This window comes from Theropithecus gelada, chromosome 14 (genome assembly GCF_003255815.1).
Source record: "Theropithecus gelada isolate Dixy chromosome 14, Tgel_1.0, whole genome shotgun sequence".
Classification (NCBI taxonomy): Eukaryota; Metazoa; Chordata; class Mammalia; order Primates; family Cercopithecidae; genus Theropithecus; species Theropithecus gelada.
The window spans coordinates 57,306,193-57,376,680 of NC_037682.1; the positions used below are offsets into that span (position 1 = coordinate 57,306,193).

A 70,488-nucleotide genomic window follows, 5' to 3' on the forward strand; every position below is an offset into this window, starting at 1 on the left:
AAATTTTATCAAATGATTTTGGACATATATTACTATAATCATATTTTGTTCCTTTATTTGTTGATGTAGTGACTCATACTGATAGAGTTCCTGATGCTGAATCATGTTTGTGGTGTTAAAATAAATCCTCCTTTGTCATGGTGTATTATTCTTTTGATACTTTTTTCATGTCAAGATAGCTAATATCTTATTTCAGATTTTGCACTCTTATTCAAGCTGTTCTATGAATTTTTTTTCTTTTAAAATTCAATCTTTATAAGGTCTGGGAATAAGAAAATGCTGGCTCATAAAACAAACTAGGAAGATTTCCAAGTTTTTCTCTTGTCTGGAATAGTTTAAATAACATTAAAATCATCTGTTTTTCAGGTTATATAAAACTCATTTTAATGTAATCTGTGCCTTGTGGGGTTTTATTTTAATTGTGATAAAATACACGTAACATAAAATTCACCATCCTTACCATTTTTAAGTGTACAGTTTAGCAATGTTAAGCACATTCACATTTTTGGGTAACCAATCTCCAGAACTCTTTATCTTGCAAATCTGAAAATGCTATCCCCATTAAATTCCCCATTCTCCCCTCTGCTGAACGCCTGCCAACCACCATTCTACTTTTTGTCTCTATGAATTTGACTACTCTAGGTACCTCATATAAATGAAGCCAAACAATATTTGTCTTTTTGTGGACTGGCTTATTTCACTTGGTATAACGTTCTCAAGGTTCATCCATGTTGTAGCATGTGTCAGAAATTCCTTCCTTTGAAAGGATGAACAATATTCTTCTGTGTGTATCTATCACATTTTGTTTATCTGTTCACCCATTGGGGAACACTTGGGTTGCTTCCACCTTTTGATTATTGTGAATAATGCTGCTATGGACATGGATGTACAAATATCTCTTTGAGAATCTGTTTTCAATTCTTTTGGGTGTATTTCCAGAAGTAGAATTGTTGGAGCATATGGTGCCTTGTGATATTTTAATAGCATAGTTTTAATATCTTTTTAAATGTATTCTGTTTATTGGCCTATTTGAGATTTCAACACCTTCTATGCTCAGTTTTGATAATTTTCTACTTTGCTTGAAGTCGTCCATTTCTTCCAGGTTTTCACATTTATTTTCATAGGCTTACTCATATTATTGTTATAATTCTTTAACCTTCTCTGTACCTGTGATATATCTCTTTTCTTATATCTAATATCATATATTTGTGCTTTATTTTCTTAACTAGGTTTTCATGGAATTTTTTTTTCCATTTTGTTAGTCTTTTCAAATAATCAAGTGTTGGTTCTAATTTTCCCTTTTAATTACCTTTTCTATTACTTGTTTATTTTCTATTTCATTATTTTCTGACTTCATTAATTTTCTACTTTTTTGGTTCAGTTTGTTCTTTTCTAATTTCTTAGATTAAATATCTAGTTCATTTGCTTCCAGTCATTTTTAGAAATATTTCAAGCATATGAGGCTATATTTCTTCCTCTGAGCACAGTCGTGTTCCATAAGTTCTGTCTGATATGCTGTGTTCTCTATTTTCATTACTAGATTGGTAATTTCTATTTTGCTCTTATTTTGATCCAGTACTAATTTAATAGGATGCTTCTTAATTTTCAAGCAGTTTATGCTTTTAGCTTTGAAGTTGGCTTCGTTTGACATTAACATTGCTGTTTCTACTCCCTCTCTGCTTGCATTTTCTTGGTCTATCTTTGCCCATTGCTTTATTTTCAGTCTCTTTGTCACCTTGTTTTGGGAGTATTTCTTGTAAACAGCATTTGGCTGTATTTTATTTATAACTTACTCAGACAATCTGTTTTTTGATAGGGAAATTCACTCTCTTCATGTTTAGCGTAACATACTGATATACTGACCTCCACTGCCATTGGGAGAAGCTGGCGGTTGCACCAGGGACAGCGCCCCTATTATTGTTCTGATCCATTCTTGCTCACACAGCCTTTCCCTTCATGCCAGTCATGCAGCTAAGACAGGTTGGAACATAAAGGCAAAAAAATGCCGAATACCAGATCCCACGATTTTACGATAATTAGCCCCAAATTCTGATGTTCCAATTCTCCTCTCCAGGACCTTCCTCTCCAAATAGTTGTGAGACCTAGGAATGCTTACCCGTGTGACCCAAGTGCCTTCTGGACACCACTAGATTTTGAGTTCTGGATACTCATTTTCTCTCTAGCAATCCCAGGGTTGGGAGATGGGGGATGATGGATTATGAGAAGAGATGCCGTCTGTATAATTAGAGCTGCTGCCTGATACTCTTGCCATCTTGCCCGAGCTGCTGTTAATGCCACCAAGTTGCTGATCCCAGCTGCTCTTTTCCTCTTGGCCCAGCAAGGTGACATCTCAGCTTCTAATGACCAGCTGTTTCAGAGGGCCTCCCATAGCCAAGCTGCAGGGCTCCTAGTGACCCAGTTTCTCATTTGCACCACTGCCCTCTTCTTCTCAGAGTGCTGATCAGGGGTGAGTTAGGCCCCACCTTGCACCATACTTGGAACTATTATTCCCTTAAACTCCTGGCCTTGCTTCTCAGTCTAGTCCACCCATGAGGATCTCCTCTCATTGTCTCTGCCAGCATGGCCCCCATTGAGGATCTCAGTCCTCATGATAGATCTGTCCCTGTCTCAATCCCAGCTGTGGACTGAATTCAGTGTCTTTCACCAAGAGCTGGGGCCCCATATAAATGCAGAGATAGGGCGGGGTATCTGCTTCATTATCCGTGATCACCTCATGATGTTTACACTCTCTGAATTTTCTCTTTCTCTCTATGAAAACCAGGGGGCTGGTCTTTTAAGAGCTCACATAGGCCCTTGCTGCAAGTGATGGTGGGAACAGGGAGTCTGGGTGCTTACACCTCAGGCTGGCTTCTCTGAGTGTGAACTCTGGCCAAGCAGAGACACCCAATTGCAGGGCCCTGCTAGTCTGTATGGTGCCTTTGTGCAAAGTAGCAAAAGGTGCCTTCTTTGGGTGGGTGCAGTCCGTGCCAGCTACATGGCTTGGAGGGTGAAGGGGTACAGAATTTCAGGCCCTACCAGATGCCTTGGTACGTGGAACAGCCAGCACCCATCTAGGCAGTCACTCCTGGGGAATTGAGAGCAGCTGATTTGGGAGATCATTCTGAAGAGTCTCTCTGAGCGCTCCTCCCTTCTTCACCAAATTAAATATAATTCGTGCAGTCATTTCACAAACTTTCCCAGACACTATGTCGGTCTGTTTGAGAGGATGGAAGAGAGCTGGAGGAATCAGGATGAGCTCCCTCCCTTCTCTCTACCCCTCAATCAGAATGTGCTTTGATAAGTGGGGGCTTGGGGACAGTATAAGGGTGACTAACTGCGCCTCCCTTACCAATTAAATTTTTAAAAAGCTGCTATGGAAGGAGCGAATATTAGTTTCCTGATTTATAAAGCCAAATGGATTAAGCTCATTCATTGCCCGAGGAAACAAAAAGGAAATCTTCAATACCTCTGTGCACATTGAGAATAGGAACAATGCCGGTCTTTAGAAAGCAGAAACCTAATTTGGGGGAATCAATTACCCTCTGTGTCCCTGCCTCTGTGGGCTCTCTCACTGGCTCTCTCAATAGATTTCCTGGGAGGTAAAATGTGGAGAAGTTCATCAACCATAGGCACACCCTGGGCACAGCCTTGAGACAGGAGGTGAAGAATTAGGTCTAGGGTGGGTGGAGTTGGGGGTTCCTGGGTGCAAGGGTGGGGTGGGGAGGGTTTGGGGATAAAAGTTGAGAGTGGGGGCGGTATTGAGAGGGATAGTGAGAGGGCAAAGTGGGGGGTGGTGGTGGGAAACTGGGGTTTATAACTGAGGGAGAGCAAAGCCCAGCCTAAACAGGTGACAGGGTGGAGAACACTGTGGCCCAGCCTGGGTCCAGAGTCACCACCGCCTCCTGATCCTCTCGGATTTCTCCTCTGTGATCTGCACTTTCCCCTGTGGGGCTGAGCATGCCGCGGGGAATGGCTGGGCAATAATGAAAAAAGAAAGGGGATGGGGCGCCTGCCACGGTAGCCGCGGAGTCACATTCACAAAGTCACACACACAAGCACTCTCGCGATCTCCTACACATTCCTGTGCCGGGTCCCAGTCCGGGCCCACAGTCCCCAGACCCAGAGTCACGCCCAGCCTGGCGCACTCGTTCAGAATCACAGGCACGGAGCCCACACTCCCACCCGCACACACACACCCGCAATCGTCCTACCCCCACCCTCGTCTTGAGCTCACACAGTGGCTCACCACCCCACACAGCCCTCACTCTGGCATGCGAACACACACACACACACATACAGCTCCTCACACGCACACACTCTGGCTGTGCTTTTGTGTTTTGTCAGAATTAATGAGAAAAGTTCCCGTGCCCTGCGGGTAATTAGTGTCCTTGGAGTTAAATAAGCTAATGGCGGGCACCTCTGGCCCAAGCAATTATGTTTGTGTATTGAATAATTGATTCAAAGGGGGGGGGGGGGAAGGGCCGCTAATCAGATCTGAGCATAATGAATTGATTTAATTAACAGGGGAATCTGAGGGGCCCTGGGAAATGCAGCCTTCACTTGGCTGAGGCGAGCGCGGCCCGCACCGAGGAAGGACGCGCGCGCGGCTCAGGCTCCGGCTGCGGCCCGGCCCGGGCAGCGGCTGCTCGCTAGGCTCCCGCGATCCCGGCCTGGCCGTCTCGCCCCCTCGCCGGCCCCCCAGTCCTTCCTCCTGCGCTCCCTGCCCGCGGGGCTGCGCTCCGGACTCCGGTCGGTCTGCCCCCGTCGGCAGCCGCGGCTCTCGGGACTTGGCACCAGCGCTGGGCCGGCGGGAGCAGCGCAGGCGGCCGGCGGCGGGAGTCGGAGCCGCTAGCCCCTCAGTGTCCTCGGCGCTAGTCGGCTGGAGCCTCCGGGACCATGGTGTTGGACCAGGAGGACGGTAGGTGCCCGGCGCGCGGGGCTAGGGGCGCGGGGCGGAGACTGCGGCGCTGGCCCTGCGGAGTCCACCCCGCTAGCGGTGGCAGCGCCCTCAGCACCCGGGGCCGCCTCCGGCTAATGGGTGCCTTCCCGGAAGCGCGGCGGCTGGATGTGTGCGCCGGTGCCGGGGTCGGCGGCGACAGGCTCGGCGGTGCCAGGCTCAGCGCCCGAGCTTCGTCGGCGGGATTAGGAAGTCTCCCGGTCCCAACGAGGCCGCTAGCCCTGCGCGCTCCGGCCGGGAACTTTCTCACGGACTCTTGCCGCCTTGCGGGCATCCGGAGCGCCTCTGCAACCCGCACCGCGGGCTTCCAGGCAGTGCCCACTGCCAACCAGTCTCCCAGCCTCTCTGGGTGTCTGCACGTTCCCCTTCCGCTCCCTACTGCGGAACGGATCCCCGCGGGAGGGTGGGGGTGCCCACAGATCCTGCAGGTGCAGGGGTGAGGGTGCTGTCAAACCAGCAGTGTCCCTGCGGTCTGGCACTCCATAGCTTCGGCATGGGTGACATTGCCTCTGCCCCTGGCAGGGCTGGGGAGGGAGCTGCCATCAGTTCACCCAGCCTGGCATGTTAGGAAGTGCCACGCTGGCTGGGGTAGGTGGGTGGGCCATCTAGTCCAAAATATCAGGTCCAACTAAAGGCGGTTTTACCTTGAAGTTAGCGAAGTTTAGGGTCCTTCAGGTTCCTTCAGCTGCCAGGTCCTTGGTGGTAATTTGGTATTAGTAGGCTTGTAGTCCTTTTCTTAAAGAGCCCCACGCCCAAACTGCAGTAAGCTTTGGACCTCACACAATTTCCATCCATCCCTGGGTCCAACTCCTACACTTTCCACTGCCAGTCTCTTGGAAGAACTCACAGCTCTGGCTGACCCAGAGACCATCCGCCACCTAGGCTGGGACAATCCCTTAGTGCCTGAAGGATGAAGTGCTGGGGCAGGAAGCTGGGAGGTTTGGGATTGAGAGGCAACTTCTGGGCTGCAGGGAAAGGGTCTTGCTGCCTGGCCTTCCTCTCTAGCCCGGCTAGTCCCTTGACCCACCCTACCACCACTCACTATAGTGATCAATTGTCCTTGTTTGCTCAGGGCGATCTCAATTTTAGTACTGAACATTCTGCATCCTAGGAAACCCTTGAGTCACGAGGCAAACTTGGACAGTTGGTCAGTGCACACCCACAACCTTTCCAGGGCTGCGGTGCAGGGGTAGGGGAGATTTCTTTGCTATGGTGCAGATTTGGCTTGGGCCTCCATAAGGCCTAACAATTTATAACTGCAGCTTACAAGGAGATCTGTCCAGGCTCTCCAGAAACCAAAAGAGGAAAAGTTTGCCGACTGTGCACCTCTTCACTCCAGCGGGTTGCAAATTCCTGAGCATTGGCTGCTTTTGTGTAAGTAGGGGGAAGGGTGAGGCATCTGAACGTGGCCAGCAGGCATCCTGATTGCACTATGAAGTCTGTAGGTTTACTCTGTCCTGTCAACTGTGGTGGCCACAGAGAAGGGGTCCTCATCACCCCAATACCTCTCTGAGCATCACCTGTGAGGCTAGCCTGTAACTCCATCTTGGAGGCAGCTGCATTGTGTTGGGAGGAGGCCCTCTGGCTGCGGCACATCTGACAGTCTCCACCAAAGAGTTCTGGAATATCTAGTCTGCCTGGGCCCTCAAGCCCTGCGTCCCACTCCTAATGCAGGAACTCTTCCTCAGGACTTTCCTGCCAGGTGGAGGGGCAAATTGCTGGGACCTGCCCAGATATTTGTAAGACAGCCAGTAGCACCCGTTTTCTCCTCAAACTAACCTTGGGGATTGATAGCTGTCCTCTCCCTGCCATCCCCAGAGGCATTTCAAGGGCATTTTGGAGCACTCTTGGCTTGTTGAAGTGACAGTACATGCTCATCACCTGTGGAATGTGTTGGGTGAAAACTACCTCCTGCAGCCCCAGGGGATCTGAGGATTCCACTCTGGTGGTGTGGGCGTGTCCCTGGACCTAGAAGCAGCTTGGGTGGGGTGAGCCTGGGGGTGGGGCGAGTATGGGGGTGGGAGTTACTTGCTTGCCCGTGAGCGGAAAGAGGACATCAGATGGGATGAGTGATGTTCCTATCTGCCTCTGTCAACCCAGCAACCCCCTTCCTGGCTGGAAGGTCAAGCCACCCAAACCCTCCAAGACTTGCTGTGAAGGTTCCTCTCCAGATCAGTTTAGGAGTACCATGCTCACAACTGGGGGTGCAGAAAGAGCCACCTGTGGGCACACACAGCACCAGTCCCCTGCTGGCATGCCCTACCTGCTTCTGCAGCCCATTGCTGAGCACCCCAGGCCAGCTCTGGTCCCTGGGTTCGGGGCACAGGGCCCTGACTCCCCAAAGAGATGCCAGCCATGTGGCTGCCAATTAGGTACCTTGGAGGCTGAGGTGAGCTGGTATTCAGACAAACTCATGGACAAGAGAGTAGAAGGGTGGCCACAGCTAACCCAGTTCTGGTTTGTGGGTCAGGGCCAGTCCCTGAAAGTGAGGAGAAGCCGCCCCTGGAGGTCAGTAGTAAGGCTGCATGCGGCCCCGATGGAGTGAATGCCTCTAGTAGCACAGAGGTTTCTACGGCAAGAAGCTGCTGCTTGCCAGCCTGTAAGGCCCTGTGCGTGCTACACTGTCTAGCCCCCAGCTCTGGCAGGTGTGAGGGGCTGGCACCAAATATGCCAGTGGCAGCAGTGCCAAAGCCTCCCTCAGACCCTGAGGGCATGGGTCTGGTGGCAGTGGCAGGGGAGAGATCAAGCTCGCAGTCCTGAGGCATGCTGAGTCTGAGCAAAATGATATATTTAACATCAAATATACTCAAGGACTATTAGGATTAAGTATTCAAGATGAGGGGGAAAGTGAAACCCTCTGAGCTGCAGATGAGGCATCTCATTAGAAGCAGTGCTTTTCTGTTTTCTCAAAGCCTGACTTCCATGCCTAGCAGAGAGGAAGATGGCTGCAGCCCCCTGCCCCCAACCCCTGTCAAGCACTGGGGCCTCCCAGGTTTAAGGGGTAAGACCTAGCCTCCAGGTCTCCTTCAAACCGGATAATCTCCCCCAAAGCCCTGCATTGTCTGGAGTGCCACAGTTTACAAAGCATATTAACATGCATTAGCTCACCTGATCCCCACAACAACCATAGATGCAGGAAGAGTAGGTCTCCCACTTCACAACCAGGAAAACTGAGGCCCAGATAAAGAAAGAGACTTGCTAAGGTCCACTGTTGGTAATTGGCAGAGATGAGATAAAATCCCAACTGGCGGCCCTTCAGCCCCTTTCCCTTTCCCTGGGTCTAGTCCTCAGAAGTGATTGCCAGGACCAAGCCTCCAACACATCTGTCTGGACCCCTCCTTGAACTGGAGAAAAATCATTATTTCTATCCCACGCAGGAACTCTGTACTGTCTAGGCAAAGAAAAAAGACTTGGGATTTAAAAGTAGGTAGCCTTCCGGCCAGGCACAGCAGCTCACACCTGTAATCCCAGCACTGTGGGAGGCCGAGGTGGGTGGATCATGAGGTCAGGAGTTCGAGACCAGCCTGGCCAACATGGTGAAACCCCGTCTCTACTAAAAAAATACAAAAATTAGCTGGGCGTGGTGGTGTGTGCCTGTAATCCCAGCTACTTGGTAGACTGAGGCAGAAGAATCACTGGAACCTGGGAGGCGGAGGTTGCAGTCAGCCAAGATCACACCACTGCACTCCAGCCTGGTCGACAGAACGAGACTCCATCTTAAAAAAAAAAAAAAAGAAGAAGAAGAAAGAAAGAAAAGAAAAAAGTAGGTGAGTAGGTTGCTTTCCTAGGGTAGGCAGCCAGAACATCAGCCCCAGGATTCTGGGGAGAAGCAGGGTCCAGGACAAGAGATAGACACTGTCTCTTTTCCTGCCTTATGAGTTACAGAGCAAGAATTGTCAATTTCATAATAGTAGCAGGAATCTTTGTTTTGTTCAGTGCTGTATCCCCAGTGCCTTAGAACTGTGCTTGGCACATAATATACGCTCAGTAAATATTTGTAGAATGAGAAAGGCTTTCAAGGCCAGGCCTGGGCTTACTTCGAGAGAAATTGAGATAAGCTTTCCTACCCCATGGAGTTAGGATGCTTTTTGGGGATGCTGCTGGGGTCAGGAGTAGTGCTGTAAGACTCAGGGTAGGATTGTTTGTGCCCTGAAGAGGGTTAACTTTGCCAGACAATCCGGGAAGCAACCAGAAACTCCGGGCAGAGCTGATAGGAAGGGAAAGGATGTGATCAGAGAAATATTGCTCGAAGAGGAGACAAAAATCAAGGCTGAGGGCCTGGGAGTAATACATGGGGTGCATCCTCCTGACAAACATTGAAGACCACGACCCTGGGATCCGAGGAGAGACGCTCACCGAGCTGGGACCTAGAGGCCTCCAGGTGGCGCTGCGGAGCCGGGCAGCCGTGCGTCTCCACTCCCCCATTAACCCGGGAGGGAGGGGGCCTCGGGAAATGTGTGCATTTATTCAGTAGCAGGAGTGCAAACCTCATACATTGAGGGAGAAAGGCAGCGGGAGACGGCCGCGAGATTCCCCCATCTCTTTGAATATAATTTTAGATTGAGATTCAGATTAAATCCGAGGGGAAAACACTTTATGAGGCTGAAAGCTGTGTCGTTGCCAGAGCCAGGGTTATGAGCTATCAAATGCAATTACATTAAGACAGATTATACTGGGCAAATTGAGCCATTTAGAAGGTGAGAATCAAAGAAACGGCTCTGATCCTCTTTTCCCCCTTCTCTCTCCCTCTCCCTCTCTCTCTCTAAATTGCAGTTCGTAGTTCCTTGCAATTCTGAGGCACAAAAGTAGGTGAGACTGCTTTTGTATCTGCGAAGTGCTTCACTCCTGAATGTAATTCTAGCTGAGTGCAATCTAGGTTAAGAGCCGGACAAGCGGGTAATTAGAGCCCGCTAGCTGCCCGAGGACCGGCCGCCCCGCCGAAGCGCGCCCCGAGTCGGCGCCCTTCTCCCGGCCGAGCCTAGCTGCGGCTGGACACGGAGCGCCCGAGATGATGGTGCTGGACAAGGAGGACGGTAGGTGGCGGGCCGGGGTCTCGACGCCCCTCACCCCCTCGCCCCCTTGCCCCCCGCTGCGGCGCGCAGGCACACACACGCGGGAACACGGGCGCACACCTGCTGGGCTGTGCGGGGATTGCGGGGCGGGCGGCAAGCTTGGGACCAGGGCTGGGGCAGGGGGAAGCACCGGGGGACAGCCGGGCGGAACTTGCCGGGGGAGAAGGTGGGCGAGCCCCGGGCTGCATGCGCCCCGGGCCGCACGCCCCGCGGACCCCGGCCGCGAGCCAAGGAGCTGTGCTCCGGCCGTGTGCTGCGCCGCGGGGCCTCGTGGAGGCTCCGGCTCCCCTGCGATCTCCGCGCCGCGGAGGTTCGCTTTGAGCATTTCGTCTCTGCGGCTGCTGCTCACACCGCAGCCATCACCCTCGCCCCCGCCGCCGCGTAACCCGAGAGGCACTAAGCGCTGAGCAAATCAGCGGCTTCAGGGAGAATCGGACTCCAGAGCTCGGGGCAAGCGGGAGCGCGGGAGGACGGCGCGAGAGCCGGGGTGCCCAGCAGGCGAGGGGAAGGCGGTTTGGACCCTCGGGGCACATCTCCATGAGCGTGACTCGATGAGAAAGAGAGCCACCTCTTGTGCTGGCCCGCTATCTCCCTGTCTCTTTGAGCGCGGAGGCGGGAGTTTGGCCCAGAGGAAGAAAGTGTCCCGCCGCCGGCCAGTAGCACTCATGCGGGGGCGGCTGCGAGAATGGCACGGACCTTCAGTGGTCGAGCCTCAATGCGCCCTAGAAAACTGCAGGGCACGGGAAAGGTCGGAACAGAGGAGCCCATAGCTGCTGGAAGCCACTAGCAGGTGGTCCCATAGACCCCAAAGCCTTCCTGGCAGGGAGTGTCCTGTAGTTAAGTGTCCTAGAAGGTTGGGGATCCCAGCCCCCTTGAGGGGAAAGCCAAGTGGGTGCCCTAAGATGAGTCCCCAGGGTCAGGAGACAGGCGGTACCCTGGCTGTCCCAGGACCTCCGGCCCTGTAGGTGAGGCCTGTGTGTTGGTGGTGTAGGGGCATTTGTGATTGTTGGTGTCCTCGCTGCCGTCGGCGTTCTGCCATTGGTGAGGTACCAAAAGGGTAGGTTTGCTTTGAGTCAGCGGGAATCCTCTTAAAGTGACTGTAGTGGCCATCCTCTGACCTTCCACTCAGGAGTCTCTGCTGGGCCCGTGCCCTCTGGACCCGTGCCCTCTGCCCCCGGGGCAGCGTTGTTATTGATGTGACCAGTTGGTGAAAATGCAAAGCTAAGTGACTTGCTCAGGGTCACACAGGATGCTCGCATTGCTGCTGCCAGGTGCTGATGCCCCCAGGCTGCCTACTGTCTTCTGAGACATCCAGCAGGGAGGTGGAACTTGAAGTATCTGGCCTGGGGGTGGCATCTAGGAGGCTCTGTGGCTCTCACCATGGGTGTAGGAAGAGAGAGGATGGGGGAAACCTCAGTGCTTCTGGGCTAGCTGGGGTGGGACATCATCTTCAGTGTGTCTTCTCTATTCACAAGGACCCCTTCCTTGGAGCCCCATGTAGGCCATCGGAGAACTTCATATAGAATGAAAAGGAGAAGAAGGGGTCTGGGGTCAGGCCAGACAGGGAGGGAGGAGACCTTGATTTAGTGCCTTTCATCACAAACTCCTCATGTTACTTTGGAACAGTCATGCTTCACTTTCCCTCTTGGTAAAAATGAAAGGCTTGGAGAAGCCAGGGCAGAGGGCACTTCCTTGGTACCTGGGGATACTGTCACTATGGGGAGCATGTAGGGTTCATCTTTAGCAGAGGTTATTTGGCATGCTTGGCTCCCCAGGCCCAAGCCAGGAATCCAGAAGACTCAGGCTCTGTACATGGGAGGCCTCAGGCCAGGGAGATTGGTCTCATGCCAACAAGATGACACCCCCTACCTGCACCCAGGATCTTGCTCTGCCCAAGCACCTCATGATGCCTCTGGCTCTGAGATAATACAAAGAGTTTCAGATGAGCCTTGAGTGGGAATGGATTTCTGGAGGTCATTTTAGCCAGCTCTCTGCCTCCAAATTGCGGTGTACCTCAAGCACCCTGGGCAGATGTTTCTTCTGGTTTCTGTTAGAGCTGTGAAACAGAGCTCCAGATGCCCCTCCATCCCCAGCCTGTCCAGTCTAAACAATATGGTGCCCACTACCATGGAGCTGCTGGGCTCTGGGGTCTCTTACAGCACAAGCACAGCCACTGGGGTCCTAAGCAGCCACCTACTCTTGTCCTGCCCAGCCTATAGCTGTCTTTCAAAAGCAACCTTTCTGCTCATGCATCTGCACTCCACTCCCTGTTAAGAGGAGTCTGGCCTCCCCTAGTTCCAGGAAACCTTGAAGATGGCACCTTCAATTGGAGGAGGGAGAAAGGTTCTGGATCCACTCATCTGCTCCTCCAAACCAACCACCTAACTCCTTCCTGAACACTTCTGCCCTCTCAGCAGGTGGCTACCTGAACTGGGTGGCAGCATTCCCCCACCCCCCAGGTCCCCCAAAGGGTGCGTTCCCTGCATACAGCACCTTTTGTCTGGCTGCAGCAGGGACTCAGGGCTGCTATTAACCACCCCCAATGCCTTTTCTCCACCTGACAGCATCTTGTCGGGAGAGGCTGGGGCTCCTCTGGTTGAAGTCGGGTCTGCCAGCTGCCGAGGACCAAAGCTCCCGCTCTGCTGGGCTGCAGGGCTTTCATGTTGCACTTCTGAAAGATAATAAAATATCAATCGTTTTGCCGTAGCAACGGGTTTAAGAGACTTTCTGAAGTATTGAATCGTCAGAAAAAAAATTTTTTTTTTGCTTTTAAGCACAGTGCATTATTAATAAAGTAATCCATTAGGTCAAGCAGTGAAGGGTCACCACAGAGACGGAAAGATCTGTTTTGCAAACGGTTAAACTTCGAGTTTTAAGATTAATTGCTTTCATTTGGATGCTTGCTCTTGGCCTAGCTATCTCCACTTTACTGGAACTCAGGGTCCGGGCTTTCTAAATGCTGCTGGGTCTGCCTGTCAGCGAAAGGCAGCTGAGCTCCAACTTTCCCGGAGAAACAGCCCTTCTTCCCCTGGCACCTGCGGCTTGGGCTGGCACCAGGCAGTGGGCTTTTGGGGGAGGGTTAAAGTCCCAGGGGAGCAAAGAGAGCTACAGCTCTGAACCCTACCCAAGTCAAATGAGCCCTTGGGCTGTTTGAGAAGAGGCCTTTGAGTAGGAGCAGACAGCAGAGAGTCTGAGAGGGCCCAAGAACAGTGAGAGCTTTGGTCTGTGTGGGACTGGGCAGGAGAGGATGCTGGGGCATCCAGCTGGGGATGCTGGGATACTCTCAGGTGCACACAGGAGAAGGGCAGGGCTGGGTATAAACGGTCTTTGCAAAGGCCCAGCAGGAAGGTGGGGATGACCACAGGAAGCAGCAGGCGGGTTGTGGAACTAAACACCAGACATGATTCCTAGAGCATTTTTAATAAGTAAAAATGCCGAAGAGAGTGAAGCTGGACTGAGGAGGACCAGACAGCGGAGTGTTCAATTGTGAATGACCGCTAGGAGCACAGCCTCCACAGCTGACTCAGTTGATCCACCAGAACCGGCACATGGCTATGCTTGGGTACGAACCAGCCCTTGCTGGGCCACCAGTAGGATTTCCTAGGATAGACCCTCATGTTCTAGGCCACAGAGAGTCCTGGGGCCTCTCCTGGCAGAGTGTGCTCACCACTGTCCCAGCCCTGGAGAGGCAGGCAGGCCCTGATGCTGTTCCATGCCAGAGACCCCAGCCCATCAGCAGGAAGGCAGAGCCAAGTGGACACTGCTGCCTGCTGAGGCCTGGTAAAGGCCTTGTGAGTCTGGCAGGGTGGGGACCAAATCATGCACTTGCCCAGTGCCTAGAAGCAGGGGAGTGGGAGGGTTACCATCTGCATCTACCATAACCAGCCCCAGCGGCAGCCCTCCTTTCTGCTGGGAATGAGGCATCACATCCTGAGCTGTACATACAGCTGCTTCCCCTTCCTACCCAAACTTAGCCAGGCAGAGTGTCTGTAAAGATGGGTAACCCCCTCACACACACACACACACACACACACACCCGAGCCTTGGGTGAAGAAGCAGGTGCGTCTCTCTGTTCCCTGCTCTTCCATTCATTTGCTCACACAGAGCAGCACTAAGAGGGGGACAGGGAAACAACATAAATTGGTCTGTCGTCCAGAATCCATGTCTCGCTAATGTACCCAGATTAACTCAACTGTAAATTGTCTCCTTGGATGGTGGTGTCTTGCTAAAAGTTTCCCATATGATTCATGATTTGGATTGCTTTTAACGGCTATTGGCTAAGCAAGCCGGTGACTGTACAAGGTGATGCAATTGGCATTAGTGAGGGGAGGCACGGGAGCGTGTAATGCAGTCAATACTGCATTAACTACTGATGCCCAATTACAGGGAGCAGGAGAGAGCCTTTCAGGAGCATTAGGACTGGGGGAAGCTGAGATCACTGGCTGCTGCTCGCCTAAAAGCTTCACCCTTTGGATGCCGGGGCTCAGTGCTGGCATGGCCACTCACTTGGCCTCTGTGGTTGTGGGAACTGCCTTTTTCTCTTGCTGTCTGTTTCTGAACATGTCCCACAAAGATGCCTTTAGCACATGAAAATGGACATTTCCCTAGAGCTGGGACCCGCCTCTCCCTCCCGAGAATTGATTCCTTACTCCACCCTGTGTCACCCTGTGTCCCAGAGTCAGACCAGGTGGCTGTCCCATGAGCTTCCATTTAAGGAACTTCACAGCAGGCCCTATTTGTGGGCAGCACCAAGAGGAGGTCTATTTTGGTCTCTCACCCTTGGAACAGATGGATGATTGCCAGTGAGCACTGGCAGTTGACTCCCTGTGGTCATGGGCAAAGGAAACACGAGGTTCAGCCATGGCCCAGGGCGAGGCTGCCACAGTTGGGAGGTGGCCGTGGCTAGACAGGTTGTGCTGTCTGAGCAGAAGGCAGAGCTGTGATGGTGCAGCTAGGGAAGGCTAGGGGCCAGTGACTTGAGCCATGTTGGGGTCTAGAGCAGATGCAGGTCCAGGGAGTTAGGAGATCCCTCCAGAGCTGTGCCCCCATGTAGCAGGGAGGCCAAGGCTGTTGCTGGATCCATCTCCAGGGTCTAGAGGGCCTCCCAGAAAGCCCTGTTCAGGGACGCTGAGAAGACTAGAAGATGTTAGGGCAGAAGGTAGAGGAAAGGACATGGGTGTCCCAGTGTGCCAGGTACTGTTTGACTTGCTGCCACCTCTGTCATTGCACTAAGCTATGCAGGTCCAGTGTGTCCACTGTGATTTTGTGTTACACGCCCACCCAGTGTAGAGGTTGCTTGCCTCTAAACCTTTGCCTCTCTACCTTCTCATCTCTACAGTGAGAACAGCCATACCTAATTGGCAGGATTATACTCAGGATTAAGTGAGATACTGTCCATGTACACATTTGATGAGCCAGAAAGCCTCATGGCTGTGTGGAGCAACATTGCTCCGTGTTCAGTTACAGTATGATCTGAAATAACTCTGTGTCCAGTCCAGTGCTTTGTTCACTGGTAAGCACTGGGTCTGTACCCTCACTCTGCCAGTTTATTTATCATGGCCCTTAATCATTGCTGCCTGGGAGGAAGGCTGACCTTACTACTTGCCCATGTCCGGATCCCCACGGCAGGTGGCACCTTGGGAAGAGGTCTCTAAAACCATTCTTTGCAAATTCCTCCATTTATAGGTGGAAGTCGAGGTTCAAATAGGGCAAAAGGGCTGCCTAGGGTTCCATGAGGAATTGGAGCCTAGAGCATCAGCATCTTTTTGCCATGCCTTCTGCCCTAGCCCCGAGGCATGATGAGGCTGGGTAGTAGAAAACTCTGATTACAGCAAACATCAACTGGACTGCGACTACGGACCACGTGCTTGGGTGTCCCAGTTTTACCCCTTGCCAGCCTACTGACAGCCCAGAAGATGCAGTTCTATCCTCAGATGTAGGTGAAAGGTGCTGATGGACACTCACATCTGTCCTGGTCCTTTTGAAGTGGAGAAGCCCCAGAGGTTCCTATGGCATGTATCCCATCTTGCTTCCCTGTCCTGTCTGGAGTTGGAGGACATTGAGACATGCAAGATGTCCTCCCATTCCCAGGCTTAGCTCTTTGTGGTGCTGCTAGAGTGAGTTTTCCTGGCAGGCCCATATTTGGGATTGGACTACACCAGTGGAGTCAACTTGTCCTGGCTTGTAAGATATTCTGTGCATCTCTTCCCAACTCTGAGTTCAGAGACACTGCATTGGTAGCTTGAAATTAGCCACAATTTGTACCATGGACATAAGCAAACACTACAAATCAGGGCGTTTTCCCAAAGACTTGGTTGTTAAGCATGCATCAGCACATCACCGGATTGCATTCATCTGGGACTCTGGACCTACCTTTTTGTCCTCTGCTACCGCCATTCTCATCTCACCTACTATCTTTCTCCTGATGCTCATTACAACCAGTCTGACCAAACCTCTGCTACCCTGGCATCCTGCCTGAGGCCTACTGCTGCTTTGACCATCACACTAAACTATGCAGGTTTAGTATATCTACTCTGGTTTTGGGTTCCATGAAGACTCAGCATTTGCCTCTATTCCCTTGCTCCTATGTCCTCCTTGCCTGGCATGCCCTTTCTCCTTTAGTTGGCTGAGGTTTCTCCCAGACCATTCCAGACCATGCTCAGAGACACATCCACCAAACCTAGCAACAATTTGTTCACCACTGGTGGGTATGTGTTCATTTCGTGTTCTGTCTAAGGCAGGAGTCCACAGTAGCTGATACAATTAGGGGAAAAGTAAAAGCAGGTGGTGTGAGAGGAGTGAGTAGGTTGTTCCAGATTGCAGGGGCAGCTGCCCAGTATGAAGGCCCATGGGCTCAGATCACTAGCTCCTCCCTCCTGTCCCTTCCCCTGGAGGTCAACTGGGCTTTCTTGAGTGGCCTCCTGTCTTCAGGTGTAGTCTGCTAGCATGATTCAGAAAACCTGGGTTTTGTCCCAGCTGACTGCTGTGTGACTTCAGGCAATGCACTGGGCCTCAATTTTCTCATCCCTACAAAGGGTGAAACACCTAACTGGCACTTTATGTCCAAGCACATACTTGGTAAACCAGAAAGTTTCATGCTTGTGTGAATTGACATTGCTCTCTGCACAGTTACAGTATGATCTTTTGGCTTTGGCCTCTCAGCCTTTAGGAGTCATAAAACACAATAGCTATCATTATACTGAACCCTTACTTAAAAGTGCAGCATTGTGCCGTCTATATGTATCAAGTAGTTATTGCTGCATAATCAGTTACCCTAAAATGTAGAGCCTCAACACAATAAGCATTTATTTAACTTGAAAATCTGTGGGTCAGTGATTTAAGCAGGGCTTGGCTGAGCAGTTTTTCTGGTTTCAGCTGGGCTCACTCACACCTGGAGGATGGAGGATGGCTGATCAGTTGGATGCTGGGCGTGAAAAGCCTGCGAGGCCCTCATTAGCCAGTAGGCTTGTCCGACTTGTTCTTATGGCAGAGACCGGTCCAGAAGGTGTGGAAGCACACAAGGCTTCTCTTTTTTGAGAGAGTCTCGCTCTATTGTTCAGACTGGAGCGCAGTGGCACAATCACAGCTTCCTGCAGCCTTGACCTTTTGGGCTGAAGTGATCCTCCTTCTTCAGCCTCCCAAGTAGCTGAGACTATATCACCATGCCTAGCTAATTTTCGTATTTTTTGTAGAGATGAGATTTCACTATGTTGCCCAGTCTGGTCTTGAACTCCTGGGATCAATCGATCCACCTGCCTCAGCCTCCCAAAGTGCTGGGATTACAAACGTGTGCCACCACGCACCACCGCACCCGGCCTACACAAGGCTTCTGAGGCCAAGGTTTGGCACTGGGATGTTGTCACTTCTGCTGCATTCTATTGGCCAAAATAAATCACAAGGCCAGCCCAAGTTCAAAGGGTGGAGAAGCAGATTCCGCTCTTGAAGGTAGGAGGTGAAAGTCATATAACAAATGGTGTGGCTATGGGGAAGGGTAGCGAATTGGGGTCATTTTTGTAATCAGTCCACCAAGCATCTTCCATATATAATCTCATTTAATACCCCTAAGAACCTTAGGAAGAAGCTACTATTACCCTCATTTTACAGATGAGAAAATTATTGTACAAAGAGATTGAGTAATTGGTTCCACTACAGCTCAAGAGTGCTAGAGCTGGGCTGTGAACCCAAGCAGGTTGACTGCAGAGTCAGTGCACTCACTCTCTGTGCTCTGTCTGCTCCCTTTTCCAGCTGTCAGACATGAGGATGCAGAGAAAGACTCTCAGAGTTCAAGGAAAGGTGAAGAACCTTCGAGATGACTTGGGGTGGAAGGAAGCTTGCTGTGGGCAGTTTGAGGGGGGCTGCCATGGGATCCCAGCTCCATTCCTCCCAGAGCCACCCTGGCAGGGGAGGGACCATAATGAGGTCAGTCCCCATTGCCTCTTTCAGGTTTTCCTCTCTGTCCTGCAAAGCCACTAGACAGCTTGAAAGGATGTGATGCTCTGTGTTCCCAGAGCTGACTTAGACCTGGGCATATATGCAGATGCAGCGAGGTGAGAATCAATTCATTGGTTGGCCCCTAGCCTCAAAATGGGGTGGTAAGTGGGCTGGTGAGAGGCCTGTGTACATTCATAAACCAGCTGATTGAAAAGCAATATTTCAGATAAATACAAGCCAGCGATCTATCAGTGGTTGTAATAAAACCCAGGCTTCAGGCTGTGATTTTATTTTGAAATAATAAGAATTGCTTGATTCTTTTTACTTGAGTTACCATGGTAATTCCGGCGTGGAGCAGTGTTATATTGATTTAGAAAGTGGACAGTAATATTTCTTTTGTGTTATTCTGTTTCTAGGCCTTGATTTCTAATTTCCACTTGGAGATTACTTTTATAAATTTCTTAAGTCCTTCCACTTTTTTTTCCTCTCACAGTATAATTTTCCTCTCATACGCTGCTATGTTCTGAGCTTATTGGTTTGCTCTTATTTTAAATTAAACTTGCTGGTTTCAAATATTGAAATGACATCTTTGTCTGTGTCTGTACTTTGGTTTAGCAAAATATTACAGTCTGATGCTTTCTGCTTAATAATTTAAGGGAGGCATTCTGTCGGCCCTCACTGGGTGCTGATAACTTATGACTCAACCAACGCAGGCCTTAAACTCCTGACATTTTAATATTGTGTGGCGGGAGTGGCTGCCCTTCTTCTCTGAGTCTCAGTGGGGAAAAATTCGTGTGGTACCCCAGAAAGGAGTTTTAATAAATCAACTTTGCTGGTTGGCATGATGACTTGATAGAGAGCAGGAGGGAGACCCACTCTTGCCAGACAAGTGGGAGCAGCGCTGGCCTGGGCTCCTACAGTCCTGCTCTATCCTGTGTGTCCTCTCCCCTCAATCTTTAAAAACCCTAATCCCTGACGACAGTATCCAGGAAGGACTGAGTGGGGCTACCTGTGGGTGCCATCAGAATGTTCAAACTCTCTGATTCTCAGTTTTCCTTTTGTAAAACAAGTGGAATTAGCATGGGCTTTGAGTCACACAGGTTCAAATCCTGTCTCTGCTGCTAAGTCATTCTGATGAGTAAATTCTACTAATAATTTCAAGTAGTAAAATGGGTATGAACACGGTTACCTTTTAAGTCTGTTGAGACTTGATCAGGCAAAGCTTCTGACAGTCTTGCAGATGATTGGTGTCATTTCCCTGTCCTCCCTGGGGTACTGGTGAGAGCAGGGGAGACAGGGGAAGTGGATGTGCTTTGGAAAACTTGCCCTGCTCCAGACAGGCCTGGAGTTCCCAGCCCTGGGAGGATTACTCTTTGGAAAGGACTCACGGCTGTGGCTCCTTGAGGACGTGAAGCAGCCTCTCCCACTTTCCTCCTCTGCCCAGCTGAGGGCAGGGGGCCTGGGTAGGGCAGCTGGAGACAGGGCTCTGTCCTGTGGGCTCCTCTCCTCAAAACACTCCACCTCAAGGCCTGTGCTCTAGGAGGAAGTTCACAACAACATGGGTTGTCAGGCAGAGAGCTGTCTGCAGGGCCCCCTCTCAATGGCCTGAGGAGAGGGCCCTTCTCTACAGAGCATGTATGCCAGTGTGACAGTGTATTAATTATCTACAGCTGTGTAACACATTACTTCCAAAATTAGCAGCTAGAAACAATACCCACTTATTCTCTCATTGCTGTGGGACAGGAATCTTTACGGGGTCCTCTGCTCTGGGGTTTCTCTCAGACTGTGATCAAGGTGTCACCTGGGGCTGTGGGTTCATCTCAAGATTCATGTGGGGTTGTTTCAAGCTCAGTAATTTAGTTGCTGGCAGAATGCAGTTCCTCACGGGCTGCTAGACTGAGAGCCTCCATGCCTTGCTGGCTGCGGTGGCCATGCCGTATGGGCCTCTCCAACGTGGCTGCCAGCTTCCTGAAAGCCATTGAAAGACAGTGTCTGCTCACAAGAAGAAAGTCTGTCTACGAATCACAGATGTGATGTTTCATCACCTTTGCTGTGTTTCCTTTCTCGGGAGCAAGCCACTAGGTCCAGCCCACACTCAAGGAAGTGGGGCAGATGACATAAGGGTGTGAGTGCCAGGGGGCAGGATCACTGGGGACCATCTTAGAAGGTGGCCTGCCATGAGAGGCCAGCCTCTGGAATAGCAACTGCCTCCAGAGAGAATGCCTCACCAGCTCCATTCCCAGGAGGCCTCCTGGGTCACCTCATGCCAGGGAAGGGCACAGATGTCTCAGAGTCTATCATTTCATCTTCACAACACCCTTGGGAGGCTAAGAGGACAAATACTAGCTCCATTTTGCAGAGGACTAGGTTGTGTCCAGAGAGGAAAAGATGCTTGCCTGGGATACCCCAGCAAACTGGCATGTGGAAGAGTTCAGGCGAGAACCAGGCCCTGCCTGCCATGAGCCTGGGGAGGTGGCGGTAAAGACACTCGCGGGCCCTCCCTAGCTCTAGCTGTGGGAGGGATGGTGCTGAATATGTGCGGACACACACACACACTCTCACACACACTCACTCCCACATACATGCACGCACACTACATGCCCACTACACACCCCCATACACACCACACACACCTATACACACACATATGTTCACATACACACATTCACACACACATGCACACCCACCCACACAGACACATGCACTGTCTCTCACACACACTCACACACCACACACACACACACACACACACACACACACACCTGGACCAGCGCTGGGGGCTGCTGGATTTTGTTCTCACAGGTGGTCAGTTTTCCAAGGCTGGGACGGCCCTACAAAGTCGCCCCAGTGGGGTCTATCACCCCAGGTTCTCCCTTCTCAGTCCACCGGGATGATACCCGCAGAGGAGGTGAGGGTGGTTCCTTCCTGAGCCAGCCTCCCCGCTGCTGTTGGATTGAGGGCCCCACCTCTTTCCTGGCTGTTACAGGGGCAATGGAGGCGGCGTTTTGAGGCAGCCTGGGCAGAGGTAGTGTCGGCAGTTCCTCACGTGGGAGCAGGGTGGAGGAGGCTCTCCTGCGGGCTGAAGCACTCCCGTAAGCAGGTTGGTGGGCACGGGGCTGGGAGCCAGAACTGCTGCATCCACATCCCTGCTCTGCCACCACCTCACAGTGTGTCCTTGGGCTGGTCCCTTCCCCTTTCTGGGTCTTGGTTTCCCCATTTGCATTCCCAGAGTGCCTGCCGGCTTCATACCCTGTGGCGTCGTCTATGGAGACATGACTATTGGGGAATGGGTGTGGCAGGGCCAGGCCAGCAGAAAGGAACTCCCAGTGAGGTCTCTTTCTCTTTCATTGGTCTCCTAGGGTCGGGACACACAGTTTCCCAGGTGAGAGCATCTGTAGCCCTCAGCCCTCCACACTTGGTCTTGTCACACTCAATCCAGGTGGAAAGCCCTGCCCCCTGCTGTTTGCAGGTAGAGTCTCAATTAGGAGGCAGAGGGGACCCCTGGAGTAGGTTCAGAGACTCGAGGCCAGTGAATGGAAGTCATAGCCTTGGACTGAGAGTACCCCAGTCAATTACATCCTTTTATGGCTGGGGAAACTAAGGCGCTAAGAAGCGTCTGCCTCCTTTCTCAGCTGAGTATCTCTGAGATACTTTCTGAGTAGAAATATCTGTGCCCAGCAGACGCTGCATCCGATTGGCATGGGGCCTTGAGGCTGCACCCCAGCTCTGTCAGTCAGAGGCCATCTCTTCCAGGCAGCCGCTCTCCCCCAGCCAGAAGCTGTTTCCCATCCATGAGGCATCTTCTTGGCAGGGGCCAGGGCTCTGGGGAGCAGTGGGCAGTGGGCAGGGCTCCCTCAGGCACCTGGTTCCAAGCTGGCACTCCACCCAAATGCAGAGTTCAATGCTTTGACCTGCCTTTGTGCCCTGAGGATGTTTTCATGCTATTCTTTGATCCTCAGAGTGCTTATCAGATCACTGCTAAAATATGCCTTTGACATGAGCATAAGATCTCATTAGTATTATTGAGATATTATTCTCCAAAAAAAGATCCACGAAAAAATTAAAATTGGTTGAAATAATTAACACAAAGTAAAACTGGCAACAACTAAGACTACACCTGGTAAAGTATGTTACCGACTAAAAATTGACAGAAGAATCAAATCTTCCTGAGAAGTTTAGAGCTGGTGACGCTGGCTCGGGAAGCATTTTCTGGCAGAAATAATTGCCAGAAAAGAATCCCAACAGCGGCAAAAACTCGAATTTGTGAGATCTGATGTGAGCCAAAAGCTGATCATAAGCCAATAGTCACCTTTAACAATTTAAAAATAATTGATCCCAATGAATATAATCTCCACAAAATTCAAAAAAAATGGGGAAGGGTGAAGAAATGGTTTAACACGAATGAATAGAAAAGTGATCAAGGAATTAATTGACTTAATGAAGCTCATTAAGAGTTACTTTATTGATGAAAAATTCTCAGTGTTGGTATAATTGTTATCAAAATGTAGACGTTAAGGGCTAACCCCTACTAGTAGATGCTTAGTAAATATTTGTTGAGCGGATAATGAATGAATGAATTTACAGGTGAAGGAGGTCAGGAGAGGATCAGAGAGAATCAAAAGGATTCCTTTGTCCCAGAAAGAGGACAAGGAACCCCAGGTTCAAGACTGCAGAGGCCATTGTGACTGGAGCTTGGGGCATCATCAGTGAGGCTGCAGGGTGGTCAGGGCTGGCAGCGCCACATTGTGCAGAGCCTTGCAGGCCGTGGGTAGCAGTTCCAGTTTCCCTACATCCTCAGGGGGCGCATGTGCAGGTTTCTTACATGTTACATGGGTATATTGCATGGTGGTGAGGTTCAGGGTATGACAGATCCTGTCACCCATCAGTGTCTGTTGTTCCCATCTTTATGTCCATGTATACAACAGGACACCTTTCAATGGCTTGAGGTAGAAGCAAGATTCTTGCTCAAATTTACATTTCATTAAGACCATTTGGATTACTCTGTGGAGAGCAAATGGGAGGGGATAAAACTAGAGGCAGAGAAAGCAGCAATAATGGAGAGGGAGGGGTTCTTTTTCAGCTGTACAGACGGACCTCTCCCCATCCCTCCAGCTTCAGATGGCCCCACGCTCCTGCCTGCCTCCCTTCAGTTTCCTCCAGTGCTTGCAGACTGGGTGTGTGCAGGGTGAGGCAGGTGGGGGTCTGGGTTGGTCAGAGGAGGCAGTTGAGGTTTAGGAGAGGAACTGTGCTGAAGCTGTGGCCTTAGGAATGGGAGCTCATCTGAGGTCTTCTGGTGGTCAAGATCCTGGCTGGAGCTGCTCAGCTCCCTGTAGCGGGGCTTGAACTTGTGGCCAGAGCTGGAGTTGAGCTCCAGGGAAGGTAGACCAGAGGCCCTGGCTGCAAGCCTGTCCTTGCCCAGCTTTGTCCCTGAGGCCCTTGCTTGCCCAGCCCAGCTTTGGCTTGAAGGCTTCCCCAACCCTTCACTTCCTCCTCTGCTGCTGTCATGACTGGACCATGATTCTGGCTTTCTAGGCTCTAAGAGAAGGAGTCAAAGACTGTGGGCCTGAAGCAGGTGGGAAGACACCAGGACTGGGAGGTAGCAAGTCCAGACCTATCCAGCCACCCGATGGTCAGTCCCTGACTCCTCTGGCCTCCTATGATCTGTCTGTAAAGTGTTTCTTGGCCCTCCCACTCTGGGCCAATGTTCTTTCTCCCGACTAGCTTTCATAAAAGCTGCTGATTCTGGGAAAGAGGCATGGCTCAGGGTCTCCCTACCCTTACCTGTTTCTACTCTAGTCCACCCCCAATTATATTCAACTAGGATCAGTCTAGAGAAGAGCAGAACTTGTTTGAGGCCTCAGAGCACCTCCGTGTGGTCTGGGAACTATGCCTAAGGTCTTGCCTCTGCAATGAGCTGTCCCTCAGGGGAGAGGTCTGTATAGTGGTCTGTCTGTAGACTCAGGTGTCTATAGTGGTGCATGGTACCATTCCTGCCTGGTTGCCCAGGGTCTGGAGACCCAGCAGCCCACTCCATGCTGTCTCAAGGGCACACACTCTTCTCCCTGTGGTCCATACTACTGGGAATCCTGCCCTCCCTTCCATGGTAAAGGCTTTGGACTCACTCTCCCAAGGAGAGAGAACCCCCAAGAGCACCAGCTCAGATACATGCAGATGTGAAATCTTTAGAATTCTTTGAAAGCGACAGCAGCGGCATGAGGACCTGACCACTTGCTGCAGGGGTAGCTGTCTTTTGACTTGGTAGGTAACAAGCATGAACTGTGGATTTCAGTCCTGCTCTGCGGTCCTCTGACTGTGGGCTCTCCGGCAAGTCTTGCTCTACCACCCACTGCTACTGGGTGTTATTGGGCAAACCACTTCACTTTTCTGAGCCCTGGTCACATAAGTTAAGACCCAGAACATCCTCCCTGTCCCCTGCACAGAACTCAAATGAGAGAAAATGTTTTCATGTGTTTTGGCCCACCCGAGGAAGTGTTGGTGAGAACATAGTGGCTGCATAAAGGGAAGGGCACTTGCAACATGCGCTCCTGCCACCCCTTACCTTGAGAGGGCTTCTCATCCCTGGGCCTCATAGAACTTTGGGAGAGAAATTTAGAGAAGTTCAAGGGTAGTTTCCCTGAGGAGCAGCTTCCCAAGACAGCATTTCATGCTGAATCCGTGTAGACTCAGGGAACTAGCCTCATGACTAGAAAATGAGCTTGTGTCCACTTGCTTCAAGGCCCAGATAGTCCTTTCAAGTGACCAGAGCTGTCCTGTCTCCTCCATAGGGCTCTCTCCACTGCGGGAGAATTGGAGGCTGGTCTGCCTCTGCAGAGATGAGGCCTGAGCCGCTGTGACTACTCTCAGTCTATCCCTGTTCATTCCCAACTTGGGGGCAGGCAAATGCCCATGCCCCCGTGCAGCCCCAGCTCCCCCTGCTGACCAGGATGCTTCATCTTTTTGGGTCATCCTCTCAGATTAGCTACAAAGGGTACTGTCCCTAGTCTGGGCATGGTGCTCTCCCCTTCCAAAGGCAGCCTCGTTGCTTTCCTTCCTAGCCTCGTGGCCTGGATCTAAGCTGGCACATCCCTGTGCCAGGTGGGGCTCACAGGCCCTGGGAGAGGGCAGCATCCCTTACCCAACCCTGCCTGGGGGCCTGGAAGTCCTCACTATGATGCTATTCATTATGCATGTACCATTATGCACATACTGTTATGTACTTGTGGTGTCCAAAGTCGGACAAGCTCAAGGTCCTGAAGGAGGGACCCCTCTGCCATGGGCATGCTCAGTTTGCAGGTAGGGCATAGTCCTTGAAGGATGCAGAAATTTCAACAGAGACCTGAGAAGACAAAATGATAATGCAGTTGTGGAAGCAGATGGGCCAAGGAGAGTGATGGATCCAGTAAGGTTTCAGTTTCTTGGGGAGCAGGGCTGGAAAAGTGGATAGAGTCAGATTTCTGGATGTGGGGGTCTGGGGAAGGAGGTAAGGGGGTGCTATGGAGCCCTTTCATCACTTTCATCCCAGCAGGGGCATGGAGTGACCAGGGCCTGCCCCCTGTGAGGCTGGCCGTGGGGCCTCCCAGGTCCCCCCACCTGGCAGTTTCTAGCTGCCACAGGTTATTGCCCCCCTTTGCTGACCCCAGAACTGAATATTTTATGAACTGGTTTCTCCTGTTCTCAAAGGAATATTTATATTGTTTTTGTTTGTCTCATTTTATAATAGCTTTATTGATTTATCATTTGCATACCACAAAATTAACCTTTTTAAAATATATACTTTAGTGGTTTTTAGTATATTCACAGACTTTTGCAATCATCACCACTATCTAATTCAAGAACATTTTTATCACCTCAAAAAGAACCTTCACCCCATTAGCAGTCACTCCCAATTCCTCCCTCCCTGGCAACCGCTAAACTACTTTCTGTTTGTATAGCATTGCCTATTCTGGACATTTCATATAAATGGAATCATGCAATATGTGGTTATTGTATCTGCCTTCTTTCTTGGCATAATGTTTACAAGGTTCCTTCACGTTGTAGCATATGTCAGTACTTCATTTCTTTTTGTGGCCAAATCGTATTCCATTGTATGTATATACCATGTTTTATTTATTCGTTTGTCAATTGATGGACATTTGGGTTGTTTCTGTTTTTTGGCTGTTCTGAGTAATGCTGCTAGGAACGTTCATGTACAAGTTTTTGTTAAGACCTATATTTTCATTTTTCTTGGGGATATACTTAAGAGGGGAATTGCTGGGTGATACAATTTCAATGTTTGTCCCCTCCAAATCTCATGTTGAAGTGAGATTCTCAGTGTTGCAGGTGGGGACTGGTGGGAGGTGATTGGATCACGGGGATGGCTTCCTCATGAATGGCTTAGCACTATCCACTTGGTGATGAGTGAGTTCTTGCTCAGTTCACTCAAAATCTTGTTGTTTAAAAGAGTGTGGCACCTCCCCCATCTCCCTTGCTCCCAGTCTTGCCGTGTGACTTGCTTTCTCCCCTTCCTCTTCTGTCATGATTGGAAGCTTCCTGAGGCCTCACCAGGAGCAGATGCTGGAGCCATGCTTGTACAACCTACAGGACTGTGAGCCAATTAAACCTCTTTTCTTTACAAATTACCCAGCCTCAGCTATGTTTATAGCAACACAAGAACAGACTAACACACTGGGTCATATGAAAACTCTGCGTTTGGGGATATTTGTTTTTAAATTCAAATGAATAGTACATGAGTATTTAGGAGAGAAGCCATCCTTAGTTGTCTGGGCTTCTGGAAGGGAGGCGCCCTTAGCTTGGTACTGAGGTTCATTGGCACTTTGGATACGTCTTTTGCCTGCTGGCTTCAGTTTTCTGATCTATGAAGTGGCGTTAGTACTGATCTCTGCTCACCTCAAGGGCTTCTGTAAATAATTACTACTTGCGGGCCGGGCGCAGTGGCTCATGCCTGTAATCCCAGCACTTTGGGAGGCCGAGGCAGGTGGATCACAGGGTCAGGAGATCGAGACCATCCTGGCTAACACGGTGAAACCCCATCTCTACTGAAAATACAAAAAATTAGCCAGGCATGGTGGCACATGCCTGTAGTCCCAGCTCTTCGGAACGCTGAGGCAGGAGAATGGCATGAACCCGGGAGGCAGAGCTTGCAGTGAGCTGAGATTCCGCCACTGCACTCCAGCCTGGGTGACAGAGCAAGACTCTGTCTCAAAAATAATAATAATAAAAAAATTACTACTTGCATAGCATGTCATAGATAGCAAAGGACTTCTGCTTGCTTCAGGTACTTTCATTCTTCAGCCCTGCAAGTTGAATGTTATTGCTCTAGTTTTGCTGATGAGGAAGCCGAAACTCAGAGAGGCTAAATGACTTGACTGAGTTCACAATGTGGGTCGATGGCAGAGCCTGAACTTGAACCCAGACTTACCAGAGTCCAAGTCCCTGGCCTGAACCCTTGCCTCAGATGTGTCTCTAAGCAAAGCAGGGCCCAGACATGGCCAGTTGTAGGCTCTGAAGCAGAGCATGCTATAGGAGAGAAAAGGATGCTACAAAAGTCCATTTTTAGCTGTGTGACTTTAGTTAAGTTGTTCCACCTCTCTGAGCCTCAGTTTCCCCATCCACAAAATGGAAGCAATAATTATAACTTATAGCACTGCAACAAGGACTTGGGAAGATGCTGTACATGAAGTGCTGGGCATGATGCCAGGCACACAGAAAGTAGCTGGTAGAAGTTTATAGGGCACACGAGGAGGGGTGAAGAGGATGTAGGGTACTGTGGGACTGTTGGGGAGAAGTGGCTGGCTTCTGGGCTGGTCAGAGCAAGCTTTAAGGAGGAGACCTCACTTGGGCTGGCCAGGAAGGTGAGCAGAAGGTGGAGAGTCCCCTGGGAAGGCCCAGTGTTTTCTGACCTGGTGCTGCTGAAAACCACGAGGGGTTCCCAGGGTTCTCAAGAGATTTCCCATGTTGGGAGTTTGTGGACAAGCTCTGCTGGTGCCCCCAGCCCTTACCCCCAGGCCAGCCTGCAGATGCCTGAGAGGGGGGCTTGCGTGACTGCCTCAGTTAGCCCGAGCGGTAATAAAACACTTTAAATTTATTGTGACATTTGGATTTAATTAAAAAGTACACACTTAGGGAAGTAGAACATAATGGGGAGAGAGGCAGTGTGGCTTTTCCCCTCCTTTCTTCCCCAAACTAATTAGCATTGTATTTTAAATTGTTTATGTGCCGCTAATCATCGTAATAAATCATTTATACTGAAAAAGACACACTCGGCTGTGCCCGCCTTGCGGGTTCTGCTCACAGGGCTCTATCGCGAACAAATTGATCTGGAAGTGAATTTATTAACCACTAGGGAAGAAATCATTAGTGCTTTCTCTAAACATTCCCCAGGTACGCTTTATTGCCACAGTTTATGCTGTAACTAAGAGGAGCATTATCAGGTCCGTGTTGTAATTTCCTTGCAAAGCCAGCAGCCCACTCCCAAGCTGGGGGCTGGGAGGGGCTGGGAGGGGCTGGGGAGTCCCTGCCTCCTCTCCTATATGTGATCTGGTGACCCCAGCCTCCTTTCCTGGTGCTCCTTATTCCAGAAAGGGCTCCCTATAAAGCCCCTGCAGGCCCGAGGCCTTGGTGGCTGCATTCTGTTGTCTCTTACCCACAGGGTGGTTCACACTCATTCATGTTTATGTGTCAGGAGTATGGCTTAAAGTTGGGAGCTAGCCAGGGGTTTGGAAAACTCTGGGGCTGGGGCTGAGGGAATCAGTGATCTCAAAGAGTCTTGTCATAGACCAGCTTCCCCACCCAGAGATGGTGAATGCACGCACTGTGAGCTAATGATAGGCTGGGAGGCACAAATGGGGCTCAACAGGGACCCAGGCAGGAGTGGGAGGCTGCAGCCGAAGCTGCCAGGAGCATCCTCTATGGGCTCATGCCTCCAAAGGCCTTCCTACTGCAGGCCTGGGGCCTTCTCAAGGGTTTGGCTAGAGCAGTCTGTTCTGGCTTGGTGAGGCCCACTGCCCTGTGCCTCCTTGTCCACCTCACCTCGGTGCAGGGCCCAGGCAGTACTTGTACTCCAGACGTGGTCTGACAGATGACAGACAGCATGGCTGTCAGCTCCCTGGCTGCAGACTCTGTGCTGTGGACAATGCGGCCTGCGGCCACACCAGCTTGCCCAGCAGCTGGCCCACCCTGCTGACTCTCACACAGGATGACACTTTCCCTTTGCACTTGGGGGCTTCAGACCACTCTCACTTTACAGGGGCTGCACGGCAAGACACACAGCAGGCTTTCTCCCACCAGGTTTCCAGAAGAGACATTCACTTCTGAACAAGGATCTTCTGCCTGGGAGCCCATGGCTGGTCTAGGATACAGATCCCAACCTGTCTGATTCCAAAGCTCATATTCTAAATGGCTTCATCCACGGTTGCTCCCTGAGCCTCCTCAGTCATGCGGGAGGCTGAAGGGAGATCTGGCCCACGTGGGCCTTGCTTTCAGCATCTCTCTCTTATCCAGGTCTGAAAAGAAGTACTGAAGCAACCCCCAGGGCTTCAACAGGAAGCCCTGGGGCAATGCCTCAGGCAGGCATCCCAGAGGCAGTGCTGTCTCAGCCACAGCCAAAGGGGTTCCCATCCCTGCTGCTCCTGGGGGTGGGGCCTGGAGTCTCCCTCCTAACCCCCAGCCCTTCCTCCCCTCACCCAGCCCAGTGGCTGGCAGATGGGCTCTGGCAGCTTCAAGAAGGAAGCAGGACCCATCAGCTGCCTAGGCTCAGCTTGCTGGGAGGGTCCCCTCTTTGTGCCTGGAGAACGCATTTAAAAGTTTGAATTCAAAATTGATTTTGAAGGGCCCTAATCTCCCATCCCCTGGTGCTCGCGGTGTGTCTGCAGCTCCTGCCAGACTCTCGTTTTCTGGTTCAGCGCGCTGGTGCTCACGTCCCTGATGCTGTGAAATTGAGACTCGTCTGAGAGTCCATGTCCTCCTCCTCTATGGAGATTGCAGGCCTCCTGGGAGCCCTGTTTCATTAGATGGGTGACGCGGGCTTTGAGGGTGCCCAGGGAGCAGCTGAGTTGCTGTCAGGAGAACACAGATTCCAGATGCTTCTCCACCGGTCCCCACAGCTGTGCAGTTTCAAGCGGCATTCTGTTAAGGAACCTAGGGGCTGGCTCCAGCAGCCCAGGATGGGATGGGGGTTGGTGGAGGCTACAGATTGAGAAAGGCTTGGGCCTGGGGCTTTTCTGTAGCAAACTGCAGGGGCCGCTTTCTCCCACTGGCCCCCGGAGACTCAGACTATGCTGACAGGGAAGACCCTCAGGTAGGGAGTTGGGAAGGCTAGGTCTGTGCCAGGGGTGGAATTACAGAGACACCTGGTCCTCCTGAGGGTTGAGATGGGTATTTATGTGTAAAGGGAGGCTCGCAGTGGAGGCAGGGGCTGGAGGATGTGTTTTTGCTCCTCTTTTATCTAAAAGATAAAGGGTTTATATTTGCATGAGAACTGTCGTGCCTCAGCTGGAGCCCTGGGATGGCTTCTCAAAAGCCTGGATTGTGGCAGCCATGACCCAGGAGCTGCTGTGGTTGAATCTGCTTTGTTCGTTAGGGCCACATAGCTACAGGTACCTAGGGGGTGTGGCACAGGGGCAGCAACAAGCCTGATTAAGGCTCCATCTCTGGCGGCCCTGCCTATCTGAATTGGCCCACTCTGGCCAGCAGACTCTTGCCAGTAATATCTGGATAGAATCCAGTCTCTTCATGCATGAATTGAACTGATGGCTAAACAATGACTGCTGTGGGGCTCAACACTGGGAACACAATAGTGGACAAGACATGTAGGGCCCCAAGAACAGCCTTCATGGGGCTTTTGTTCTTAGGAGAGTACCCAATCAGAGTGTTTTTTTTTTTTTTTTTGGAAACTCACAGAAAAGTTAAAACAATGACAAATTGTGATGAAAAACTCAGAAGGAAATTACTGAAGTGTGGGGAGCTCATTTAAATAAGGAAATAAGGAGGTCAAGAAAGGCTTCTCTGAGGAGATAACATTTAAGCTGAAGCTTGAAGATGAGAAGGAGCCAAGTATATGCAGAGGCAGAGGCAGGGAAGGGTGTTCTGGGACGGTAATAGCATGTGCAAAGGCCCTGAGGCAGGAAGGAGTTTGGAGTGTGGCTGGAGCACAGTGTGCGAGGGGAAGGCAGACACCAGACCACATGAGGATGTTACAGACTGGATGAAGAGTCTGGATGTTATTCTCAGGCCATTGGATGTTATGAAAGGGTTCCAAGTTGAGTAGTGACCTGCCCTGGTTTATCTGGAAGATCCCTCCAGCTGCCGTGTGAAGAATGGGCTATGGGTACCAGACATCATGCTATGCTCATAGTGCGTCAAGAGACTGTGATGGCTGTGGAAATGGAGGATGCAGGTGGGATGAGGAGCAAGAGTTGGCAGGGAAAAGGGTGAGGAGGATGGAAGTCTGAGGACGACACTGAGTTTCTGGCCAGAGCACTGGGTGGATGATGGTGTGGGAGGAAGTCTGGGTGAGGGTACAGGGGCGAGGTTTGGGGAAGAAATCAGGAATCCTGCTTTGGACCTGTTGCTTTTGAGCTATGTCTGAGACTCTAGAGACAACCAAAGAATGGAAAGAAAATGCCAATACCCATCCCAGAGAAGGTGAACACATTACAGATAACGATGCAATTAACGTAAGCCTCATTCCAAGTGACAAACTCCAGTGAGCACATGCAGCTTCTGATGTTTCTAAATTTCCCCCACTAAAGAACCATAGAAAATTATGTGAGGCTGTGAGAGCAGACTGCATCACACCTGCTCCAGAATCACATCCAGGCCTTCCTGCAAGCTCTCTATGATGTGAATATTTGTGCCTCCCCAAAATTCTTATGTTGAAGTCCCAACACCCAATGTGATAGTGTTAGGAGATGGGGCCTTTGGGGGTGATTAGGTCATGAGGGCAGAACCCTCAAGAATGGGATTAGTGCCTTCTTAAAAGGGACCCCAGAGAACTCCCTTGCCCCTTCTGTCATGTGAGGATGCAGCAAGAAGATGGCCATCTAATGATCCAAGAAGCGACTCTCACTAGACATGGAATCTGTTGGTGCCTTGCTCTGGACTTCCCAGCCTCCAGAACTGTGAGAAATGAATTTCAATTGTTTATATGCCACCCAGTCTGTGGTATTCTGTTATGGCAGCCTGAACAGACTAAGACAGTCCCTTAGACTATTGCTATTGCCCCACACCAGATTCAGCTTCCCTCAACAAGGAAGATCTGTAGGGGATGTGTGGAAACTCCTCAGTCCCTTTATGTCATGGTGGGTTCAGGCTTTAGATGCCGTATTCCTAAGGATAGATTATTCTTCGCCAAAACGCACTGCAAAAATGTAGCATATGAAGCTTCCCACTTTGTACTCCTGCACAGGAAATGGCCCCTCTGGGGGGCTCTGGGGATCAGCGACCCAACCTTTCCCTGACAAGGGGTGTTTTGTATTCCTGCAAGGAGTGTTTCAGAGCCGTCTTCTTTTGGTAGGGTCCAGATTGGGTCCAAGTGAAAGTTCACTTTCCCCATTGCTTGAGGAAAAGATGATGTGATGCTGCCTCTGGCCCTGGGACACAGCAGGCAGGGCATGGATGCCTCCTGGCCAGCAGCCTGGATCTGCAGCCTCGCTTGGCCGCTGGTGGCTTTATCCTTGGGCAAGTTGATGATTTCTCTGCACTCAGGGTCATGACAAGCATATGTTCCTGGTACAGAGCAGGCACTCAGTAAGGGGTAATGTGGTTTGAACTGTCATCCGGTTGAACATGACTACGGTGGCTGCAGGTGCTAGGGGTGCGAATGGACAGTGCTTCCCTTAGGCCTTCCCTCCTGTGATGGGCTCTAGCGTGCAGGAGGAGCTTGGCACTTAGAGCAGGCAAGCATTGCTGGACTTCATCCTGAACCAGTCCCCTCTCCAGGACCTCTTCTGCTCCAAATGTCTCACCCTGAGCTGGGCCTGTCTCCAGGACCTCTCTGCTCCCCGCCCTACCCATCCCCTCATTCACACACAAGGCCCTGGCTGTTGGTTGAGGCTCCTGCTATCATTATAGCCCTGGATCTGGAGCCCCCAGCCCAACCTCCTCCTGAGGACATGTGCCATCTCAAGGCTTCTTTGTCCTTCTCAAAGCTGCAATGCAGACATATTGGCTCTAGTTCTACATGGCCCACTGCTCCCTTCCCAGCCCTGTGCCCTCTGTCTACTTAGTTTCTGGTCCATGTCACCTTGCTGGCTCTGCCCAGAAGCCCTTTCAAGATCCCACAGCAGTCATAGCATTTGAAGGACCAACAGATGAGTGGGAAAGTCCTGTGGTCCACCCAGAGACAGTGCCCTGCATGGACAGTCATCCCTCTTGGTTTTAGCCCAGGCCCTGATCTAACCATGGCCCCAGTCCCGACCGCAGCACCATCTGGCATCCAGGCTGCACTAGAGAATCCAGGATGTGCAGGGAGGCCCTGGGCGTGTGCTGGATGGGAACTTGAACTCTGGAGTCTGACAGGCCAGGATTCCAATCTCTGCCCTGCAGTCTTCTAGCTACATGACCTTGCATGACCTGAAACTTCCCAGGCCACTGTCTTCTCATCTGTGAAATGGGAGTAATCATTTAGGGCATCAGAGTTAATATGAAGATTCACTGAGACAACACTATAAGATGGTTAGCCCAGCACCTGGCACAGTGACTGCTGAGTAAATGGTGGGGTTTATGAAAGGCATACAGAGCTCTGATGAGGGCATCTCCATCTCAGCTCCTTTTTTAAATTGGGTATCACATATATGCAGTTAAATGCACAAGGCTCAAATATTCAGCTCAGTGAATTTTTATACAGGTATGTACCCATATGAACACTCAGATCAAGACATGGGACATTTTCAGTACCTCGGGCTCCTCGTCCTTCTCTCAGTTGATAATATGTCCCCCACCTCACCCCAAGTAACCATTATTCTGACATCAGATCAGTCTTGCCTGTTTGGGAACTACATATAAATGGAATTATACAGTATGTACCTTTTTGAGTCTAGCTTCTTTCATTCAATATTATGTTGTCTGATTGACCCAGGTAGTGTGTATTGGTAATTCATTCTTTTTAATTGCTACATACTATTCCATTGTACGAATATACCATAATTTATTTTGTTTTACTGTTGATGGACATTTGTGTTGTTTTCAGTGTAGGACTATTAAGAAGAAAACATCAATGAACATTTTTGTGCATCTGTTTTGATGGGCATAAGCTCTCATTTCTGTTGGGCATATACCTAGGAATATAATTGTTGGGTCATGAGATACACCTAAATTTTCTCAGCTAATTGCTTTATGCTACTATGCCAAACATTGTTATAAGTACTTCATGTTCATTATCCAATTTAATCCTCAATCCTTTAAAGTGGGCTATCCTCATTTAGCAGGTGAGTAAATTGAGGCAGAGCTGGGAAGTGCCAAAGCCAGAATTCTAGCCAAGGGTGTGTGTCTGCAAGGCCCACAGTCTCAGGGCCTACACTACCCCGCCTCTTCTCACAGACTCCCTTGAGGGGTAAGCAGCACCAGAGTCAAAGGTGCCAGTCCCTCCACTGAGCTGACCGCCACCCCATGGGCTGAACCCAGCCTCTCAGCCTTCCTCTCCCTGCCCTAGTGGGGAGCTGCAGGCCACAGGAGCCCCTGCCTCTCTCCCTCATCCTCATAGTGAACACGCTGCCTGCAAGTGGGTGTGCAGAGGGGCGGTAACGAGCGTGCTCTGGGTGGCTGTAGCCGCGCGTTTCAACAGTTGTTCTCATTGGCTTTTGATTCCAAATGAGTAGGAAATGCTATTAGTTCAGGCCTCGCCTGCCGCATGGCAAGGCCCTGGAATAGGAGTGCAGTGAGACGAGAAATTGTGGAGATAAAACTGGTGTGAAATGGAGGCCTTCTCACAAGGCTGGATGTGTCCATGCGAAATGAAGTTACTTCTGAGAAAACGAGATTTAAAGAGATTCTGCAGAATTAGATTACACTTTCAAATTTCCTTATTAAAGAGGATTGATGCCTAGGAGGGGCTGCTGGTAGGCTTGGTTTGGGATCCTACTCTGCAGTTCCCAGGCCTGGGTGTGGGCCCAGGCGGGCAAAGCACCTTACAGGTGATAGGGACTCAGACCCCCAGGACCCAGAGAGTGAGTCTCCCCACCTCCAGAAGCTGAAGTAGGCATGAGGATTGTGGGACTGAACTTCTGGGTAATGTCTGATGTTGCACGTGGGTCCATGAGGGTAACAATAAGGGTTCATGCTCTTCCAATTCCTTCCATCTTCAGGTCTCTTACTTGTGGGTTTTGTTGAAATCAGAGCTTGATTCTAAGGGCTGTTCCACTTTTTGACACTGTAGTCTTTTAAGAGACTAAACGTGCATGCAGCTGCTTGTGCGTATGTGTGCATCTGTGCATAAGTGTATATTTACATGAGTGCACCCAAAAGCGTGCTAATACACACACATGCACGTGTGTGCTTAGACGCATGGGTATGTATTTTCATGCAACTTACTGAGCACCTACTGTATGCCAGCACTGTGCTGGAAACTGAAATAAAACTGTTGTGGGGAGAATAAAACAGATACAGTCCCTCCTCACATGGACCTAGTGTATGTGTGTGATCACGTGGACATGGGGAAGTATTTGTGTGCTGCTGTGCATGTGTCCTGCAGCTGTGTGGTGAGCATCTGCATGCTTTTCATGTGTCTCCTAATCTCTGTGAAGTCTCCTGCTTGGGTCTCAGACCCCCTCAGCATGCGGCCCTGCAGCACAGCCCCCCTCAGCATGCGGCCCTGCAGCACAGCACCCCCCCCGGCATGCGGCCCTGCAGCACAGCACCCTCAGCATGCGGCCCTGCAGCACAGCACCCTCAGCATGCGGCCCTGCAGCACAGCCCCCCTCAGCATGCGGCCCTGCAGCACAGCACCCTCAGCATGCGGCCCTGCAGCACAGCACAGGAGTCAAGTACTTGGGCCCTAGTGATAGACTGCCAGGGTTCACAGGCCAGCTCTTTCTCCTACTAACTGTGATCAGTTAGCAAGCTTTCTTGTGCCCCAGTTTTCCCATTGTGAAATGGGGGTCATAATGGTTGTGGGTACAGCTCTTGGAGGCAGAGCACTGGGAGGTGCTCAGTCACTGTCATCTCCCTGCAGATTGCCCAGTGCAGACTCCCTACTGGCCCCAGAGGAGGGCTCGGGTACCCATGGTGAGAAAGGGAAGCCCCAAAGCTGCAGTAGCAGCTGTGTTGTGCTGTGTGAGCTCTGGAGAGGGCCTGCAGCTCAGTCTCCCCAGCCCAGGCCAGAGAATGCCTGGGTGCTGGTTTGGAACCAGTATTGAGGCTTGTTGAGAGATTATGAGAAATACCAAGGGCCATGCACAGTGATTCACACCTGTAACCCCAGCACTTTGGGAAGTTGAGGTGGGAGAATTGCTTGAGCCCAGGAGTTCGAGACCAGCCTGGGCAACATAGTTGAGACCTTGTCTCTAAAAATAAAATAAAATAAAAAAAATTCCTCCCCCGAAAATTTAGCCTGGCTTGGTGATATGTGCCTGTGGTCCCACCGACACAGAAGGCTGAGGTAGGAGGATCTCTTGAGCCGGGAGGTTGAGGCTACAGTGAGCTGTGACCACATCACTACACTCCAGCATAGAGATAGAGGAAGACCCTGTCTCAAAAAATAAAAAAGGCTACACCTGCCTCCAGGGCTCTTTCCAGAGCAGCCAGAGGGTCCTGACCTGGAACTGTCACCCCCTGCATGGCCACAGCAACTGCTTCCCACACGGCTGGTCACTGGAACAGCCTGTTGGACAGATACGGTGGCTTCCTTCTACACATACTTGCACTGACCACTAGACTGGCCTTTTGGTGGAGCTGGACTATGGCCAGTGCCAGGGTGACTTTAACCACAGTAGAACAATCAAATCAGTTTGTTGCTCCTCAAAATAAGTGTCTCTCACTATCCTGTCCCATATATTGAGGAGGGTGACACTAATCAGAGTTCACATTTTACTGTGGCCTTAGACCTTAGCACATCACATAAATTAACTCCGTTCTTCCTCATGATGACTCTGAAATGAGTACTCTTTTCACGCCCATTTTACAAAAAAGAAAATCGAGAAAATGTGAATTAAGGTCACACAGTCAAAAGTGTCAGACAAACCCACATTGGGAGATATTCCATGAAATGACTGGCCTGTACTCTTCAAAAACGCCATTGTCTTGAAACACAAAAGAAAGGTTTAGGAATTCTTCCAGATGTAAGTAGACTAAACTTGACAACTGAATGCGATGCAGGGCCCAGGATTTTTCCATAAAAGATATTTTTGAAGAAATTGGTAAAACCTGAATGAGGTCTATAGATTAGATAATAACATTATGCCAATGATAATTTTCTGGTTTCAATTATTGCACTGTGGTTATATAAGAGAATGTCCTTGTTTTCAGCAAAGCATTTGCAAACCAGAAGTATTAGGGGATATAGAGGCTTCCTGTTTGAAACCAACTCTCAAATGATTTAGGGAAAAATTATAGGTAAGTTGGTAGGAGTAGGTAGAAAGATGGTGGATAAATCAAATGTGGTAAAATGTTATATGCAGGGAATCTGGGTGAAGGGCTTACAGGTTATTTTTTCCACTATTTTCTAATATTTCTAATATTTTCTAATATTTTTCTACTATTCTTGCGAGTGTCAAAATGATGTCAAGAGAGAAAATGTTAAAAAGAAAGCAAGTGCTGAGCAGGGATGGTATCCTGGGGTGAGTGTTAATACTATCAGTTCCTGTTCACTGTGCCCTGGGCACCAGACTCTGTGCTATGGCCTCATGTGCATAACCTCATTCTATCCTCACCACATTCTGAGCGGAAAGAGACCATTGTGGCCCCCAGTACACACGTGCCAGTCAGAAAGGTGGGAGGATTTAATCCAGGTCCCCCAGCTCCTTGGAGCAGTTCCCAGACTTGAAACTAGGCTCTCTGATTTCAAGGTCTGAACTCTTAGCCTCAGTCCCGCTCTTGATCTGACCTTTTGGGGAGAGTGGGCATGGGCAGGACAAAGGCATTTCTGCCTGGAGTAGTACAGAGTGAAGGCCCTGGGACACAAGCAAAGAGGATCTATTTGCTGGAGGGAGAGGAGCTGTGTTCCAGGATCCTGCAGGAAGCAGAGCCAGCAGTGCCAAGCAGGACACACTGGCGTGTGGGAGGGGCTGCAGATGCCCAGTGGAGTTGCCAGGGTGTGGCTACAGTGGCTCCAAGCAGGAGAGCCACAGGAAAGAGCCTGGAGTGACCTGGGACTGGGTGAGGTCGATGTTCTGGGCTGGAAGACTGGCCTTGGAGGAGCTCACTGGGGTAGGTGTCCCCCCAGGGTGCCGTCCAAACCAGAGGCACTGGTAGTACTGGAACCTGTGGGCTTGGCAGTTTCAGAAAGTCCACGTGCTGGAGCTGAGGGGCAACTGGGCTGGGACAGGTGGCCAGGAGTTGCTGGGGACTTGGGTCTGGCCTAGTGGACTACTCTGGGGTCCATGTGAAGATGAGGGCATTTCACCTCCCTGCTGGAGGAAGAGAGTGGGAGGGGCAGGATGACCTCTGGCAGTCCCTCCCCGTCACCTGGACTGTCTGGCTTTCCCCCAGATTAAAGAGCGGAGGGTGAGTGTCTGGCAGCCAGATGAGTCAGACTGGGAGGCTTCTCTCCGAGCCTGGCTGCCTCCTTCCACCAGCAGCCCTGCCTCCACCCCCTGCTAGAGGTAGGGGTTGGAGTTCAGCCTGTTTCCCCTCCAATGTCGTTCCCCCCATGTCCTGAGACTTAGGGGTGACCCTGGGTTGAGTGGACTCGTTTATTCTGTTGGGCGCATGCATCTGAGTGTGTGCCCAGGCGTGCGTGTCGGCGCAAACATCATCCGTTGTAAAGTATCAGTGTTTTCATGGGTGAGTAGTAATTACTGGGTAATGCTTTAAAACCTTTCCTGAAGGAGCGCAAAGCCATTTTTTTCTAAAGTCAGGAGTACATTAAAAGGATTACCATGTAGATTTGATTTTTAGATAACACTAAAATGGATCCCAAATGGACTTCAGCAAAGGGATGCTATCTCCTTAATGGAAAGTACATGGCCTGAGGCTCAGGTCCCAGAGCCAGGCTGGGGAAGGAGGGAGGGAAGAGGTGTCTGCAGAGGGGCAAGCTGGCGGATTGGGTGGGGGGCTAGGTGGGAATGGGGGAGGCAGAGCAGGAGGGAGGGCCCTGACCCTGTGGGGAGCTGATCCCTCCATCTGGGGAACAGGAGACTGCAGAGCCCCTCCTGAAAGCCCTTCCACCTTTCCAGCAGTGTTTTCAAGCCTCCTGGATCAGCCTGGTGAGAGCAGACACAGCATGGATGCCCCATGAGGAAGGAAGGCTGTCTCCACTGTTTTGTTTGACCCCCCAGAGCTCTTCCACTCTCCTGTGAGAAGCAAGGGATTGCTTCACTTTTTCTTACGGGCAGATGAAGGAAGTTAGGCCCAGAGAGACCAGGGGATATGCTCTGGACCCCATAGCCAGAGGACTGCAGACCTGGAGTCTGGTCCCAGGCCCATCCCACGGTGCTGTCCTGGCTCAGGCTTCCCCCAGGATGCCAGCCTTTCTTGCCAGGGGGTCTCTAGACCCAAGGGTCTCTAGATGCTCTGGGGCCTCCTCGGTACACTTTGGCAGAAGCTGTGTGGCTTCTATAAGAGTTTTCCAGAGCCAGGAATCAGTTCAGCATCCCGGAAGAGGGGTGTCCAGGTCTTAAGGTAACCTGCCTGTGCAGAGGCCAGCCTGGGCACAGGCAGCAGGGAGGGGGACTTGTGGCAGCTGGTAGCTGCACCCCTCATGGCTTCCACAGGGCCCTGTAGGTGTCAGATCCCTTCAGTGGAGAGACTGTCGACTAGTGCTGGAGTTCTCAGCCCTGCAGGAGCCAGGACAAACATGCTAGGGTCCGAGCTTGGAAGACCAGCCTGTCCAAGAGCCAGGGTAGATGGCAGAGAGAGTGGGACAGCTGCTTCAAGTGCTGGGCTCTCTCACTGTCTCCCTTCATGCTGGGCTATAATTTAGTGGGCTAGGGTCTCCCCTGAGTACAGAGGTTCCAGCCATTCACCCATGTTCTGGTAATAGCCCAAATATAGAGTCCTGGGAGGGGCTCAGGACCGCTGGGAAGGGAGCCAGGCCTGCCATGAGCCTGGCTGAGCAAAAGGAATGTGAACCTTGTAGGGGCTGTAGTGGGGGCCTGGCCCAAGATCTTCCCAGTCGGTTTTTGAATGCATAGCTCTGTTGGCTGCACGCTCCCTGCACAGGGCCTAGGGACAAAGGTCCTGCCCATGGAGCCCTACCCTGGTCCAGGTCCTACCCTGGGAGGCCCTCATTTCCCCATCCAGCTATTTTAACTCCTCCCCCATGTCCCCACACCTCCCTGTAGGCCAGGACTTGGAAGGAGCCTTGCAGACCCCTTCAGTTCTCAGGGGTACCTGCTTCCCAGCTGCCCTCCTTCGGCTCTTTCAGAGCTCTGTGCCAGCTGGGCCCTGCTGGAAGAGACACAAGCAGGCCCGAGGACAGAGTCATCCTGTGCCCCATCCGTCTCTCAGACCAATTAACCTTTAGAACTGCATTAAGGAAATTAGGCAGCAAACTCCCCAGCTAACAGACAGGCCCTGCGGGGACTGGACGGAGGAGGAGGAGGAGGGAGCCCACTGGCCCTGCGCACTGCAGCCTGTGGGTGAGTGTCTGCTCCCCAGCCTCACCTATCCAGGAGAAGTCTGAGGAGCCAGCTGGGCTGACAGTGAGCACAGGAGAGGGGAAGGAGCCCTGGGGCCAGCTTGACGGTGGCTGACTCAATGCCCTGTAACTGTCTGAGCCTTAGGTTCCCCATCTGTAGAATGAGAGCATTTAACTGGAAGAACTCTGAGGGCTCTTCTGACCTTACATCTGTGGATTCTGAGACCAAGGCCTCTTGTGGCTGGTCCTCCCCTGATGCCCAAGGAGGGGGGAAGCAAAAGGAAGGGAAGCAGCCTAACCGTTCAGACTCTGGGTTGGGGGTGGTGAGGAGGGCTGGGAATGGGAGGGACACCAGGGGATGGGAGGAAGGCCAGAGCCCTGCAGAGAGCAGGAACCCTTTGGAGAGGACAGGGCCAGTAGAAGGACTGACTCCAGGGGAGTGTTGGAAAGCCGGGGAGGTGAGGAGGGATGGGCCCCTATCCAGCCTGCACCTTGGTCAGGAACAGAGCATGCACACCCTCCCTGTCTTCACAAGGATTCTCAGGCAACTCCCACAGGCCTGTAAAGTCAGAGAGCAGGGCTTCTGAGGTTCTCTCCACTTCCCTCCCAGCCTCACAGGTCCACATGGATGTCCAGGCTACTGGACGACATCTGTCCCCATCTCCTCCTCAACTGTCCCTGTGGTCCCAGGAGAAGGGAATAGGAATCCATGCCTCTGTCACTTCATGCCCACACCTGCACATCCTGCCTGTGTGTGAGGGGTGTGCGTGAGCACACATGCTCACCTGCTGCGATGGGAGGCTCTGCTCTGTGGTGAACATCATGTTGGGCCCTTTGTACTTGGTGCCTGTGTGTATGTTGGGAAGCCAGTATGGGTGCTGGGAGGTGCTGATGGCTGAGAGATCCTAATCCTGGCAGAATGAGGAAGGATCCAGAGGCTCAGAGCCTGCCCTCCCCCAGGCCAGGGCAGGTGAGGTACGAAGCATTCCCAAGGAGAGCCCCAGCCAGGCCCTGCCAGCTGCCCCCTCTTACCTGCCAGGAGCCCCAGAGCCTCTGCTCCCTCCTGGGAGTGTCCCAAGAGTGTCTCACTTCCTTCTTGATGCCTTCACAGCTCTACATGGATAGACCAAGAGGCTGTAGCATTTCAGCTGGAGAAACATGAGTTGGCAAAAAGATCTGGGGGTTCTAGAGGATCTCATGGGCCTGAGGAGACTACATTTCTTAGGCTTATTGCTGAAAGAGCCATTGCGATGGTGGCTTCACATGGCGAGCTTCAGCCTTCTCCGGGCGAGACCACACAGGGGACAGAGGCCAGGGTGGGGAAGAACAGCTCAGGGAGGCTAGGCCTGGGGTCTGTACATGCCTTGGAGCAGAGCAGCCTCTGGAGGGACCTTCACAGGACCAGGGAAACAGGCTGTGCCACGCAGCCCAAAGGGCAGGACCCAGAGCCAGGGAAAGAGGTTACTGGGGAGAAAGCGAGGGCTCCTGGGAGCCCCAAACCTACAGGGGGCAGCAGAGAGAAGCAGTGAGCTCCCCATTCTTGGGGGATATTCCTTGAGGCCCAGAGCTATGGGGCCCATCCTGCGTTCCTGTCTGTCTGTCCGTCTGCAGGCGTGCCGATGCTCTCCGTTCAGCCCAAAGGGAAGCAGAAGGGTTGCGCGGGCTGTAACCGCAAGATCAAGGACCGCTATCTGCTGAAGGCATTGGACAAGTACTGGCACGAAGACTGCCTCAAGTGTGCCTGCTGTGACTGTCGCCTGGGCGAGGTGGGCTCCACCCTCTACACCAAGGCCAACCTCATCCTGTGCCGACGCGACTACCTGAGGTGGGCTGCCGACCCCTGGCCTCGCAAGCCCTTGTCCTGCTCAGAAAGCCCCCTATCCTCAGCCCTAGTGTAACTGTGCCCCGGCCCTAGACCGAGTACCCTGTGTGCCCCCCCATTCTTGACTGTCCTGCCCCTGCCCTGCTTGCCCCAGATACCTGAGGGAAGGCCCAGGTCTTTATGCCCTTGGACTCAGTGCTCAGCACAGGTTCAGGGCAGGCATTTGTAACCTGGGGCTCCTAAGTTAAGCTTTCCGAGGGCCCCAGCTTTGCTCCCCCCACCACCCCCCACCCCTGCCTTGGCCAGGTGCTTCTGACCCACCTGATCTGGAATCTGGGAGGGGATACTTCAGAGGGGCTTTGAGAACAGGTGTGGAAGCTTTGACTTCCCCGGGCCCCTCCTCCCTAATGCAGTCTTCTTCCCTCTCCCAGTGCCCAACTTTCCTTTCCAGGTGGTCCTTGGGAACAGGCGTCCATTTGCCCAGGGAAACTGGTAGGCAGCCATATCCTAGGAGCAGGGCCACTGATGCTGGAGCTTCAAGACCTGGGTTGGAACTAGCTCTGAGCCTGTGGCTCCTAATCTTCTCCTAGCCTCAGTTTATTTCCCCGTGAAGGGTGAAAGAACAATGCTTCCCTGCCTTGCATTCCTCTGAGCTCTAACTCACCCTCCCTACAACCTGGATCCTATTCCCTGGGGCTGCCTCCCCCAGTTAACCCTCCCTGAGGCCATTTACGACATCAGCAAGGCTGGAAGGAGGCCACAAAGCAGGGCCTTGGCTGAGACCCAGCACCTGCATTTGGCTCTGTCGCAGGCTGCTGGATGGTGGCCGGGCTTGTGGGGAAGGAGGGCTCATCGCATTCATTAACAGGTCAGGGCAAAGGCTTCATGGGGCTCCCTCTGCCTAGGTCTGGGCATGTTGCAAGGGGGAGGTTATCAGTGGAAGCTCCCCCACTTCCCCAAAGATTCTTTGACTGACCTGCCTGCACCTTCTCTCTTAACACCTGCATTTAAAAGTGATGTAGTAAAACAGAATCTGTGACTCAATGCTCCTTGCCAGGGCTGGAGGGGAGAGGCTGAGGCCAGGAGCAGGGGTTAAGGAAGAATGTTCAGACTAGGCATGGTGGCTCATGCCTATAATTCCAGCACTTTGGGAGGCCAAGGCAGGCAGATCGCTCCAGTTCAGGAGTTCGAGACCAACCCTGGACAACATGGTAAAACCCTGTTTCTATAAAAAACAAAAAAACAAAAAAAGAAGAGCCAGGTGTAGTGGCTGTACGCCTGTAGTCCCAGCTACTCAGGAGGCTGAAGTGGAAGGATTGCTTGAGCCCAGGAGTTTGAGGCTGCAGTGAGCTGTGATCGAGCCGCTGCACTCCAGCTTAGGTGACAGCAAGACCCTGTCTCAAAAAAGAAAAGAATGTTCCTGGGGATTCACCCCTTGAGGACCTAGAAGGGGCCTCCATGTCTGGAGGTTTAGGGCATCACCTGGGGGCTGAGCCTACCAGGTTAGGACAACATGGCAGACCAGCTGATGGGTCCACTTGACTTGGAGAGAGAGGCCCACAGTGCAGAATGGGCTTATCAGGAAAAAGCACCCACAAGCATACAGGGCCCTGCCAGCTACTAGGGATGGAAGGTAATTTTTTTTTCCTCTGGCAGAGGCAAGGAATGACTGTAGGACCAGCTAGACCAGTGGGCTGGGATGGGAGCGTGGCTTCCTTGAGCTGCTCAGGCCGGGAGAATGGCTGTCGAGAGCCTGCGCCCTCTGCAGCAACTGTTCCTGGGCTGATGGCAAGAAAAGCCCCTCTTGGCAGGCAGATGCTGTGGCCCAGCCTTTGTCTGCCTTAATCTGAGCCACCAGGCAGCTCAAGCTGATGAATAATGGAGCCAAGCTCATCTGCAGGCGCCTCAGCTTGAGCTGGACAAATTGGGGATTAGAGGGGCCCCCCTCTTCTCAGCCTCCTTGCCTCACTTGGGGCTTGCTCTGTCTGTGTGTAGGAAAGAAGCAAGGAGGAGCTGGGATGGCTCAGACCTTTGGGACATCCAGCCAAGGGCTGGCCTGCGTGGGGAGGGAGTAAACTCCCTGTCCCTAGAGCTTTACAGCCAGCAGATGAGAGGAGGGATGCCTGCCTCAAAGAGGCATTTGTGCCAGATGTCCTTGGTGCTTCCTTTGGGCATCAGTTCTGTTTTACAGCATCTTTGAATAGCATCATCCATCCCTATTTTACAGAAGGATAAACTGAGGTTCAGAGAAAGGAAAAAAAAAGGGACTTAGGCAAGTGAAACAGTGAGTTTGTCATGGAAAAAGGATTTAATAAAACACTTTAATTTTGGCAAGGCACAGTGGCTCACGCCTGTAGTCCCAGCACTTTGGGAGGCTGAGGCAGGAGGATCATTTGAGGCCAGGAGTTCGAGAACAGCCTGGCCAATATAGTTAGACCCCATCTGTATTTTTAAAAAATAGAATAATAAACACTGTAATGTCAAAGGTGGGAAAAGCACATCACACAGTAGTTTAGAGCATGCCTTCTGGACCAACGCCCTGTGACTGTCCAAGTTGTTTCTCTGTGACTCATTTTTTAAATCTTTAAAATGGGGAATAACAATAGTACCACCTCCTAGGTTTGCTGTGAGGATTAAGAGTTAATCTTTGTAAAGTTCTTAGAATAGTGGCTGACACACAGTGAACCCTACCTAGATGGTTGCTTAGTGAATCGTGACTGAGAATTTACAACAGGTTTCACAACTACCCCGTGAAGGATATGTTTCAGACTTTGTTTTATAGATGACTTAAATGAGGCTCAGAGAGACTCACTGACTTGCCTGAGGGCACACAACCCAAGATTCACATTCTGCCCCTGAAATTCAGGCTTGTGTGGTTCTGGATCCCTTGCTCAGGGCCCAGCCTAGGATTCTCTTGGTGGCTCCGGGGCTTGAGGACCCTTGTGGGAGCCTGGGAGGGGGCCTTGGGATAGGCAGTGACAGCCAACTCCTGACCCCCTACACACCCTCCCTGGAAGGGGATGTGCCGATTTCTTGGCAGCCTGATGTCAGGGCGGAATCTAAATGCTGCCCTCAGTGCTCTCATCCTATTGCATGAGCCCACCTGCCAAGCCCACAAGTTGGAGGATGGAAAGGACCCTGGATGGAGGCAACTCCTTTCCCCCTGCCCACCCAGCTCCCCAGAATGCTGCTGAGTCCTCTGCACCCTTCCCTCGGCAGGCTCTTTGGTACTACAGGGAACTGTGCTGCTTGCAGCAAGCTGATCCCAGCCTTCGAGATGGTGATGCGGGCCCGGGATAACGTGTATCACCTCGACTGCTTCGCCTGCCAGCTCTGCAACCAGAGGTCAGTGCTGGACTGGCAGACCCAACACACTCCCCAGACGCCAGTCTGAGGCCTGCTGGGATGGGCCAGGAGCACGGTGGAGGCGTGCAAGCAAATGCAGGTCGCATGTGTGTATGTGGTGGTGCGTGCAGGTTATGAGCGTGCATGTGCTTTATGTGTTTTGTGTGTGTGTAAGCTTGGTAGCCAAATGTGTGCACTTTAATACTGGGTGTGCACATCTGTGTGGCACATTTCTGTGTGAATATAATGAAGGTGTGCATGAGTTTACTGTGTATGCATAGCGAGTGTGCATGTGCATGCATGTGTATTTGTAAATGTCATGTGCAAGTGGGCACATGTGCATGATGGAATTAATATGCATTTGTACATGTGTTTTTAAATGGGGGTGTATGTGTATGTGTAATGTGTGTGCATGATGAGGTGAGTATGCATGTGCATACATGTTTTATTTTATTTTTTGAGATACAGTCTCACTCTGTTGCCCATGCTGGGGTGCAGTGGCGTGATCTCACAATCTTGGCTTACGGCAACCTCTGCCTCCCGGGTTCAAGTGATTCTCCTGCCTCAACCCCCCAAGTAGCTGGGACTACAGGCGTGTGCCATGACACCTGGCTAATTTTTTTTTTCTTTTTTTTGTATTTTTAGTAGAAATGGGGTTTTACCATGTTGGCCAGGCTGGTCTTGAACTCCTGATCTCAGGTTATCCGCCCACCTCTGCCTCCCAGATTGCTGGGATTACAGGTGTGAGCCACCGTGCCCAGTCTGTATATGTGTTTGAAATGTGCACGTGCATGGGATGACGTATCCTCCCACCCCCGTACCCAGTGTGTAGTATGTGTATGTGTGTGCACGTACGTTCCAGTGAGAAGGGGTTCCCAAATCTAGAGGGCAAAGTCCCCTTAGGGAGTGGCCACTCTCTCCTCACCCAACCCTTGTGATTCTGGTTCCAGCCCAGCCTCTTTTCTGGTCTCTTGGCCCCAACTCTGTGCCCTAGCCCTGTGGGAGTCCCTGGGGACCTAAGGAGCCAGAGCCCTTTAGTTCTGGCTGGGGCCTAGCACCAGAAGGCAGGCGCTTTTTTCAGGAGCCCCCAGGTCAGGTAGGAACGCATACAAGTGCTCCCTGAAGTGGGGTTCAGAGGGACCTACAGGGCACGCTGGTCTGGCTGGGGGCTCTGGCCAGACCTGGTGCTAGGAGGGCTCCGTGAACTTACAGCGCCACCTGGTGGTGCGACTGGAATCTGCTGGAACTAGGCCAGCGATCCTTGGGGTCTCACTAAAGGCTTCACCCACCCTGGGAACATCTTTAGGGAAAGGACTGGAATCTTCCATTACTTGGGGAGGACTAGGAGACCAACGAAGGATCTTCCTTGGGTAGGAAAGGAGATACTGGAACAGGGTCATCTCCTAGAAGGATGCTTTAGGTAACCTACCGATTTTGTTTAGAGGAAGAATGAATGCCCTGTACTGAGCCATCCTCTTAAATTGGGGAGAGGGATAGAGGGATGGAAAAAACCACCATTTTATCCCTCCCTCCTTACCCATCTCTGCCTTTTTTTTTTTTTTTTTTTTTTTTGAGACTGAGTCTTACTCTGTTGCCCAGGTTGGAGTGCAGTGGTGTGATCTCGGCTCACTGCAACCTCTGCCTCCCAGGTTCAAGCAATTCTTTGCCTCAGCCTCCCAAGTAGCTGGGATTAGAGATGCCCACCACCATGACCAGCTACAGTTTTTTTGTATTTTTGGTAGAGATGGGGTTTTACCACCTTGGCCAGGCTGGTCTTGAACTCCTGACCTTGTGATCCACCCACCTCAGCCTCCCAAAGTGTTGGGATTACAGGCATGAGCCACTGTGCCCGGCTCCATTTCTGCTTTTCTCCATCTGTCTCCCTCTTTGGTCTTTTTCTGTTTGTCCTTTCCCTTTCTCCCTCTCTGGGACTGGGGTAGGCTGCTCCTGTACCTCTCCACTAATGCCCCTAATCCTACACTCACCTCCACAGGAGACCTGACTGTGGAAACCTGTGGCCCAACTGTCTCTGTCCTACCACTCCAGGCTACAGGGCCTGGCCAAGGTTGGGGCTGGCCTGGGGTAATTGCCCAGGTGTGCTGTGGGAACTTTAGGCAGTCCCCTCTGGAAGGTTCGAGGAACAAACTTCCCCCACCACCTCCCACATAGCCCACCTCCTAGGCCAGGCCGGGTTCTGTCTGCAGCATCCCCTTACCCACTGGGACCTTCCCATGGCTTCTCTCTCTTGCTTGGATTTTCTAGATTTTGTGTGGGAGACAAATTCTTCCTGAAGAACAACATGATCTTGTGTCAGATGGACTATGAGGAGGGGCAGCTCAATGGCACCTTTGAATCCCAAGTTCAGTAACACCCGGCGCCTGGCCTCCAGGCCCGTCTGTCCATCTGCCCGCCTGCCCACCCGCCTGGCCGGCCAGCCAGCCACTCTGCCAGTGCAGGCTGGCCAGCCACTCTCCTGCCACCTTAGAACTTCTCCATCCTCGATGGGAGGGACGGCCCTTCCTCCTCCACCACCGCCCGTCTGTGTATGACCCCTCCTGGGGCCAGGCCGGGCCTGTACAGTCTGTCTTCTGTATATAAATGGGAACATTTATTTTATGAGAAATGTAATGCGATTTTATTACTGGCGTGGATTAAACTTATGAATGTTTCCGGGAGGTTACTCTGCGTTGTTCACATGACTGACACAGACCTGGGGCCCCTCCCCTCTGCCTCTCAAGGGCAGAGCACAGAGCAGGGTGGGGGTCTCCGGCACGTGCTGTTGCCGGGCAGGGGAGCAACAGGCTGGCTTTAGGGGAAGAAGCTGGGAGGAACGAGACAACTCAGAGACCCTAGCTCCAGCCGGAGGTGAGACCTGAGGCATCTTCCCTCTGGGAGAGCACACACTCTGGCCCTGAGTAGGTCCCCAAGAAAAGGGGCAAGATGAAGCCTTCCCTACCCTGTGTTCCATCCCCTCTGTTGAGACCCCCGACTGAGGGCACAGATGGAGACCCAGCTCTGACCTTTTCCCCAGTAGGACCACAAATCTTGTGTCCTCTGCCATGGGAGCACCATGCTGAAACCTCTCTTCCCTTTTAGGGTGACGGACGGTACTTGTTGTCTCTGCGAGCAGCTGGGGCCCAGCTTCCTGCTCTTCTGAGTGAGCAAGAAAAATCCTGTTTCCTTTCGACTCAGCCCATGCAGTCTGGAGGCATCCATTTATTCAGTCAGCAAACCTCAACAAACTCCATGTCTCAATCCCATGCTGCAACCGGGGGTGTCCTGGAGCAAATCAGATGTGAGAATGAATCATAGATCAGACACTGTCCCTGCCCTTGGGGAGCTTGCTGTGGGGGTGGAAAGTGGAAGCCATGTTGCGGGGAAAGCCAGGAAAACAAAGCACATCATTGTGAGGACAGAATGCTGTGTGGAGACCTGGGACAGGCCAGTTCCCTCTGTGGGACACAAGGCCACTTGTGATGACTTAAGAGAGTCATGGATGGACAAGTCAATGCACATATGGTCAGACAGACATGTGCTGCAGGCAGGAAGGATGGACACACAAGTAGACAAGTGTGTAGGCAGAGACAGGCAGGAGAGGTGGAGGTGGGCAAGCCCCGTCACTCACCTCCAGCCACAGCTGCAGCAGACAGGCAGGCGTCAGGGCGTTTTCCACCTCCCCCGCTGAGCTAGATTCACTCAAGGCAGCAGGGGTGCTGTCTTGGTCTTGGCTGCAGCCACAGTGCCAAGCACAGAGTCTGGAACCGTAAAGGTACCTTCTCACTGGGCAATATTAAAAAGAGAGGCTTCTTGAGTCCCCAGCCTAGACAGAAATAGCTGCACAGACAGGCTCCCTCACTATCAGGCCGCTCCCTTCTCCTTCCCAGGGGCTATTTTCACCCTAGCCATAGCCCAGAGCCCAGGGCACATGGAGCCAGACTATTGCCTCAAGCCCTGCCTGCTCCTGGGCAGGGAATGGGCTGGGCTGGGCTGGGCTGGGCTAGGCTAGGCTGGATTCCCACCTCACCCTCCCCAGGCCTACTCCTCCACTTGAAAGTGAAAAGATGGTGGGGCCCTCCTGCGGGCTTGCAGGAGGCTACCTCTCCAAGTTGTGGTTTTGTGGTCACTGGCCCAGTTTGTGAAAAGGGATTGCTAGAGTCGAGGATCCTAGGGCAGGAGTTCTCAACTTTGGGGGCATCCGGTTTCTGTGAAGGAGCTGCACCCTGTATGTGCGAGAAGAGAGGCGAAGGCCAGTGGATCTGGCTGCAGTGGGTGTTTGTGTGAGCCATGGGTTCAAGGGGACGGTGAAACTGGGAGTTGTCTGTATGTGAGCACATGGGATTGTGAAGGAGTTTGAGTGAGGAGAGACACAGAGGGCTGGAGTTTATAATGAGGACTTTTCTTGCTCAACATGAAAAAGCAAATGATTTTCCTGCATTGTAGCAGAGTCCGCAATGCCAGATTCTCCCTGGACCCTTAGATCTAGGATGGCTGTGCCCAACCCAAGGGCCCCAACTCTTACTTCGAGTTTGCTGGAGATAAAGTTATAACACAAGTTAATTACATGGTTATCGAAAGATAACGGAGCCAGTTGAATGCAGTTTCTGGGCAATTACAATTGTTTCCAACAGAGTTACCATATTGCAGCCATGAAATAACATGTCATTTTGCAGTAATTATGTAATTAACTTGTCTCACCACTCTAGGTTGCACAACAGTTAATTCACTCACAATGAGATAGAGTCAAACTCAGGCAGGCAGGGTTTGCAAGTCCCCAAGAACAGAGCTGGCCTTCTAAGAAGACCCCAGCCCCATCCTGCCCACCCCAGACCTTGTCAACGGACTTCCCCAGCTCAACATGGTATGGAATTTGCCAAGTCTGGCATCACGGACCCAGTTATTGCTCTCTCACCGTCTCATCTGGGAAATGGGGATGATCTGATTCCCAGGTCAGCCACGGGCCCCAGATCTACACTGTGAAGTGCTGTGGTTACATGAGCTACAGTCAGCATTGTGGACATAATGAGATCCTCAGTAGGAGACCCTCACCCAGAAAGTCCAGTATCAGTCCACAGATATCCTGAAGAAGAGGCCACATGGGCCTCATCTTAGCAAGTGTGAAACTGATAGGAGGGTAGGGATGAAGCAGAGAGAGACCAAGCTCATTCTGTAACCGAGCAACTGGGATAGCGGGAATGGCCACCAAGGTCTGGGGATTATGCACCTGGAGAGAATTCGCAACACCCAGGAACACCCAAGAGTGACACAGGAGAAGCCTGAATTCCTCCCCCATCACTGCAAAGGAGAAACTTGGTTAAGTGTAGGGCATGAATTGTGTGGACTTGGCTCTCCTTAGGGGTTGCACCCACCACAGATGATTGGTGCAGGGAGGGAGAGCTGAGTGTGAACTGTTAGAGGCTGCAGCAGCTCTCATCTCAGCCTGGGGCATGTGGGCGGTGGGGAATGTGGGCCACCATTGAACCACAGCTGTGCACAAATCTCCCTTTCCTCCAGCCAGATCTTGGGATCCCATCCCCTCTCCCTGCCTTCCTTGGTGGCCTGGGGAAGAGATACCCTAACAGGGGGCCTGAGCCCATGAAATATGGCACCTGCTTATGCTCCCACTCCTTGGCCTGAAGCTGGACTGCGCAGCCCATGTTTGGAAAGAAGTTTGATTCCAATCTTAACACTGCTGCAGAGCCCATTATGAAATCTCCTATGAATCCTGTCTCCTCCTGGGCCTGCTCCCAGAAACCTTCCCCCACATCATGAGACATGCGGAGGCCACAGGCACAATCCACATGACATTCCTGCCTGGGAGATCTCATCTCTACAAGGAGACAATTGCTCTTTCCCTTAAAGCTGTCAGAGACCATTCATGGCCAGGATTTTTATTCTAGGGCAGCGTCCTTCTCCTTCATGACTCAAGACTTCCAGTGGGTGCTGCCTAGACCCCAGCTGTCTGAGCTTATGTGCTCTGAGCCCAGGACAAACAGCCAGGTCCTCGGACTATCCCCCGGCACTGGGTTTTGCAGAGCTTATTGCCTTTGCCAAGAAAGCCTGGGCCCCTCAGAGGTTCCAGAGCCCATTGGCTGCCTGTGGCACCTGGGCTGGGGTCTGTGCCTCCGTGGTCCCCATGCCTTCTCCGGGACACCACATTCCAGAGAGGAGCTGGTTCAGGGGCTCCTGCCTGGGGCTTTCTTTGCAGACTCTTACCTCCTGGATCTGCTCTGGAAGCATAGTGAAGCCTGTTGGGGTGGGGTAAGGGATAGCTCTGGGGTTTCCTGAAGTTCCAGCAAGTCCAGTTTTGTCTTCCAGAGCTCAAAGATGCTAGGGAACTGAGGCAGTTCTTGGGTCACATTTGTTGTTCTAATGGGTCTGCCTGCTGCACTGGGGGAACTGAAGGGCTCTCCTGACAAGGGGCCAGAGAGCTCCTCATGATTACCTGGGCCCCCTTTCTCCGGCTGCCACCCTGATCCCTGAGCCCCCGGCCCATCTGCCAGGTACTAGGTGGGATCAGGGATCAGCGACAGAGCACTGAGACACAGAGGGACAGAGGAAGAGATGAGAACGAATAGGTTGTGGTGCAGTGGAGGGAGAGAAAGAGAGATGGAAACAGAGAGGGGGAGATGGAAAGAAATGAGGCAGAGGGCAGGAGAGGAGACAGAGGGGGAGGGAATGGGAAAAGCATCTCAGAAGAAGTTTCTAACTTCAGGGAAGGTGTGAGGTGACAGCAGGGTGGAGGAAAGGGCAGCGTGGCATGATGGTTACATGCATAGGCCCAGGAGCCAGATTATGTGAGTGCAGATCCTAGCTCTCCACTTGGCAGCTGCACAGCCCGGGGCAGCTTGCTTAGCTTTCATCTTAGAGATTAGGCCTTTCCTCATCCGTAAAGGGGACTGATGATAGTGCCTGCACCTCAGGTTGCTCCCAGTGGTAGATGAGCCATCACATGGGAGGTGCTCACAGCTGCAGCAGCTCCTGGTAAACACCAGAACATGTAACTGCTGCTGGGAACCTTCCTTTATACAACCAGCACTAGGTCTGCTGGTTTGAGGCCTGGCTCACCGCAGCAGAGTCCTGCGTCACAGGTGACTCCTGGGCATCTGAGAGCTCTCAGGAGAGGGGCACTGCGTGCTGGCACCAATGGGGGAAATCCAGCCCAGACAAGGCAGGCTTTCAAAAAAACATGCCCAACCCGCTTAAGCCTCTCAGCAACTCTATCTTACAGTTGAATCATCCCCATTTTACAGTTGAAGAAACTAAGGCTCAAAGAACCATTCTAGTTAAATAATATTCAATAGCATCTGGACTTGAATTGAGGCCTGGTCTGACTCGAGTCCATGTGAAACTGCCACCTAGAGGCCGCTCTGGGCAGTGGGAGGATCTGGGAGTCCAGAAGTAGATTTTATCCTCACTAAACCACCAGATCCTCTCCCAGTCTGCATTCCCTTTTCTCTCTACAACTCACGCCCTAGCGAGGGCTTGGTGCACAGAGGGGAAGGGTCCTCGGACACTTATGTTCCTCACTGCACATCCTGCATGAGCATGTCACTGGGCCTGGCCTGTGCTGGCCACTGGGTGGGATGAACAATTCCAGATGCTGAGCAGAGGCAGTGCAGGCAGCCTGTCCCATGCCTGAACTGAAGGTTTATCAGTGGGACAGGCCCCAGAGCATCATTACTCTGTCAGTCTGTCACAGATATGAGTCAGGTGCCTGCTATACGCCAGGCACGGTGCTGGAGGGAGGCTATGGGATGGAAACACAAGTGAACAAGGTCATTCTCTGTGTGATTTACAGTCTAGTGAGGGAGACAGACAATAAACAAATAAAAAGATCCATAACAGGCTAAAGACAGTGCCGGGCAGCAGGGAGAAGCTGGAGGGAAGCCTACTCAGAGAGAGTGGGCAGGGATGAGAGTTTCTTGCCCACCGCCCTTAGAGACCATCTTATCGGATGGGCTCACTTTGGGGAAACGGGGGCCCAGAGATGAAGTGATGGCCAGGGGCACACTGGAACCAGCCTGGGTTGGGAGCCTGGGTTCCTGGCCCTCAGCCTGGCCCAGGGCTCTGTCTCCTACATCCTGTGACTTGCGTTCCAGACAAGGATCCTCATCGGGCACACAATGGGTGGAGGAAAGGAAACCGCTCAGCCCTGACACCTGCTCAGCGCTTCTCTTCCTTGTTTTCCAGTTAATAAGAAACATTACTCCTTAAAATGTCAAGAAATTGGGTTTGGGTTCTTGGCTTCGACCACCAGTCTCCCTGCCCCATAATTCCACGAACTTAGGACACATTGGTTAGATCCATGGCTTCTGGGGATTCTAGAGGGATGGTTCCGGACACTTGGAGTGACTGCCCTGTATAGCATATGCATTAAGAAGGCAGGATTCTCTGCAGACTCAGCACGGTAGTGTTCTGGGGGAAAAACAATTCACTGTAAAAGCAGGAAAGTGCAATGCCCTAAGGGCTGCAGGACACCGGGAACTGGCAGGACCAGCTCTCCTGTTCCTTTTCTCCAGCCCTTGCCTCTTTCAGCCCTGCTGGTTAGTTCTGATGGGGAAGGAGCTGAGGCTCAGCTTTGGGGCCTCTGTTGGACCTTCCTGGCTCCTGGGGTCCAGAGGTGGGCCGAGGCAGGTGGGTTTCTCTTAGCTGTGCATCACAGGCCGAGGTGTGATGGCTCTTGTCTGCTGCCAATGACATGCCCATTAGGCACCCCCTGAGGGAAGGGTTGTTTTGTCTTGGTCCTGGAGACGCCCCTCCCTGCTTCACCTGGGCTTTCAGGGCTATCGGTTCCTGAAATCAGTCAAGGTGACGGTAGGGCCCCTTGCTCCTGGTCCAGGCACAACAGGCCACCATCCATTCCTCTCTCACAGTGAAGGAGTGAGGGTGACTTTGCACAAAGTAGGGTTGGGGTGGGCACTGGTTCCATGGGACCCCATTCTCTGAGTTCCCGTGGGCTGCTGCCCCTCAGCCGGGGGCTCTGCTGGCCCAAGCCCGTCCTTCACCCTTTCCTGCACCTGCCTTCTTATTTAGGGCCTTTCTGGAAGCTAATCCCCATGCTTATTAGATGACCCCTCCTCCTGTCCCTCTGCTTTCATTAGAGACAAGAGAGCTAATTACTGGCCCCTCTGAGGCCCCCCCTACAGGCCATTTTAGAGCTGAGGTGGCCCTTAAAATGATTTAAAAATCCCATTTCCCTGCAATGCAATAGACTACCCTTCCCTCCTCATTAAGGCTAATTACAAAACATTGCCCACCTGAGAGGGGCCTGCTCTTGTCCTCCCACCCATGCCCACCTCCAGCGGTGGCTCCCCAAAGAAGCCTCCCCAGGCTGGGAAGGGAGGCAAGGGAAGCATCAGAGGCTTTTCTCCCTCCAGGCAGACGTCCCAGAAAATTCTGGAAGACTGAGCCTGAAACAGCCCGAGGCAGGATGGGTGCAGGTTGTGGGGGTTAGATGGAGAAATGTTGAGAAGGGGAAAGAGAAGACCAGGTTTGAATGGTGGGCGCCACCCCTTCTGGGGCTGTCAGGCTGCAGAACTGCAGAACTTCCCCACCAAGTCCAAGACGTGAGCATGTCCTATGTGAAGGAGAACCAGGCCGGGTCTCAGGACTCTCTGGAGCTCTTTGTGGTCCTGGAGTTTCCAAGATGGAGCCCCTTGGGCTCATCAGCAGATACAGAGTGGAAGAGGCGGTGGAAAGCACCCCCAACAAATACGGCGTGGCCTTTCCCCGGAAAGCCAGCACTCACTAACTCCAGAAGCAGCTCAGCTCTTCAAAGGGGGGCCTCCGCCCAGGTGCCTCTGACTCCAGAAAATGATGCTGACATTATCCTTTATTGTGACATTTGTCTTGTTCCCCTCTGCCCCCTGCCTGGGATCAGCAAAGTGGAAAAACCAAATGAAAAACTCAGGGTATCAAAAAAGGAGCACTTTAAAAATTTCAGCATATAATGTGTGTGTGTCACATATATAAAGGTTTGTTTCATTTCAAACACATAACTTTATTTTGCAGTTTAGATATTTTTATTTTAAATCCCATATGGGGTTGGATGCCCTCATCTTTTTTCTTTAGCGTAGGGCCTCTAACCTAGGCTCTGGACTCCATCTAGCTCTGCTCTCTCTGTATGCAGTGTGGGGCTGTGCAACGTAATCTCTGAGGTTCATCCCTCTCCCACATTCTGGGAAATGGTGAGTCCCATTCCATGGGACATTTGGTATGGACTGTTTCTGCATGCTTTCTTCCCAACCCCGCCTTTGGTAGGGGGCTGTAGATTGGTGGTGTGCAGTAGATGGACCACAATGTTTAGCTCATAACCAAGCTTTGTCGAAGGGGGAATATAAAGCAAAAAAGTTGCATGATCTATTTTGTTGGGGACCCCAAGGTGTTCCCAATGTGAGCCCAGGGCTAAGAAGGAATAGACTGCCTTCCACCACTGAGTTTGTCTCTGGTGACCCTCAACACCAGCAATGCTTTGAAGAATAGGACACCATATTCCTCACTCCCCTTCAGACACTCTCCTAGTCTTGTACACCTTTCAAGTTTTGCTTTCTGATTTTTGCAGATAAACATTTAGGCCAGGATAAAGACTTCATATAAAGGAAGGGGCACAGGTTCCAGAGTCCCAAGATAGATGCAGATTCTGGGCTCCTGATCCCATCTGGGTGAGGACCAGATCCCCATTATACTTCTGGTTGTCTTTATTCCCTGTTAGAATGCACACTTCTACCTTTCCCTACCACTGACCAGTAGCCCTTTATCCAGCAAAATAATTCCCTTGGGCCTGAAGAGACCTTAGAGGCACAATATCAAGGGCCCCTTGCTTTTAGTGGGGCTTTTACGTTTTTATATTAGCGGTCACAGGTTTCTACCCTCTAGGAACTTACCCGCCCGAGTGGGGCCAAAGACAACAACCCATTATAGAAATGTTTCTGCTTATTAAAGCCCTATAACCCCCATTGCTATATTTTGTCTCCCAGCCTTCCTGGGAGTACACAGGTTAATAGTCCCAGCTTACAGGGAAGGATATAAAATAAATTGTAATGTAGTTAGATCATGCAGAGGACAGAAGAGGAATCAGCTCTCTTCCTCTTGGGACAGGGTGCCTGCTCTGTACCTTAGGTGTAGACCACTAATAGAAGCAATACATGGTGAGAGTGGATTAATAGATATTGTGTTGTGAGAATTCTGAAGAGGAGATGGCCCATGTGGCAGAAAATATCTGAGAAGAGGCAAGTACTGAGCTGCTTCTTACAGAAAGACTAGCTAGAAATATGAGGAAAGACCTTACAGGTACAGAGGGAAGCCTGTAATCTTGACTTGTCAAAACAGAAGAAGGGACACTGGGAAGTGGAATGTGTCTCGAATGGAAGTGGGGGACAGGAAATTGGAAGCTGAGCAGAAGAGTTTAAGCCTTTATGTACTGGGCAATAGAGAGTTCGAGTTGTGAGTCAGGCGTAGCACACATGTCCACTGTTTTCTAAGTTGTGAATCTTATGGACACTTGCAAAATGTATTTTCCTGTAGGTACCATAGGTAACCTTATTGGGTATCACTTATTAAAGCCCTACCTCTGTAAGGGCACAGTGACCTGCTATGAAGCAGGAGTATCAAGGAAGAACATTTTTGGTGGCTCAGGCTGGGGCCCAGGGAGCAGAACTGGCTTATTTGAGCTGGGACTAGGATTTATCTGTGTGGAAATACGAAGAAAGGACACTTCAGGCTGAGACAAAAGCAAATGTAAGGCCTAGCAGTGCTAGGGAGGCTCAGGGAGGAGCATACAGTTAGACGTGCCGGGAGGCGAGGGGGCTTATTGGAAGTAGTGAAGTGGTCTACGGGTAAAGGGAGTATAGTTGATGGAGATATTGGATGGTCTGTGTCCTGGGGCACGGGGTATAGAACTGGGGTTAAGGAGCACTGTTTATTGGGGAGGACTTTGAGGCCCAATAGACCAGAAAGCTTCGGAAGGTGTCAGAGTCTAGCACAGTGGTGTGATGTTTTGAAATGCACCTCTGCCAAGGGGTAATAATGCTCTTTGCAAGTGGAGGTGACCACTCTCTTGGCTAAAAATTGAGCATGATATGGCCTGGGGCAAAGCCCTGTGGCTGGCTGGTCATGCAGTACTTCCTATCAGACTACCATTATTTGGTGCTGTTTGGGGGTTGATTCTTCAAACAGCTGAGTAGTATCATGTCAGATGCCGTTTTCCATCACAGGTGTGGATGAGGTTATGAAGGAACTTACCAAGAATCCAGACACTGAAAAGCATGCCTGAGAGCAGTCTAGTGACCTAGGCAGAAAAAAAAGTGATGTTGATTTAATTCATCCATCAACCTATACATCCATCCATCCATTCTTCTTGCCATTCTTCCTTCCATCCAGATTTCTGTCTATCCAAGGTATGTCGAGTGTGTAATGCAGTATCAGGCAAGAAAGGTGAAAAGACAAATGAAGCAAAGCCCCTGCCCTCAAGAAATCTCACAGAAAGGAGGGGAGTCAGGAGCCAGCCTGTTAAAAAGTCATAACTCAGTGTGATTGGCATCATGTCAGAGCTCTGAACAGAGGCTTCAGAAAGAAGGAAGAGAAGGTGACTAACTTTTCCTGGGAGAAGGGAAAGTATCAGAGGAATGGACACTTGAACTATCAAACATGGGATGATGCATATGCCCAGCAGCCGGTAAAGGCACAGAAGTGGGAGACAGTGGGGCTTAGTTGGAGGGTGACCCAGCACTCAATGTACCTGCAACGCAGAACGCAGAGGCCTTGGAGGAAAGCAGCACGCCTGTTGGCAGGGACTCTCATGCCAGGCCAGGGAGATGGACCTTTACCCTCGAGGCAACCAGGAAATGTCAAAACTTTGTAAGTGGAACAAAGGCACAATCAGGCCTGAACTTTTTGGGAAATCACTCTGTAGTGATATAAAGAGTGAATCATGGCAGGAAATAGTGGCTTACGCCTGTAATCCCAACACTTTGAGAGTCTATGGTGGGAGGATTGCTTGAGTCCAGGAGTTCAAACCTGAGCAACATAGCAAGAGTCTGTCTCTACAAAAATAATTTTAAAAATTAGCCAGGTATGATGGTGTGCACGTAGCTACTTGGGAGGCTAAGGTAGGAGGTCTTGAGCCCAGGAGGTCAAGTCTGCAGGGAGCCATGATCACACCACTGCACTCCAGCCTGGGAGCAGACACCAGGAAAGGAGACAGAGCAGACAGCAGGGGTGAGGACACCTGCAGCTTCTTCTATTGCACAGATGAAGAATGAGTTTTTCATGACTTGCTCTTCATGAGCCTTTGCTGGACTTTTTTGTTTTTCTCTCCATTGAATAAGTACTAGAACTCTCTTGGGGATAGAGAAGGCAAGGGCTTCCATCCAGTCATTGCGTCCTAGGCCTGCTTTGAGTTTTATCCACTCTTTGCTCCCAAGGCATCTTCAAGCACAGAGAATAAAATGGTCAAAGGAAAGGTGTTCACACTGGGCAAATAATTTCTTATGAGATGAAGTGAACTGTGGTTACCTCCTCAGCCCCCCACCACCAGGGTATTTAGGGCTCATTGAGAAACGAATTGAGAATAATGCCAACATCCCAAATGGCTCATATGGGGCATTTTCTGTTAGTGGAAGTTCTTTCTACAATAAAAACAGGTTCAGAAATGAGGCAAACACTTACTTTAGTATAATAATTCCAGGTAATAATTATTGGAGAGAAATTAAAATCAGGTAACCAGGAGGAATATGTATTCCTCTGGTAATAATCAGCTTTGAATTTTGTGAATTTTGTGAATGTCTGTTAGGTAAATCCAGGAGGAAGCAACGCATCCATGTCTGGTTTAGAGGTCGAGCTAGAGCCAAAGCATGAGCATCTTCCTCACTCACAGGAACAAGAGAGCATCTACCTGAGACACCCTCGGTAGTGGATATTCAGGGGACTTTGAAGCTCCACTCCACAGATGATTAGTCTAAAACAAAGGCGTGTACCTGGAACCTATTAATGGTCTAGGGTGTGTAGGTATCCAAATTGTTCTTATCAGACTAAGGACTCATATCCCATGACAGGATGAGAAGTTTCCTGTCTTTGTATATGTGAATAAGGAAACAGGTGGTTCTGTTTGTCACTGCTAGCCATCTTATGACCATGAAGGAAACCAGTCTTAGGATGAAGATGGCACCAAGGAAGGCAGAATGGAGGAATGGAAAAATCTATGTCCTCAATGGCTTCATTAAGCTGCTGGTGGTATACACTTGGGGCCCACCCTACCTCCAGATGACTCTATTGTTTAAGTCCCTTTGAATCAGGGGTTTCTGTTACTTGCAGCTCAGAGCATCTTTACTAATACACCCTACAAAGGACTCCAAAGGTAAAGTTGCATAAGCCTTGTTGCGGTACGAGGGAACTTTTTGGCTGTATAAACTCATGCCCTGGTCTTTCCAACTTCCTGTATGGATTTTACGGGTGCCTAGTTGAAGCCTTCATTAGAACTGCTTATGCCTCCGTCCACTGGAGTTGAGCATATATTAGACCTGGGGAAAATAGGTATGGTGGCACTCAGAGAAAGGGGCAGGACCTTTTCCTTCGACTTCTGATGGGGGCCTGGTCCTGCCTTTGAGAGTTTAATAGCCAATATTCTGATTTTCCTCTCAAGAGAATATTAGCAGATCATGTACTTGTCTCACCTGAGGGCCAGAAGGGAGGGCCTTGTGCTGCAGATTAGTAGTGGCTGTCCTCTCCACACCAAGCACTGTTTTCCTTCCCACCCACCCTTGTATTCTCATCCCCTACTCACCCTATTGTTGAGGAGAGGGGCTGTGAATATGGAAGTGGTAACTGAGACCAGAGCCTAGCTGAGGCCCCAAGGCAGTGCTCCAACTGGCAGGCAGGCAAAAACTGGAAGCCCTCTTTCTCTAGGGCTGAAGTACCAGCCAGAAGAGGCTCTTAGAAGCAGGTCCTGAAGGTAGCATGTGCAGTACAGCCTGCTCTGGCCTAGCTGGGCCCGCAAGAACCATCAAAGCTGTCCTCCCTTCCCTCCCCTGCCTTGGATGACACATGAAAGGGACTCTGATGCCCTATGCTGGTGGTTTTGATGTCCAGCCTTGCCCATTGAAAAGCCCTTTTCCTGGCAATATTCTCTGTCTCTCCTCTGTGACTCTTTCCCTGTGTCCTCCTTGTCATTCTCTCTCTCCCTCCCCCTCCATTTTTGCCCCTGTCTCCCCCTGACCATCCCCATCTCCATCCACCTTTCCCTGCTCCTCGAGCTCTGTGTAGCTAAGTCATTTTTCCTGAAGTAAAATCTGAGTTATCCTGTGTAAGACAGTTGGGTTCATTGAAGAGCCTGCCACAGGGCCTTTGCTAGAGCAAGCCTGAAGCTACTCACCCCACTCTCTTTTCTTAGAAAAGACATGAGTCCCCTGGTACTTGGATGCTTGCAGCTGGTCCTACCTCCAGAAAAAATGCAAGCATTTCTGTGATCTGGCAGGACTCCCGTAGACCCCAGAATATCCCCCAATCCGTCTGTCTGGAGCCCAAAATTCTACTATTATTAGTTATCCCATTGGGAGCCCCCTGACATTGTGCACCAGTGATTTCCTATGTGAGTCTCACAATTTTTCTCTGAAGGGTCCCAATGATCAGAGGTATCAGGGAGCCTTGGAGTGTGGTCTGCCATATTACAAGAGGATTTTTAAGATTCAGGTTTTGTCCTAAAAGTTTACATGCATCTCACTCATAACTGGGAGTTGAACAATGAGGATGAGGACACATGGACACAGAGAGGGGAACAACACACACCAAGGCCTACTGGGGGTTGGGGATTAAGTGGGGGAACTTAGCAGATGTGTCAATAGGTGCAGCAAACCACCATGGTACACATATGCCTATGTGACAAACCTGTATGTTCTGCACATGTATCCCATTTTTTTAGAAGAAATAAAGAAAATAAAAGTTCATATGCATCAATGTATTCCAGTTTATAATATATCCCCCAAGTCCCCAGTGCCCCCTTTCAGGTTACCAAATGTAACCTCCATCCTGCCTGCCAGTTCATAATATATCTTTTCAGGCTGAGTATGGTGGCTCACACCTGTAATCCCAACACTTTGGGAGGCTGAAGCAGGAGGATCAGTTGAACTCAGGAGTTCAAGATCAGCCTGGGCAACACAGCGAGAATTTGTCTCTACAAAAAATCAAAAGAAGTAACCAAGTGTGTGGTTGTGGGCTCCTGTAGTCCCAGCTACTCTGGAGGTGGAGGCAAGAGGATTGCTTGAGCCTGGGAGTTTAAAGCTGCAGTGAGCTATGATTCTGCCCCTGCATTCCAGCCTGGGCAACAGAGCCAGAGCCTCATAGATACATGACATCTAACAATATTTCCTTTAAGATTCAGGTTTTGATCTCTCTCTATATATAGAACTGTATATAGAGTGATCTCTCTATATATATATAGAGAGAGAGAGAGAAAGAGAGAGAGAGAGACTGTATATACATATACTTATTTATTTATTTATTTCATGGAAGGAGTACTAGCATTATTATTATTACCACTCTACAGTTAAGGAATTGATGGTCATAAAGATGTGACTTACCCAAGGTTGCTGAGGCTATGAGTGGTGACCCATGGATTGGGGACTCCTGCCCAGGTCCCATAAGCCCTGTCAGTGGTGGCATTCCCAGACGGACAAAAATTTGCTTGCTGGAGCCTGGGTTGTCTTGTCTGATGAAAAGATTCCTGTTGAGAGCCTTGAGAATATTGAGTTAGGAAGATCTAAGAGGCAGGGGGATGGGGTTTAAGCAATACTGACTCCCAGGATTTGGCCATGGAAGGACTGCAGGACTTCAGGCACTCTGACTGGGGTGGCCAGTAGGCCAGTAGGTGTCCCCTCCAGAGAATCAGGCTCTGAGGGGGATTACATTAGTCCTCTGAGCCAAGTATGACTGTTGGCTTCCTGGATCCCTGATCAGACACTCACCTGGCTCTTCCCTGGGGACAGAGGAGAACAGGGTATGGTCTGGCCCCCTGAGTGTGACTGGGTGAACTTGGGCAGTTCTCTTCCTGTCGCTGAGCCCCAGTCCTCTTTGCAAAATAAGAAACTGGAAGGAATGTGTCCCAAACACCCAAGGGGTGGCTTGCAGCCCCCAGGGCAGCCAGCAGGAGGTGCCAGTGTCCTGATGGGTCACCTTCATACAAAGGAAGAGCCAGGTCTGTGCAGCCTCTCCGGCCTCTAACTTGAGGCCTCCCTCTCTTAGTAACTCCCAGAGGAGGGCTCCAGCTGTCAGCTCACTGGGATTAAAGAAGGAGTCTCTGGCAGACTCTGGAGGTGTAGGAAAACCTACTTGGGGAGGATCAGACCAAATTCTGCCAAAATTCTGAGGACTGGAGAAGGTGATTTGGGGGAGTCCTTTTCAAAACAGTAAGTCTGAACCTCGGAGGGTAAGGGGGGCTATAGAGGAGTGCAACCCCTCACCAAGAACTTTATCACCAACCCAGACTGCATTAACAGAGTATGGTGTCTAGAACATGGAAAGGAACAGGCTCTCTTCTGGCCAGACCGCCTGTGGACTTTGGGCTTCAGGAAGAAGGTCCAAGGCAGCAAAGGCAAGGGAGACCCTGTCAGATGAGGAGCACCTACAGCACCTTAGCTTGTCTTCCCTGCAGCAGAGCAGTCTTAGAGTCATGGCTTTCCAGACTGTGGAGCAGAGAGGTCAAACGTGGGGGCACTGGTATCCAGCAACGCTGGGTTGGTGTCTGGCACTGTTACTTTCATCGGTGACCTTGCATAGGTTACTTCACATCTCTCTGCCTCAGAATCCCACCTACTGGCTGGGCACGGTGGCTCACGCCTGTAATCCCAGCACTTTGGGAGGCGGAGGTGGGTGGATCACGAGGTCAGGAGATAGAGACCATCCTGGCTAAGACAGTGAAACCCCGTCTCTACTAAAAAAAAAAAAAAAAATTAGCCAGGCATGGTGGTGGGAGCCTGTAGTCCCAGCTACTTGGGAGGCTGAGGCAGGAGAATGGCATGAACCCGGGAGGCAGAGCAGCTTGCGGTGAGCTGAGACTGTGCCACTGCACTCCAGCCTGGGCGACAGAGCGAGACTCTGTCTCAAAAAAAAAAAAAAAGAAAAAAAAAATCCCACAGAGACATGAGGAAGACTAAATGAGGTAATACATGAAAGTACCTAGAACAGCATCTGGCACATAGTAGTTGCTCACTTCGTGTTAGATATTATTACGGTTGTTTCTATTATTAGCTGAATGGGTGTCATGAGCAGAGGGAGATTGTATGGGTGGGATATAGGGAGGAGCATATGGACTTCGTGTAAGTACGACCCTTCTCCATATGAAAGCTTTGATGGTAGTGAGCTTCCCGCCCCTGGAGGTGTTCAGAGGCTGAATGACTCCCCTCCGCAACTCTAAGGGCCACCTTCAGTTCTTAGACTTTTGGGGTTCCTTCTACAACTTTTCTTTAATTGACAGAAGAAAAAAAAAGTATGCATTTACCATGCACAGCATGATGTTTTGAAGTATATATACATTGTGGAGTGACTAAATCTGGCTAATTAACATATGGATTATCTCATATAGTGTCTTCCACAACTTCTGCACCTGGAGAAGATTCCCAGGACAGTCTGTCTGCTGGATTCTATTCCAGAGGAAAGGAAATGGGTGGTCCCAGCCAGTGCCTGCAGAGGAAGACTCAAGAACTCCTTCCTGACTCATCTCCCTGCTCACAAACGCCCTCAGAATTCCTCTTTTTGAGTATGAACAGCAGGATAGGGACAGGGATGAGGGCAGGAAGAGGCAGCTTAATAAAAAATCCCAATAAAGTTCTGCAGCCCCTGGCGACCAGGGGCAGGTCCTGGGCATGAGCCTTTCTTAGACCTGCCCACAGGGGGGCCCTGACTAATATTCCTGCCTGCCCCTGGCTTCATTAATGATGCTGAAGAAGGGTCTATGAGGTCCAACGGGCCTCCCCAATGCTGCCTGACAATATTGCTATGCCGCCCACGCCAGCCCCATCCCAGCACACATACCCTCCCTCTTCTAGACCCTCTGCAGAGGAATGGGTTTGATTCAATCAGCCATTTGCCTGTGGGACCATCTGGTTCAACTTATGGGCAGATGCCAACTCCAGGGAGTCAAGCAACCCTGGCGTGGAATTTGGAGCAAAGACTTATTAAAGAGCAGCAGAGAGGCTCTGGGATGGGGGCTCTGTTCCCCCAGAGCAACCAGACCCAGGGTAGGCTCCAGCTAGGAAAGGCAAGGGTGGGATAGATAGGGGCAGGAACCCAGGCAGAGCCCAACAGGAGTGCTCCCCAGCTGGCCAGAGCTCCTCCCCTGGCAGTTCAGGGCTGGCTGGCCTCCCTCCACCGGGAGCTCGAGGTGGGACAAGGTTGGGCCTTGTTCCCTCTGTGTTCTCCCTAATAGAAAGCACAATGCCTTAAGAAGTTTGGACTGAGAAAAGCTAAGTCTGAGTACTTTGAAGACAGCCAGACAAAGGACTGGTGGGGACAGCACGGAGTGCCTCGGCCCTCAGCTGCCCACAAAAGGAAGGAAAAAGCAGTGCAGACGTTGCAGTTAGGCTTAAAAAACAAACCCGTGAAACAGAGACAGCCCCCCTACTTCCCCCTCGCTCCAGCATTAGCAGGAGGGGCTGAAAACATTTGTTCAGAGGGAGGGTGGGGGGAAAAAGCCCTAAGTGCTTCTGCTTCCTTTTTTTTGCCAAATCATGCAGAAGATGCTGGCAGCTGCAAAGATTCAATTATGCACAATGCGAAAAATCATTTACAAAAATAATGGCACTCGAAAAAAAATGGCCTCTCCAGAAATGGCGTGGAACAATAAATCCGTTAATTAGCTAATTAATATTCAATTGGGGTCAGTGGGCTTAATAGAACCTTTCTTGGAGACCCAAGAAATTCTAAACTGCCGCGAGGCGCCTGCCCACTGCCATTATCTCGGGCGAGCAGGCCCTTATCGGGCTGCCAGCTGTCCCCGAACAATGCGGGCCCTTATCAGCTGGGGCAGCAGCCCTGGCCGCTCGCTTGGGCTCCCTCCGCCCAGAGGAGCACGCAGCCTCTTGGTAATTGATATACGGCGCAGCTTTGTCTGAGGCTGTTTGCTCTGCTGGTATTTAAGGCAGCACGGGCCCCCTGATTGATTGCCATTGGCCAAGTTTCTGCTGTCAGTGAGGGACCAGCCAATGGCAGTGGCTAACACTCTTGATGGACCAGCCATCTGGGCCAGGCCACAGGCCCAACTTGCACCAACAAGGCCAGCTTGGGTTTGGCCTGAGTTTTGTTGTCCTCCTAAAGTGGGAACCTGAGCTGTCAAAGATTTGGGCGTTTGGGTGGGCAGCTGGTATCCCCTGCCCTGCTTTGCTCTCAGTTCAGTCTTTCTCTCAGGAAAATGGGAGGTTGGATCAGACCAGAGTAACTTAGGTTGTTACTGTAAGTGTGATCCATGGACTTGCAGCATCCAGCACCTGGGGGCTTGTTAGAAACACAAATGCTCAGGCCCACTTCAGACCTCCTGAATCTGAATCTCTGGAAATGGGGTCTAGGAGTGTATGTTTTACTGAGTGCCCTAGATGACTCTGATAAGGGCCCACTGAAGTTCGAGATGCAGTTATGAAGATCAAGGTTCCCACCCTTGGCTGTGCCTTAGAATCACCCAGGCGAGGGAGAATTAAATATACAAATTCCTGGGTCTTGCGGTGTAGGGTCACTTTTCCCTCAGCTGCTAGTATGTGCCCTGAGCACAAGGTACTCTGGGAACACTGGAGCTGGCCAGCAAAGAGACAGGGATCCCGGCTGCTATGGTCGTGCCCGTGGGGGTCCTGCCCAGCGTGGAACAAGGTTGCGCATGTCAAACAGTGTAGACAAGCTCTGGCTATACAGGACTTGGGCTCCAGAAATCCACAGGGAGTTATAATGCATTTTCTATTTTTTTGAATCAGTGTCTTGCTCTGTCACCTAGGCTGGAGTGCAGTGGTGTGATCATAGCTCACTGCAGCCTTGAACTCCTGAGCTCAAGTGATCCTCCCGCCTTAGCCTCCCAAGTAGCTGGGACTACAGGTGCATGCCACCATGTCTGGCTAATTTTAAAAGAATTTTTTTGTAGAGATGGGGTCTCACTATGTTACCCAGGCTTGTCTCAAACCCTGGCCTGAAGTGATCCTCCTGCCTTGGCTTCTCAAAGTGTTGGGATTACAGTTGTGAGCCTTCCAGATTCATGTTTGATAGAAGCAATGTTCCACATGGGAGGTGGGCTCCCAGGCTAGCCCCTAGATACCGTGAGACTCATAGCAAAGCTGAGTCTCAGCACATCCCCTTAGCAAATGGATGGGGAAGGGAGGAGAAGAAAGAAGAGGAAGTTAGGGAAAAAGAAGGTGGAGGGGATTTTATTGTCTTACTAGGGCTCAAAGCATGGGGTCAGGTCTTCTAAGTGTTTCTTCGGTGCCCTACATTCTCATCCTGCCCCGTCTTCTCTCACTTCACCCCACTGGCCCACTCTTTATCACTGCACCCTTCCTGGCCTGCCCTCTCAGGTAGAGCTGAGAATCCTACAGCTCTGCCTTCTCCCAACCCAGCCCCACATGTTCCAGCTGCAAACCCTTGGGGACCAGCTTGGTCATGTCTCTGTATGTGAATGAGCAGGACTGGTTCACTGAGGTAGGAGAGCTTTGGTGGGATCTGGACTTGGAGTTAGCTTAGATGAGGTGGGTAGGAAGAGTCCCCCATCCTGACTGCACCCCACCTTCTCTCAGGTGTTGCATGGGAGCCAGTCAAGCAATAGGAACAAAGAGGCCACAAGGTAAGGGGCAAACACCAGGCATAACGCACCCAGCCTCAGTGCCCCTCATCCAACACAGTGGAGCTTGGTGAGAGGAATTCAAGAGCCATGCTCTTCCTGGAACACAGACAGGCACAGGAACTCTGGGTATCAGCAGGTGACAGGACCTCAGCCACAGGGGCCATGGGGGGTTAGAGGGGGCAAAATTGGTCTAAACAAAGGATGACTCTAAGCTTAGGATGATGTTGTCCTGGGCAGGTGATTGGGCAGGGCCTTGAACCCCAAAGCAAGTTAGAATGAAGTTATCAGCCCTGGTCTTCCAGGCAAGGACCAGATGTGATTCTGAGTGAGACCAGAGTGAAGGGCTAGAGCTACTGAAGCTCTTCCTGCCTCCTGGGCCACATCCTAAGATGGCCAGCTAATGTGATCAGTTCCTTTGTCTCCACTGTGAATCAGCAGCAACAGCTCAATGGGATGCTCCTCCTGGGTCATTTACTTCTTTAGCAACAAGGGGTTTTCAGTGCACCAGCATCTGCGTGGGGGATTACCGGGCACTTCTAGAACTGCCTAGGCCTCAGGGGAAGCGCCGCCGAGTGGATTGACTGGTACGAATTGTCAGAGTCACCAGCAATCAGCATGGTGAGGAGCAGAGCTGATGCTGCAGTCTCAACCAAATGACCCTTTCATCTGTGCCCTCCCCGGGGCTCTCAGTGTATCAAAAGGCTGTCAAAGAATATCAAAGGCAAAAAACCATTATCCATCCCTCTTCTAGGTTAAATAACTCCCATATTGATGTGTTCACGGGACTCTAATGAGGAAAATAGCCTTCTGTTAAGTAAGAAAACCATTGACCTAAGAACCCATGGATTAGCCCAGGCCCTCACCTACCACATGAGCAGTTAGCTTCTAAAGCTGCCCAGACACCAAAAATACGCCTTTCCTCCCCAACCACATATGTTCACACATGTGACTTTGGCTCTCGTGGGGCTCCCTGATCCCTCCCTGAGCAAGTCTGCTCCTTTGGACAACATGAGTTTGGCCCATCTCACCAAATCCTGGAAATGGAGACCGAAGGTGCTCTCGTCTGGGCTAGAGTCCTGACCCCAACTCTCTGAGGGGTGCATGTGTGATCCCAGATCATGGATATTGCCCTGCACAAGCTGGGGCAAGAGCAAGATACCCTAGTCTTCCTTTCCTAGATCAAATCTGCTCTGGTCATGTTTCAGGAGGCCACTGGGCGCTAGCCCACCTTTGGAGTTGCTTTCACAGCCAGCTATTGGTGGGAGGGAGTGAAAGGCAACAACAGAACAGACGTGGAGAGAGAGACACTAAGACTCAGAGACATACTTGGGAGAGAGGCAGAAAGAAAACTCGAGAGCCGGTTGGTTTGTGTGAGAGTGAGGGAGAGCTCTAATCATTGGTTCAATTATCTGAGATTCTCCTTTGACTACCGTAGAGACTCCCTGTGCCTATGACAACAGTTGCCAGGATGGGAGTGGTGGCAGGCTGGGACCCTGCAGATTTTTCTGACTCTAAATTCCTATTCTGACCTTGAGTCTCTGGTTTCCTATGAGCTCAAAGTGGGTTCTTCCTTGAGTTTCTTCCTTGAGAGGGCTAAGCTTGCTCCCAACTCCCTTTGTCACCTGTTCTCAAAACACCAGATGATTGGGACCTTCAGACCAATGTCCACACCAGTTTTATAGATGAGCAAAGTGCAGCTCAGGGTATAGCCACTGCCAAGTGCACATTATGCTCATGAGTTAGGTGCTGGGCCATTGCAGTGGCCTCCCTGCTTTACCTTTAGTTGTCTATCTGCTGCCCACTCCCTCACTCCCCTTACCCAACTGTCTCTGTGCCAGGGCAACCAGGCCCTACCGCCAGAGGAAAGAAAGTTTCTGCTAACCTGAAAACAAGCCATAGGAGCAGGAGGCCCTGAGTGCGCCTGCGGAGTCTGGAGCTCCTTCAACTTCACGACTAATTGCAGAGAGGCAGTGGGCGGGCTCTTGGCAAGCGATTAGCTGTCCCACTGCAAGAATAATTTGCATAGAAAATGCTTTATTTTGGCAATCTATTAAAGGGCCCACAGTGCTGTGGCTTATCTCAGTCTCACAGCAAGGAGAAGGCTTGGCTATCTCGTTAAGTTCTGTTGATGCATAACAATTTGAAATGGGCACAAGCTAGTATGACATTTATAGATGCCTTCACTTAATTATATTACACAAACATAGGGTTGTTTATCCTTGGGAATAAAGTCTTTTTGAAGTCAAAGTTGGCATGTGCATAAAGGAGGGCATTTTAACCGATTTTTCAAGAGGAAGCCTCCTCACTTCAAACTTGGGGGGTTGCATTTCC

General features: G+C 51.2%; 1 protein-coding gene across 4 annotated transcripts; it reads left to right on the top strand.

Annotated features, from left to right (window-relative positions):
• Positions 1-4,710: 4,710 nt before the first annotated feature.
• LMO1 (LIM domain only 1) lies at positions 4,711-49,035 on the top strand. Of its 4 annotated transcripts, none has more exons than XM_025356891.1 (4): positions 4,711-4,918; positions 42,800-43,013; positions 46,230-46,355; positions 48,618-49,035. In XM_025356891.1, the coding sequence occupies exons 1-4, from the start codon at positions 4,897-4,899 to the stop codon at positions 48,721-48,723; spliced, it is 468 nt and encodes a 155-aa protein (XP_025212676.1). In that variant the 5' UTR covers positions 4,711-4,896; the 3' UTR covers positions 48,724-49,035. The 4 variants fall into 4 exon arrangements, 3 of the variants coding, with proteins under 3 accessions (XP_025212676.1, XP_025212675.1, XP_025212674.1); XR_003115633.1 differs by lacking the exon at positions 4,711-4,918 and adding an exon at positions 9,448-9,990 and having other exon boundaries at positions 46,230-46,476; XM_025356890.1 differs by lacking the exon at positions 4,711-4,918 and adding an exon at positions 9,448-9,990.
• The last annotated feature ends 21,453 nt before the right edge of the window (positions 49,036-70,488 follow it).

Coding starts and splice junctions, on each gene's coding strand:
- LMO1 (XM_025356889.1), top strand. CDS start 38,682: ATGCCCAGTGGAGTTGCCAGGGTGTGGCTACAGTGGCTCCAAGCAGGA. Junction 43,014..46,229: donor TGCCGACGCGACTACCTGAG/GTGGGCTGCCGA, acceptor TTCCCTCGGCAG/GCTCTTTGGTACTACAGGGA. Junction 46,356..48,617: donor TGCCAGCTCTGCAACCAGAG/GTCAGTGCTGGA, acceptor TGGATTTTCTAG/ATTTTGTGTGGGAGACAAAT.